We start from the raw sequence: 72089 nt of genomic DNA, 5'->3' as shown, positions 1-72089 counted from the left end.
ATGTGCTGTCGTTACCCATTAACTGTAGATTTCGAAGCTATTGGATGGGATTGGGTTATTGCCCCCAAAAAATATAAAGCCAACTACTGCTCAGGAGAATGTCAACTTCAGTTTCTGCAAAAGCTCCCCCACACCCACGTTGTTCAACAAGCTAACCCTAAAGGCACTTTTGGTCCATGTTGTTCCCCAACTAAAATGTCTTCTATTAACATGCTATATTTCAATGATGAATCAGAAGTTATACAAGGAAATATTCCTGGCATGGTGGTAGATCGCTGTGGGTGTGTATAACCCATTCTCTGTCATATCAATTTCTGTATTCAGTGCAACTGTTTAAAAGGTCAAACCCTTTTAGATGAGAAATTCATTTTATGTGTTATCTGTTCTTCAAGACTTTGTATGGGAATCTTGGAGAAGATTCCTTACAGGGTTAGACACGTCCTAGGAACTAATTTTTGTTAATATTAGTATAATAATATACTAATATCGATACTATATATAAGTATAATGTAAAATTTCCTGAAGTAAATCGACTTGTGCTATTTTTCTATGTTCTCTAGGGACATATCACTTCCTGGCTCCAAATGTATCCAACCAGAAGCCATAATACAACACTACAATCCATAAGCTAGTAGGATAATCAAACTGAATCCATGGCACGCATTAAAGGGGTCCCAATCAAACTTACCAACAAAGAATTCATATTAACATACGTTGTAGGTACTTAAAAATGCATTCTTGAAATAAGATACTTACCTTTTAGATAAGAGCTGCAGCACAACCAGAGGCATAAGCTGCCCCCTCATCCTCACTATGGAGTGCCAGGATATGATGTCATGCAGCATCTTATAATGCAGTCTATGGAGGAAAACACCTCTTCATCAAAAATCTCTTTGTAAACAACATTTGTGGTATTAACTATTTTACTTGAGGGTACCAAGCAACCCTGAGTGACAGTATGAAGAATTGTCACCTTGACTACCTTTTCAGCTGTAGCTCTAGACAAACTTACATATGATTATCCATGATTGAATACAGGTTGGGACAACTATATTCCAACTTTAATTAAAGTCTGACTCTTGTTTATGCTCATTGTAAAACATAAACGTATTGGAAACTGCCTTTGTTTTAAAATGAAAGGAAACTCACTATCGGAGGGTGCCAAATTGACATAGTGCCCTTGCTACTGTAAACAACAGTGTTGCCGGCCACAGCCTCTGTAACATTTAGATTACCTGACAACAATGCAAATGTTTTTCAGCTTAAAGGGCTAATTGCGGTATAATGGCAAAAATTGGCTCAAGGACTTAATGACAAAATGCTAGTAAAATTGCCTCTAGGGCATGACACTGGTTATCTATCAATTATATTTAACAGTGTATTTTACTTTGAATGTAAGTGGGCTTTTTGCTGTTAATTCAGCTTTAAATAGCCATGACATGTGTTACTGAGCTCTTCTGTTTGAAAACAATGCAACAACATGCTCTCAGGGCCTTCTTTGGCTCAAACTTGCGTTGCTGAGTTAGCCAAGTCATTATGGCAGTGTAAATGGGCCGGTTGGGGCGATCAGAGGTATCCCATGTAACAGGCCCATTGAGCAGCAGTACAACAGGGGCCTAATCACCCAAGAGTTTTTAAAATTTGTGTAAATAACCACAAGCTAATGAAATTGACTTTACATTTGCTGCTAAAATATCTTGTATATTGTATTGTATTATGCAATATGAAGTTAAAGTGGCCCTCTCCTCTACCAACCCATAAATTATAGGGTCCGTAAAGGTATAAACCTTTAACCATACACTGTGCAGGTGAAATTGCACGGGATGAAAATGTGAACAGAAAAAAAGTGTAAATTTTATTGCGTTAAGGGCAACGATACCTGTTAGTGCTTTGTGCAATCAGTGCGCATAATGGTGCTGTGTCAGTGATGATCATACAGATTTTTGTACAATTTAGAATACAGAATACTTTCAATGTTTGGTATGATTAATATTGATCAACTGTATGTAATACTTGATCATAGAGTTCTGTATGTTGAATACCTATGAGGCAGAAAGGCATCTTGCTAATGTAATAATTAACTTGCCTCTCCTATAGTTATAAGTATGAAATGTCAGGGGCACAGTTGGTATAGCTGTTGCACAGCAGGAGAGAATAGGTAGCACTTAATATCTAGTCTCATTGTTCAAAGTTGATAAAACCTTTATTACCACATCCAAAAACAACAGGTAGCTACAGAGGACAAGACAATATAGCTTGACACTATGCCATATCATAGATTGGTGCTGCTTACCATTCCCTGCTACCTTGCATGAGTTATTTTATACACATTCTTTGTCATTGCAAGCTGTTTACAGTTTTAAATGACTCAGATATATGTTATGTGTTCTATTTGGTAGCTGAGTTTCTTATTTATATACTTATTATATACAATATCATCCATCTATCTGTGAGAGTACAACATTTCAGTTCCATGATATCATAATGCATTATGAAACGTCAATCCCATCAAAGGGACAGCGAATTACAAAGCAATTTGTGATTACGTTAATATGCATTATTTGAAACCAATGGGAGCACTTTTTGCGCATGGATCTGGGGGAGCTTGTTAGACCCACTGAGCGCTCCAGCATGGACCTTAAAGAAACCAATCAGATCTCACATACTTTAGTGTGTATGTGATGTCCTGCGTTGTCCTTTTTAAGATTCTCCACCAAGAAGAGATGAGGTAGCCTTGTATAACGCATCACAGTGCATACAGTTAAATGACCTCCAAGTACATGAAGTCAAATTCATAGGATGTAAATTTGAATTAGATTCTCACCTGACGTCTGAACTCAGAGCATAAACACTGGTTATGTTGTAAAAGATATAAATATAACTTTTTAAATATAACTACTATGGAATTTGTGACTGAACCATAATTTAACATATTTCTTTCATATTTCTATAAGTAGGGCAATAAAATACAGAAAATGTATTACCAGTATGTACAGTATGATGAGACCACATACATGACCACAAAATGTTGATGATAATGCACAAACACAAAGTGAAATCCTAAAAGCAATGTATACTTGATTTTACACTGTATTATTATTACCGGTATTTCTTAGCAGGCTGGAAATATCAGTTTTTCTTTAAAATGTCCTTGAGTTGGCATGACACCTAAAACAAGCCTTAGAACCTTATTATATACACAGGTCAGTAGTGTTGCTTTTAAACACTGGGTTCCTCAAAAGGAAGAGTAAGTCTTCATGTTGTACATCATCAAACTGTGGGCAATTTTAAAAAAAATGTTCTTGCTGTACATACATTATGTTCAAATCTAAAACAATGCTGCATTTAGCAAACTGAGCCATTTATTAGCCTTCAAAGTTTGGATAAGAAAAAACACTGTATTTTTATTTAGTTTTTTATTTAGCTTTTTTTCAAGTAAGTGTATGTAAAATGAAGCCTCAAGGGTGTAAGAGAGCAAATGAAAACTTGAGCTAAAGCACTCCTTTCAGCAACAGCAGTGGGTGCCCATAGTGTCTTTCCACATGGGTGCAAGGACCTTGCAAAGACCCATCCATTCTCTTTGGATGGCTCCTTGACCAAGACCAGGATCTAGATAACGCCTGGCTTCCCTTCCTCTCACCCTCATTATGGCGAATCATGTTGTTTCTTTATTGCCATAAATGCCTGTTAGGTATAGCCGCTAACATATAATATTGCCATTCTGCATATTCTAGCATTTATTTATGATGTTTTGACTATTTGCACTATGTATTTCCAATGATCATGACTGCTTTTTGTAAGAAGTGTTTAATTGGTACAGTGCATGACTTTGTAAATAAATATCCCAAATTCACTATTGTAATGTAATGTTATTGTAATTCAACTGTGAATTATTTAGTTTTGGTTATTAAAAATGCTTTACTGTTGATTACAATATGTTGTTTATATTTCATTGTGCTAAATAACAGCAGCACTAATAATTTATATAAGATATTTATACCTTTATAGCTGGATAAGGTGTGCTCAATCCACATGGCTAGCTCACAGGGAGGGAAAGAACCAACCAGACCCTGGCAGGACAGGTTTGGTTTACTAATCTCCCTGGTCCCTTCCCCGTCTATCCTACCTTATCTATGCAGCATTGAAGGGGTTAACGGGAGAGGAAATCCGTAGGCTCGCCGTCAGGTGTTAAAGGGCTGTGCGAACAACACTATTGGTTGCCTGCAGAGGCCTCCTCTGGCATCAACCAATGCTAGAGGAGGCCCCTGCCGGCGACCAATAAAGTCGTTCTTATGGACATTTAACTCCTGACGGAGAACCTACGGATTTCCGCTCTATTGGTCGTTCGTACAGACCTTTAACTCTTGGAGCGGGGAGACCAGTGGATATAGCCATGTCCAACATTCATGTTTTCGGGATATTATAGGGTCTAAATGAGAACATATATTTTTGAAAACAAGGGTATTTATCTTGGTGCATATTGGCATGTCTTATGCAGCCATCTCACCTCCATAAGCTACAAAATGCAATTTCCTGTTTTTTTTTTTTTTCTTATTGATATATATATTTATATATATATATATATATATATATATATTGATTTGAAACAGAATTATTAAAATTATTTTAAAAAAGCACCACAGACAGAGCAGCTACTGTCGGCCAGCCCAGAGGCACCCTGGCCGAAGAGTTGGAACCTCTGGATAGGGAAGACTTCAGGCCAGTAGGAAACCCAGAAAGGTAAGGTACCGGATACGTTGTTGCAGAACAAGCCGTAGTTAACAAAAGGTTAACAGGAAACAGAGGCGTGGTCATAGAACAAGCCGGGGTCAACATTGGGTTAACAGGTCCAGGTAACAGAAACGTAGTTGTAGAACAAGTAGTGGTCAGCAACGGGTTAACAGGTCCATGTCTAATGCAGATTAATTTTGTCAGTATGGGTTGCAAAGGTTTTAGTCGGTCTGAGTGGGCATGATGATATTCTATGGCCAGTTTCTCCGCAATAAAAACACAAATTAGCCTCAAGTCTTTTCTGTTTTTCCTCTTTGGTGAGTGGCTTTCGCTTGAAACTCTTCCTGAATACATTTTTACTTTTGGTCTCAGTCTTAGCCTTTTTGTCATCAGCACTGGATTCTAACACAGTCCTTACAGACTTACATATCGGGAGAACAAATTAAGCCAGTAATTCCAAAACTGCTGTTATCCCCACAGACTCCTTGGAGTGGCCTTTGCATTCTGTCAGGGCTGGGGTAAGCAGGTCAGGTAGGAGCACAGTTGCAGGGAATATCAGAGGCTCAGTTTGTATACCACAATGCATCATTATCAGGAGGAAGGTACAGACAGGCAAAATGAAACACACAGCAGACTGGATCTTAATAAGAGATGGTCTGTATTGAAGAAGCCAGCAAGACAGACAAGTTCAGGCTGTAGACACGACTGGTGGCCCTCAGACAGGGCACATGGCTGGACACACGGCAGGAAGGCCTCAGACAGGGCACACGGCTGGAAGCCCTCAGACAGGGCACGCGGCTGGACACACGGCTGATTGCTCATTGATTGCTTTTAAGCTAAGGGTTCAGTCTACGATTTGCCAGGCACGTCATTGGTCCTTAACTGTATGTTTTTCTGTGACATGCCTTGCACATCATTGATTGTTAAGGGGTTAAAAATACTAAACAGCAAACCTTAAGGAAACGTACAGCAATATATTTTACTGGTTTACTGTTTTATTCATTTATTTCATTTTTTGAGATGGCTATACATTTTTTTATTACTCATAGACACAGGGCCGGCCTTAGGGGTGTGCGACCTGTGCGGCTGTTAAATAAAGTTTTAAAAAAAACCAAAAACAATGCTTTAATTTAAGTCCCGGGCAGGGGGCGCCGAGCAGTTGCTCATTTTTACTTCATGGCATCGTTATTTGCTAAATTCCTACCTTTACAGTATGTTTATGACTAGGTTGATTTGGGCCTTTTTTATTCAAGGAATGGAGTGATTCTATTATAAACACATGGTTAATTAATACATTTTGAAACAAAGGGAAAATATTAAGAATTGTTTTAAATGAAAAAGATTGATCCAGTTGGTTTTGAAAATGTCCATCACAAAACATGTCTTTGCCTATTCCTGGGTGAAACAGAGAGACATGTTGGAGGTTATACGGTCTAGAGGACAGAGCACAATGCTCTCAAGTACAACCACAGAGCTTACTCTAATAGCACAATGACATCTGCGCACTGGGAGATGGTCTTGGAACTAAGCATTTTGCTGAATGTTCTATGTAGGAAATCAACAAGCTTTATTTTCTTTCTACATATCACATTTATTTCATGTATATAGGATAGAGGTAGCCAACAGTTGGGTTTCTAAATTCCTCAGTCACATATGTGGGTACAGATCTCATTAGTAGAAATGTAAAAATCTGATATTCAATATATTGTGGGGTCACTTAGAAAATGTCCTTGTTTTTTTGAAAGAACAGCTAATTCCATTAAAATACCATCAAACTGATCAGGAATACAGCGCAGACATTGTTAATGTTGAAAATTACTATTGTAGCTGGAAATTGGGGATTTGTAGTGAAATAACTTCATAGGCATACAGAGGCACTTTATCAGCAACCATCAATGTGTTCCAATGTGTGTGTATGTGCAGTCGTGTGAAAAAAAGTACACCCTATTTTGAATTCTATGAATTCTATGACTATACATTTAATGACATCATAACAATCATCTGCCCCTTAGCAGGTCTAAAAAATAGATAAATACAACCTCAGGTGAACAACAACAGATGACATATCATGATTCATTCAACAAAAATAAAACTAAAATGGAGAAGCCGTATGTGAAAACGAAGTACAATAACAATAGTAAGGCTCATTGTGATGCCAAGGGTCTCCGTAAATTTCAGGGACCACCATGTTTCGGGAAACTCAAAAATCCTCCTTTGTGGGTTGGAATCTTAACATCACCTTGTGCAACACTTTCAACATCAGATATATAATTAATATCTGATGCTTTAAGTGGGCATCTGAATTTGATGATAGAATAGCAGTGTAGAGGTGCACCATTTTTTTTACAAAAATGTATATTACTTTTAACCACTCACCAAACTAACCTAACACCAATCACTAATATATAATTTGTTTGGATTATCTAAATGAGAAAGAGGACAATAATCGGTAAAGAAAGACATAGCAAAACACCGAAATTGCTCTGGTCCTGTAGGGTAAATTAGCACTGGCCTTTAAGGAGTCCAAAACAGCAATGTATACAATTCAAACATGCACAGATGTTTTATGAACTTATAACACTGGCTGTATGAGCAAATAAAATGGATGAAGGTGTTTTGAAAGTGTTTTTGAATGCGGCCTATTCTTTTACACAGATAGTTACACAGAAGTAAAAGATAAAGATAATTAATATTCCATATTGCATAATAACGAATGAATTAATAAGGAGCAAAAGGATGCAAATACGCAAACTTGGTGATTGACAGATCAATCGACAATACAGGTATTATATTTTGGGTATATCAAGAACAAAAGGGTCAGAGAAGCCCTCCCTCTTGACATATCTTGGGCGCAGTAAAACAAGGGAATATTTTGATGATGTTGATGTGGTTCCCAAGAAACTGTACACATTTTACCATTATTCTCCCAAAACAATGCAATAGCTGAAGGTAGTCTGCAGTTTAAAAATAGGAGGTTTTTTATAATGTAAGATGAGTGACTAGCAAAGTTAGTACTCTTTCTGTACTATTGTAAAAAATGGGAATATCTGTCAGTACACTTGGAAAGCATTGCCATAGAAAATATAGTGCTACAGGGCAGTGAAACTCTCTATTCTGGTTCAAAATGAACTTTTAATAATTTAAATTGTGCTTCATGTGGAAATACACAATAGCCTCCCTCCAATCATATAAAGATGTTTCAGTATAGCATAAGAGTGGATTTCTTCTTAGGCAACCCATTTAATGGAAGCCTATTAAATCTAGAGAATATTAGGTTTATGTGCTTTTGTTTTACCCTGTCTTGATTTATTTGGTTAGTTTTAACCGCCTGATTTATAACTTACTTTATTCAATCAGTAATACAAGTTAAGTTTTTTAGTACTAATCTTGATTTTGATCTACAAATCTACTGTAGATATAAAATGCTTTTTGAGATGTTGGAAAAGCAGGACATTATGCGTTTCAGCAATTCATCCACCTGTCACAAGAGATCAATTAAAATTAATTTCATGAACTCTCCAGTTTAACATTTAATACAATCTATCCAGGAAATTCAGTCTGAATGGAATGCTGAGACGTGAAACCTACCTCGCCTATGGCAGCTGTTCTTCACCAAGTTGCATAAAGAAATTAAACACTGATACATCCCTAAATGATTTTGGACTCCCCAAATCTCAAATCATATTTTATTGTATGTACTACATTTTCCAAATAAATATATCACATATACACTATGATATATATATATATATATATATATATATATATATATATATATATATGTGTGTGTATGTGTGTGTGTGTGTGTGTGTGTGTTTGTGTGTGTAATTACAGCTGTACGTTGCCTTAGAAATCTAAGAACATTTCCTAGGCTTTTACAGACATGGAAAACTATCTGTTTCACTTTACAGGAAATATAAGCAGCTTCTCGTCTTCCAAGAATATTGCTGATGTATTCAATTCATTGCCAGCATTTACTACATTAAACCTAAGGGTCATGGGTGTTTGGATAAGAAAGTAATCAAAATACATGCAAATGCTTACTTATAACCTGTGTGTCATTGTATATCAGCAAGCAGTATGTATCTGTATGTATATTGTTACATGTCTAAACATAGCTACAGTCATTTATCTTTGGAATATGCATACAAGATTTAAATCAAACTTGCGTTGTGTTTAGTATAGAAAATGTAGAAAGTATCATTCATTGGTTCACAGCTTCAGTAACAGTAGAATATTTTGGAATGTACTAATAGCCAGTTTGAACCTAACCACATTTTAACCATTTAATAGAAGATATCTGGCAGATTTAGAATGAAAAAATGTTGGGGTTTTTTGTCATGGAAATAGTTAAAAAATAGTTTATGCTCCTTGAACAGTGCTGTATACAGCATTGACAAAAACCTAGTTATTTGTCATTGTGTTCCAATAAACCTTATCTGCAGACCTTTAAGGTTGTTGTTTTTGTCAGTTGTGTGATATTTTGGGTGGCTTTTTCTACTCAGACACCACACTGAGCTTATTATTTGTGTCAATGATATTGAAGTTTATTCCTCTATAGACTTTCATTAGTCAGATTGTCCATCTGGGTGATTGAAGACTAAACCATTCTACTGTTTACTATGGCTTGTATAAGGAATAAGGGTGTTTAGTAGATTGGGCTAAGGTAATAGATCTAGAATACATACAACTAGCTAAAATGTAACTTACTAAAATATTATATGAAAACGGAACTATTTTTAAAAGAAGAATACAGCACAGTATTTTCAAAAATTTTTTTTTTAATCTGATACTTGTAGAAAAAATGGTAAGATTTCATCTTGAAAAGAGCAAGCATTTTTATCTCACTCCACAAAAAGGCACCAGTACAACTAAAATAATTTGAAATTATTGTTGACGTGGTTTGAAGACCTTTTCTGAGATGAACAATACTAGTTAAAGAGAAGTCACTTAAGGGTATAACTACCATCAAACAATAGCTTGACATACGTTAACTTTTATATAGCAAGCAGCATTTTACACGGCTTTCTATCTGATGCCTTTTATGCTTGTTGTGTCAAAGCAGAACCCCTGATATATACCAGAAGAGAGACACCATTGGAACTAAAGTGTAGCTAATACTCTGATCCTCCACAGGTGGGGTCTTTGAGGTTATGCAGTTATGACATGCATGGACAGAAAGACCACCAAAAAGTCTTAGAGAGCAGGGCCTAAGTACGTGCCTAGATGGCAAGCCACTTTGGTGTTTTGGCATGACTTCACACACAGGAAGAGGGCCCCTTTGTTCCTTTCTCCTCGCACAGGTTCAAAATAGTTTAGAAAGGGTCCTTCCGACCTGGACCACACTGGTGAAACCGAGGCTGTTCGCTCAGTATGTGCAAGCAGCCGGAGAGAAATCTGCAGGAGTGGTGAGAGGTAAGTGGGGGCGGGAGGGAGGTGCGATGCATGTATATGTGTTTGTAAGTATGTATGTGTGCATGAATGTGTACTTGGTGTGTGAGCATGGATGTGTACTTGGTGTGTGAGCATGGGTGTGTACTTGGTGATGTGTGTGTGAGCATGGATGTGTAATTTGTGTAGGTGTGTTTACATATATGTCCCAGAGTGTATGTTCAAAGGGGCAAAGAAGGCACAGACAAGTTGTTTGGGGGCAATGATGGCACAGGGCAGCTGTGAAGTTGGGGGGCCCTAGGGCAATCTTCGCACCAAGGCCCTGTGATTTCTAGTAAGCCCCTGACCAAGAAGTTAGCAGCAGATCCTTTAAGTGCTACAGTAGCTCATCTTTTGGATTTGACCACGTGGACCATCAATGAGCCTTGACCGCCCATGACCCTTTTGCCAGTTCACCGCTTATACTTCCTTGCAGCACTTTTGATAGATAGTGACCACTGCAGACCAGGAACACCCCACAAGAGCTGCAGTTTTGGAGATGCTCTGACCCAGTCATCTAGCCATCACAATTTGGCCCTTGTCAAAGTCGCTCAGACCCTTATGCTTGCCCGTTTTTCCTGCTTCTAACTCATCAACTTTGAGGATGAAATGTTCACTTGCTGCTTAATATATTCCCTTCACATGTCAGTGTTATGGCTGATTGGTGTATATGCGTGTGTCTGTACAAATATGTTTATATGTCTGTATATATGTGTGTGTATATATGTGTACGTACGTGTGCATGCATATGTGTATATGTGTGTGTATGTTTATATGTATGTATGGGGAGTATTTTTCAGAATAGAAAATGTAAAAGGCGGACAAGCAGGATAACAGGAAAAAGGGAAAGAAGGTAAGTAAAATATGTCAGCAGGTGATACTGCAAAGGAATTGCCAAAGGCAAGAAATCCAGAGAAGCATTCCTCTCTGTATAATTGCTCCAGGGCACAAATCTCCTTACACTGGCCTTAACGGTGTTACTTGTAGTAAAAGGAAATCTGTTCTTGATACTGTAAATGTATTAATTTAGCATATCCTTTTCACAGTAGCTCCTGTTGTTATTTGAATCTAGTTTAAAAAGAACATCTATAAACTTACCAGTATTTTATTTTAATGTGTCAACAGTCAATGCAAATAAAAACAGAAAGAAAAGAAATAGATCTTTCCATTTCAATATGTGACACAAGATTTTACATCTTAGTTTTTTCAAATTTCAAGCATGCTATACTAACTTCATTGTCTATAATTGTGTTCTCTAAATTGCAAATACTGCTGATGGGTCCACCATTTTTTCAATACTTTGAAGGGGCAAACATTTTTTAGTAGGGTGATAGTCTAGTGGACTTGCCTAATATTATTCTGTTTTGGTTATATATAACCCACTGCATGTGTTATTACATTGTTCTGCAGGCTAGGCTTTGCAAGACCAAGGATTCCAAGCTCAGTTTCAGTGGAAAATCGTCCTTACATTTTTAGATGCACCAGTTGTACTTTGACAATTCTGATGTTATTATAGTAAGTGGCATAGGTAATCAATCTTGCCTTGTATTTAATCCAAATACTAAATTTAAGGGTGTATGTACAAAATTTGTTGTGCCAATTTGACAGATAATTTACCCAGGCCAACTCATCTGAGTATCTTAAACTTTAGCAACTCTATTCAATTTGGTCGCCAATGTAAGGGTGGGTTGATTAAAAATGCATCACACATCAAGTAATCAGAAATATTTAACTTGAAGCAATTGTTAAAAAAGGTTCCAAGTTCAATCAGGAGAACTCTATTGGGCCCCCGGTTCAAAAACAATGTAAACCTTGAAGATGAATGATGAACTGACTCACTTGTCAACTTTCTGAACTATCTCAAATGACCTTGACATTAAACATCCAACTAACTGACAACTTGAAAGTTAATAAACTGTCATGGGGCATTTGCTTATATGCAGGTCTAAATGAACTGGTCTTCCAAGTTATTGTAGAGTTTAAAAGTCAACACAGGTTTTGCTATAAACCATTCAATTGGTATGTTGATTCATAAACATTCATTCTGGAACAGAGACATTTTAGGGGCCACATATCCCTGCCTCCTGGTTTCTCAATCCCTGATTATACAAACTTTGCTTTAAAACAACTAATATTAATCTTTGAAAAATATTGGTAATATCAGATGCCTTCATTTGACTTATTCCGTATTCTGATTTATGAACTCAATCTTTCCAGGCAATGTAGTGTAGGTGTTGCATGGCATGGCTTGCTTGCATTAACACCTGGAGGGTCAGCACATTCACAGCTGGCCGTACATTCTAAAGTTTTAAATTACTTTTGCTGTTCCCAAAAGGCACAGCATTTATAGCTGCAGATGGCTACAGCCCTTATGTATGGAATTATTTGTAGTAAGCAAAATTAACTTCCAGTGAGAACATTTATATCTGAAAATCCAAAGTAATGCTATTGAGTACAATAATGTGGTAACATGCCTTAACAGTGACATAAAGGCATGTCAATGGGTTTAAAAAACCCAACTATTAGATTTCTAATGTAGCACTGAAACATTACAAAGGTAACCTAGAACACGATGAGATGATGATGTGTTATTTCAATAGGCACTCCAGCTCTATTTTACTGTTAAATGCATATTCATTTTGTATGGATGCCACTGAATTTTGCCTCTTGCAAATCTGTGTCTGAATTGTTTAGTTAGAAAATGAGAATTCCTTTTAATGTAACTCCTCCCAAACTACGTCTACTGAAAGCAGAGAGCATACTTTAGTATGCTTCATGCACATAGAGATCCCATTCTAGTCAATAGAAGCTTTCATTGAGCTCAATAGGAGTAGGAGCAGCCTATCACATCTGTGTTACATGAAAACTGATGTTTTGCTGGCACCCGTGTGATTGCATACTAGTGCTGCCTGGTTTCAGTAGCAGCTGCCAGGGGAGGAGGAAATTGAGACACAAGACTCAAGTTTTGACTCCATTAAATACAGGCTCAAATTGCATGCAGTAGAAGGTATTGGAGCCGTGCAAAATGAACTAAGAAAAATAAAAAATACAATTTTAGGTACTAAACTTTTCATTAAGGGGTTTGTACAAAAGCACATTTAGCTTAGAATTTAGCCCTGCATTTGTACATACATGTGCTTTGTATAGCCTTTGTATACTTTCCATTATAGATTCCCTGTCCATGGTACTGGATAACCTAAAATACATTGCCAGGCCCTGGGTAGCTAATAGATTGGTAGCTTATTTAGAACATGAAATTCATAATTGCAAATTCCACTTTGTAACTTTACAATTGTAATCATATTTTGGTTACCGGAGGATAAATCATCCTCTGCTGCCACTGTGAAATCGTTCTGTTCATGTGTTTGTTACTGAGCTGCAATATTAAATACTGGCATCCACCTACAGGTCTGATTAGAACAAAGTAATAGGATTAAATCTGTGGACCATTGTTTTGGGAGTTTTGGAACTCTAGAAAATATGAGAATGTGGTACAAAAATTGTAAAGGCTAAAAAAAACCTCAAGGTACAACAGTGTGGCAGGATCCTTATATTTTATTAGAAGCACAAACATAAGATTGTAACGCCTATGGAAATGACATTAAGTGAACATAGTAATGACTTCTTTAAAATTATTTTATTAACATGCTGTTAAAGCATTCATCCTGCAGTGAATCAGTTCATGTTCACGGCTTAATTGATAAAATATTGAAAAAATAGAATGTTGAAACATTTAAACTATTTAACTTTTGATATACAGTAAAAGTAAGAGCATAATTTAAGTCCATAAATGGAAGGCAATGAAGGTGAAAAGAAGAGCAACTGAATGCTGTGAATTTTATCAAAGTATCAGAATTACAGAAGTGCTAGTGTTAAATGCTTCTCATGTGTGAAGATACATAGAAGCTTGGTGTCTGGTGGCACTTTAAAATTCTCATCTATGTTCTATAGGAATCTAAGAAGCATTAGAAATAATTAGCAAAAATTCAAGCCTTTGGTTAAAAGGCTGCTGTTTTCTATGCTTTAAGATGGTATAAAAAGTAGGCACATGCTACACAATCACGGTGCTGATAAATAGTCTGAGGTATACTTTAAAGTAACCCGGTTCACGTAGATGCTTAGGTTATATGTTGCGATCTTAGATAAGATAATGCAAATAAATATTTTGCTAATAAAAATCTTATTTGCATCTGAAAGTGGTCTTTTAACCTACTTTTTGTACATTAAGCGTAATAGCACATCTACCTTAGCTTCACAAAGGGAATAGCCAGGGCATTTGACATGATCATTCCTTCCTTAACCTATATATGTATGGATGTTGGGAGTGCAACAGTGCTGGGAGCTAAACAAATTGAGCATACTGTGCATTGCTAGTAATGCCACTCGTAGTACCTTCACATGTCATATACACCAGTAATATGATGCTACTTTTAAAATTCCCTGGTTAGGTGGACTAAACCATGTCATGTTTTCGTGCCCTCACCCCTACTAGTGCGTCTTAATTTTAAAGGATTATGTTGATGGTAGAGATCCAGCATGATTAAATTTCAGCCTGATGAGGATTGCAGCTGCATCGGGCATATGATCATATAAATTCAATGCTGTGGTAAGGTGGTCACTTTAATATAGCAGCACACACTGTATACTTGTATCACATTGTGATCATTGTTGTTAAACTTCTAAACATGTCTCCCCCTCCACGTAAAATATCCAGTGTAAAGCTTAACTTTTAATTGCATTCCTTGTAACAAAGGAGTTTACTAAAAGTGTAAACAAATGACACAGCTGCACTATTGTAAACATGTATTATTTATAAAAATAAGGATACTAGAAGTAATTATAAGGCACAGAAGATGTTGAAAAGCTTTTGCGTGACAATTGTGTACCCTATACTTGTAAGGATAGTTCAAACAGTAGGGTAGATCTTTTTGATAATTCTGCCTATGTTTGATATCATATATTAAAAGCTTTTATAGATGCCTTATAGATGTTTTTAAATGGTATTCACTAGGTATGCGTTGATGTCTTGCTCTGTTTTGTATGTATATTGGTCACTATTATTTTAGCAGTAACCTGATAACCTGAATGTGTATGCATATTATGCTCTTTGTGGTATGCTCTCCTTTCTGTGTATTGTTCTACACAGACCCTGCTGGCTCTCACCTTTCCTCCAGTGACCTTCCGATGGGTGTGAGCAGTGGCGCCTACAGAAAGGGAATGCCCGATCATAGGATCGGGCATTTCTTATGTAACGGGGTACTAGTGCTTGTGCCGAGCTCTGTTACACATGATCTGCAACAAAGTTGAGATATACCAGTAAGTCCTGAAAAGCTGGGCTAAGAAGCCCATCAGGAGGTACTAGTACTGTAAGGGGTAAAATCACCCAGCCAGACACTCATGAAAGTCTAGGGAGGAATATACTTCATTAGCATTAGGGCAAATAATCAGCTCATTGTGGTTTCTGAAATAGGAAAAGTCACCCAAAATATCACATAACTGTCAATAGCAGCATCTAGGTCTGCAGATAAAGACCAGGTTTTTGGCAATGCTAACCTACATTGCTGTGTACAGCACTATATTTTACACAATGTATTTCTATGGGATTTCCTCTTTCAGTAAAACATTAGCATGGTTCAATTTCTTATGAAATGGTTAAGCCACACAGGTGACAAAGCATCAGCCATAGTACCTGTGTGCTAGGATTCATATAATTCAAGGACTGCACATCTTCTCTGTATATAGAGCATATTGCAATGATGTTTCTTAATATATGATATGCTGTTGTTATATTGTGTTTGTATATTGTTTTCGTTTTGGTTTAGCTAATTGATCCGTGATCTGAGTGGTAAAAACTTCAGTGTCACACATTCACTTGAGGCAAATTTACATCTGGAAAGATTTGTAATTTTCTGCGTCACTTTTGCCTATGCTTAGACCTTGCAGTTTTTTTAAGAAGTATAAGACTATGTGCTGCTGCTAAATATACCCACTGAACTCTAAATGACTTGATATATTAATAGGGTTTAAGAAGCAACTTAAGAGACTGTTCAGTGCTAGTGATTCTAAAACTGAAAGTGACACATGTCATCTCATTAAGCTGGCCTGCTTGCTCCTGTAAAAGCCATGTGCTACATACTTACAGATAGGTCTGGATAGTCAAGAGATATTAAGCTTCGCTATAATTTTGATCGCTAAGATGGTTTAGCTGCCAGCTGTGGATCCACAAAGCCATTTTGAACGCTAAGGATGATTATTGCTTATTGCAGTCACATTGAGTGTGGCAATTTATTGAGATATATGTAAAAATGTTGGGAGTGCAAAAAAAATGTAAATTAAGCAAAAATACTACAGTGCTTAATGCCACATGCAACAAAAACTGTATCATTGTACATCTGTACAGGATATTTTAAAAATCAGCATTTATTTATAAAAATATGATACATGCACAGTTGGTATAGTTTTATTTGTCATTGCACATTCTATACATACCCCTAATGAATCATGGTAATCCAATTACAAGATTATGAAAAGAATGGAAATAGTGATGACATTTGACAATCTTTTTTTAATCCCCTGTGTTTTCTTATATTGAATTGTATTCATTCATTTAGTGAAATTATATTCTGGGACATAGAATATATCGGCTAGATAGGACTCGCCAAGCTTGGGCTACTTTGATGGCTAAGCAATAAATGGCTATATGGTGTGACAGAATCCCCTATATTTAAACCTTAAATAGGTGTTTTTGAATGGTGTTCCCTGGGTATGCTCTGAATTCTTGCTTTGTTTTCTGTACACTTTCCATTGAAAAGTCAGCATTTGTTAATAGATGCTCCACATTTTCTAAAAATTCGGTCTGCGTCTAAAAAGAAGTCATCATTATCTTTGGAATTGAATGTCTGCTTAATGTGTGTAACAAAGAACAAGTGTTTATATTACCAATTGTTTTATGTCAATAGGGTTTTAATTACCGTTCTAAACAAAATGTAATCAGAAAGCCTGCATTTCATTCAATTAAATTATAAAGTCAACTGCACATATTTAAATCAACAGTCTTTATTCAATTGAACCATATAGGTAGTAATATTTAAAAAAAAAGTCTCATAAAATTGATTTAGTGTCTTCAAACAACAGCTGCAATAAGGTTGAAGTGCAGCCTGCATTTATTGTATATTGTGAGAATGTGTTTAGTTATGGCAAAATGGATTAACAGATTGCTTTGTAACATTCTTGGACCCTGCTACATCTGTTTGTTGACAGTAAAAAAACAGCTGCATTGAGCATAAGACCAACAGGTGTAGAGCATTCATGGTGAATACTGAACTTAACATGGCTTTTTAAAGGATTTCTGCGCAACATTAATTCTTAATGTATCCTAATGCTTCACCTCCTGCCTCCATTCCTGCTTAAAAATACATTCGGATTCTCTTTCGCGATATGTGCTTTCAAAACCTGGAACACACTTTCACTGAAACATTAGCAAATGAATCAGATTTTCCACATCTTGAATAAATTGTTGCAGATGTGCTTGGTCACACGGTTCAGCAACTGTTTAATATCAAATTTACTTGTGAAAAGGCAAGATAATTGTTAAGTATATCACGTTCACAGTGCTAGCATGCAACATTTTAGGTTAAGTGCTAAACTACAATTGAGCTTGAAATTATGTATTTACTTTATCTAAATCGCTCAAATTGTTTGCAGCCATGTGCTTTATTTAAGACCATTAACAAGAGATAAATTGTTTCTGCATATTTTCCATCAATCATACAACACATTATACGGTGGTGACATGACAGCAAAGAAATTGAAGAAGCTGTAGCTTAATTTCCTTCAACAGCAGTGTTTTTCTGTAACATATCCCATACATTACATGACCTCAAATAACTGCAACATTCGCTTCAGCTGAATGTTAAATATAGTTTATTTAAACAAAAATGTCTATTGAAAATGTAAACATTTTGTTATAGATTTGCATCAATTTGTCAGTCTGCATGAATAGTACTTCTTCACTCCAATCTGTTTATATTGACTTGCTGTTTAGAATGACAACTATATGTCACACCTTTCTGGTTGAAATAGATATGGTAGGATTGCGTTAAAATTATTGCTGCCCTACTGGATTTTACAACTAACTAAAGAGCCACCGTGAGTAAAGGGCCCGTGTTGTTACCCCTATAGATTATGATCTAGGAATATCATCTAGAAAATCTAAGCAAAGTTATTTATGACTGGAAATGGAAGGGAGGGACTTGCAGCAGTACTTGGTTATAGTTACCACAGTAGCGTACCTAAGGGGGGTTCCGCCCTGGGTGCCACTCATCTGGGGGGTGGCTGGTGGGCCAGGGGAGGGCCGTGCAGATGCCTATGCGGCATGACGGCCACCTAACGTAAGCCTGCATCTTACCAGCATAAAGCTCACACTGTGCGAGGAAACTCTCTTTTGCTGCCCAGGTTCCTGCTTCCCCTGGGCAGTAGGAGTTTTATTTTGTTTTAATATAGGGAGGATTTTGGCATCAGGAAATCTGCCTACTTTATCAATCTCATTGAGTATATTGGTTAATTGTTCTACTATATTCTGTTTAAGAATTTTGTAGAATAATATGCCAAAACCATCTGGCCCAGGTGTTTTATATTTTTATCAATTATTTTTACCACTCTCCCCTAATTGATTTTGTTTCTACATATATTTAATTGACCAGTCTGTCTCCAGCTGGTTGATTTTATTCTGTATAGGCTTTAGCTGGCCGGCTTTTGCTTGAGTTTGGTCTAATTTATTTTCAGCTGACTTTTTATAGAAGGGGATATATAAATCCGACAGAGAAGGACCCATTTCTTTTTTCATCCTACCTTTTAATTTAATGAAATGTCCTCTGATCACCATTGTATAAGTTCACCATATAGTAGAGTATGTGACATTATCTGTTCTGTTCTCCTGGAAATATAAATCAATCATGTTAGCTTTGATATCTCTATTTTCCTTTTTTGTACAAAACTGAATTATTACATCGCTAGGTAGTCAGAGGAAACGTTCTCTCTTCATCACTGATTAGGAAACAAACTAGGCCATGGTCTGACCAAGTACTATCCCGCAAGGAGATTTAATTGATTATTTTAGTCAGTGAAAGATATCCTAGCACAAGGTCTATCCTTGAAAAAGGACAGGTGAAGCTTGAAAAATAAGTGTAGTCTTTTTCTGTTGGATGGTATATCCGCCTGATATCAAATAAATTCTATCCATTGATAATCATACTCATGGCTCATGCCTGTTTTATAGTTTTAGTTTTTTTCTATTTTTTTTCCGTTAGATTTATTTAATTTCTTACCTAGGTTGATACAACCTTAGTAGATGAGCCAAGAGCATAAACAAAATACACTTAAGAAATTAATCCCCTAAAACAAGGGGGGGAGCAAACGCCTGACTAAACATATATAGTATAAATGATTTATACTTGGGACGAAGTGCTGAGGCACAGACATTGGGCGGTGCGGTGCGTGCACGCCAGCCCCTTTAATTTCATGAATGCCGTCCTCCACCCGCTGCCCCCATCAGGGTGTCAGAAGCAGTAGTAAGTCGGGGGAGGTGTTATATGGGGGGCATAAGGCTTTTCTGGCAGAGTGCCCCATGATATGCCTTTTAACCCCCTTTATGCCACTCTGCCTCCAGAAATGCCTCTTAACCCCCTATATGCCACTCTGCCTCTAGAAATGCCAGAGTGGCATATAGGGGGTATAAGGCATTTCTGGAGGAAGAGTGGCATATAGGGGGTTAAGAGGCATTTCTGGAGGCAGAGTGGCATAAAGGGGGTTAAAATGCATATCTGGGGGTAGAGTGGCAGGCCTGGGGGCAGATGTGCATAACTGGGGGGGCAGGTTGGCAAATAAAAGGAAATAAAAACATTATTGAAATGTTGGGAGGTATGCAAAAGGGATGGGGGGGAAGGGGGGCAATATTGAAAAAGAGAATTGATAATGAGTATGGGGAGAGATGGGAGAAAGGGGGGGGTCAAAAAAGGGGTGCGACATAAAAAGGAAGAGGAGAGGTAGGGAGAAAAGAGAGATAATGAGAAAGTAGGTAAAATTAAGAGAACAAGGGGGGAGCTATAAAGAAAAAAGAGGAGGAGAAATAAACAGAAAGGATATGGGGTAAACAGACAGGTGAGAGATGGGGAAAGGGTGAGGTAAAAAGAAAAAGAAGATAAAGGGGAGAAAGACAAAGCAGCTCTCTGATGCCATTTTACAATACCTATCTTTGTCTCTCAAAAGAAAAAACTATATGATACTATTAAACATTGTTAAAATAGACAGCACAAGACAGACTGTTAATGCTGTAGGTTATTTGCCTAGACGTCTTTTACCTTCCAGTGGTTTGTGTGCTGACAAATAAAACTGCTGAGAAAAATTAATGCTTTCAATTAAAACTAGAGTGCATGGTAGGTTCTCTATGGTTTCTCTATGGATTTATGTAAACTTAAGGTATGTTAGTAAGAATAAATGATATCAAGTAAAAAATATTTAATGACAACAAATGGCTTTATTCAAAACTGGCAAATGTAAATGGCAAACTAAGCTCGAGAAAAAAAAGTAAGCTGTAGAAACCAGAGGAATGAACAGATGAATAAATCAACGTAATCCCCATGGCGTGCCACATTTTTATACTTCCTACTATCGCATTTCCTTAGCTCGTCTATTTTTCCTGTAATCTGGAACTGACTTTGTGCAATTTAAGTATTATTCTATTATAAACAAAATGCATTTTTTATATATATATTTCACTATATTGTAATTGTTTTGTCCTCTACCAAATGAATATTTTGTCTGCTTCATCCAACTCACCTTTATATGCTGTACCCAGTCCTATCTTTTTTCTGTAGCCTTGGTCTCTACTATTCCTAATAGTTTCCATTTATATTTTAACCCGGGAATAGAAATTAAGACTTTATGAAGCATATGTATACCTTTTCAAATGTGTATTTGAAAATGGATGCAAAGCATCAAAGAAATATTTGGAAGGTTTTTGGATATTCCACAATAATGCTTTTTCCTTTTGCCCTTAAATCTGCACACTTAAATTCAAACTTACATGACCCAACATCAAGGAAAATGTTTGCCACCTTTAACCATCTATCTCTTTGTTTTCTCATAAAGAGACGCACCATGTACAATAAGCACCTATGGTGCAGCAATGTGGAATATGGTGCCACTATATAAAAAAAATTATAATAATATTATAATAAAGATGGTACAGCATAAAGAAAGCAAAACAATGAAGTAAAAAGTGCCATCTTCCTTGCGTTTATGATAGCAGGAGATCTGGCACACCACACGAATGAGCCTTTTTGTACTAATGTGACAATAACATTTAGGACAAAATGCCAGAAGGGAATTGTTTAAGCCTTTGTTGTAGAACCCATGCATGAGCTGAATAGGTAACAGAAAGACATAAATGGCACATATCTACAATATATATTTCCTTTTTTTATTTACAAAATTGGCTGCCTTCCATGTTCAGCATGACAATAGGAATCATTATTGAAAAGCAGTTGTATTTTCTATACCAGTAATTTCAAACAACCATTTTGGGATCCCAGAGTTGTTTTGTGTGGTCACGATAGGTAGTCCATGATTTTTATCAGTATCCACTGTGCTCCAAACAAAGCAAGTTTTGTAGAGGTCTATGCTTGAAAATCACATTAGGCAATAAGCATTTGGAATTCTTTTCTTGTAGTTTCTTGGGCTCCATTTGAACGGCCTTTACACTGTATGACCTAATGAAACCTCCTCTATTTAAGAAGTATGAGTAATGCCATACAAAGCATTTCCGATGCTGAAACAAAGTTATGTAAGCCAATTAATCAGGCATAAAAAGTGTCCCAGATTAGATAATAATCATGTTGTCTCATGGTGAGAAAATGCTCTTGGATGCTTAATTCATTTGTTTTATGGGTGATGTGGGAAATACTATAAACTAATTTAAATACACAGTCTTTGAATATAAGGATTAATGCAGGTCACTTAAGATTTGAAGGAGTCAATGTCATGGGCATTTTTAGTTTTAGTGAAAAACTTCATGTTGAGAAAACTCTGCATAATACCATACAAAATATTTCCATTTCCGTGCAAAGACTCAACAGGGTTCACATGACATCAAGACCATTTCAAGTGCTTAAACACTGTTTATTGTTTATTAGTCTATGCATGTGTCAAAATGCAACATCCAGCTCATACCAAACATGCTTGTATTTTTGATGTTAACGTTAAATTTATTTTTAGCACTTTGTACACATTCATCGTCTTAAATAGTTATAAGGTTACTGTAATTTAAGCACTGAAAGCTAATCATGCACCAGTAAGCTCTCTCAAAATGTATTAAATATATGATTCACATTTGTTTAGATTTCCATATTCTCTGGTATATTAATTGTTTTTGTTAAACTTGTTATACGTGTTCTCTCTGAGAACCTGTTTACGTACAGTTGTTGTGTTATGCACTACTTGTTATGTTATCCATTGTACAGCTCTACGGCATATGATGGCGCTATGTAAATTGATAATACCTAATAATAATAATAGCAGATGTGCGGATTGCAGGGAAAGTGATACCCTTTAATTACAATACATTTAGGCACCTTTAGGCACCTTATGTGCCTAAAAAAGCATAAGGTTATCAACTTGTTGTGACCCTAATGAAAATCAGTAGATTACATAACATATTTGCAATTTAGTGCTTTGTATAATAGCCTATATTCCCATAACTTAATTTTGCAGGTTAGTAAACTCAGGAAGGAGCTGGAGGATAGAAACATGTACACCATTGCTTCAAGTGAATCTTTTATCGTTAAGACTGCACTTATCCAAGACCCGGAAGGTAAAATCTAGCATGCAGCCACACATATCCAGATGTCAGCAGCCCTTATGTCATCAGGTGGCCACTGGCCTTAAAGTGCCAGGGCTGCCTGTTCATCGCCAGTTCAGCCCCGACTGTAGTGTAATGAATATTCTGCTCTTGACTCCAGTGCTGCAGGAATAACCTCAGCCTTTCTTTCACAGAGATATGCTTGGCATGAACATCTTCTTCTAGAGGACCTTTCCTTCCTCCGGGAGCCAGCTGCAGCAATCTAGAACAGAAAATTGCAGATGCCAAGCCGATGTTCCTTTCACCTTATGATACAGGGTGTCCAAAAATATGAGGAATAAAGCAGATGAAGAAACATTTTTTCAGGTAGATTTGACCACAAGCCTCTACTCTTCTTTTTAATTCTCCTGGGCTTACCCCACCTCTTTCATAGAACTCTCCGTTGTTTCATTATACATTCACATCCTGACAAATCCTTGAAAAAATATAATTATTTTGTATATCAGCATTGTTAGCTGTAACATCTTTCAATCTAAACAAAAAAAAACATTTGAGGTATTTCATGTGACCAATTTAATTTACTAAAATGCCCAGGTAACTCTTCTAATATGTCTAAAAGGATAGATGCAGAATACTGAAAAGGCAAAATCACTTATTGAATGGGACTTAAAGATTGTGTTTTCTTATTACACTAATTCAAAATGCTACATTTTCATTTTCTTTTTAGTATTATGGTAAAAATCACTGTAAATCACTGTAAAATGTTATTACCACTTGAACATTAATCAATTAAAGGATACAAGATTTGTAATGCTTAGTAAATACATTCTGAAACCTGGTTACAATTTTACTACTAGGGCTTAACCAATGCAGCATTCAGTAAATTCTAAAAGAAACACAGGATAATCCTTAAGTGCCACTTATGTTATCCACTTGTGGTGTGTATACTTTTCCAAGCTACATTACAACTTTGTTTGGCAGAAGCACATGGTTTCTCAGTCCAGAATGTTTCTAAGTGGATGCCTGAAGCTCATTTTCTACTCCCTTTCTATAGCAGGTTGGAATAATATATTTTATCCACATTGCAATCAACTTGATAAAATTGTCTCTAAATCAATGGATAACACTTTTAACTGCACAGAGAAGATCTAGTTAAAGTGTAGTGATATCTTGAGAACTTTCTCTGTTGTTTCCCTGCACACCGTATGATGATGTTCCTCCGCACCCAATTAGGATCCTCGGGAAGGATGTCATGTGATTTTTATAAACAAATTTAAAAAAAAATCTAATAAAACGTAAATAAATACACTGTGTATTTATGTTTCTGACTAGATTTTCGGACCCAGTTTTCAGTTTAAGGACATTAATATTGATGGATCAACTTTATTATGAATATAAAGTATACAGAAAAACTTACATAGGGGACATAGCCGAAAACTATAATATAAAACTTATAGTATGGAATGAAGGTTGGTTGCAGTTCTTGATCACAACCTTTAAATTTGGCAACATTATTAAATAAAAATCGAATTTACATATAATTTTGTAAAGGTACAATTATACTCATCACGTTTATTTTTGATAGATAAAAGTGCAGAAAGTGTTAAGGCTTTATCTCATAGACATAACTGGGAACTTTCTAAATGAGCTGACCCTAAAACTTTAAATATATATGCCAGGGGCAGATCCTGTATGTGGCACACACACACACCAAAAAGTGAATGTTGGCAAGAATATTTATTTCACAAATTTGCAAACTGTATCTGAAAAAAAATAAATTAAATTAGTTTAAAAAAATAAAATTTACCTGAACAGATATGGTACAGCATAACTCCCATCACTAAATACTGAGTCAGACATTGATGTTGGTACAGCGTAACTCCCATCACTATAGCCAAACATTGATGTGGTAGGCCTCTGTTCCTAAAACAGCCTGCCTGTGCCACCACTCCCCCTAAAGCAGCATGCTTGTGCCACCACTGCCCCTGAAATAGCCTGCCTGTGCCACCATTGTGCCTGAAGCAGCCTGTGCCACAGCTGCCTCTGAGACAGCCTGCCCGTGTCACCTCTGCCACCTCTAAACAGTCTGCCTGTCCCATTTCTGCCCCTAAATACTCACTCACTCATCCCCTCTCCCGCACCGCCCTTACCGCTCTTGCAGATTTCACTGGTCTGGGGGCCGAGCATCACTGGGGCAGCGCAAACATCTATGTGGCCCGATGGCTGGCTAACGCGGACCCACAGGTTACTGCTGTAACACCCGTGTGCAAGCTCCACACGTTAGGCCGCCGCTGGGCTGCATAGACATCTGTTCGGCGTGCCCATCGGGCACCCCCTGAGTGGCATCCTGGAGCGACCCCCTCCCTCTTAGGTACACTACTGATATACACCATTTTTAATGGCTCACAGTGCAAATTCTACGCAGAGAAATTAATCTAATATCCATCCTTGTGGAAGCCTTGACTTGTCATTATTTAATATTACATTTATTTAATGCATTGTGTGTATACAATATATATGAATGTATGTATGTAATACATAAAAATGTGTCCTATGTGCATTTTGTGCCATACTTGTCCTGAAAGAAACTAAACAGGAACCTTTTTAAGAAGGACAAAGCATAGACATCTGTACATGATTATGATTTTATCTCAGACAGGAGGCTCCTATTATGCTTTATACTTTCTTTACTACTCACAGCAGCAAAATGGTTAACAAACAGGTTAGGTAGAGAAGAAAAAATGACAACCAAACATGACAGGAACAATATGCTGACAACCAATAATATGAATAGATAGGTATAAAACAGGTGTAATCAATTAGTCCCTCCTCTTTCTTTGCTGCTCCTTCGGAGAGTTAAGTATCTTGTCACTGTGCTCCTCAATATTACTCTTATTTTGCACATATTTGATATATATATATTTAATATATTTTATTTTAATTGTGTACTTAATTCATGGTTTATCTCCCTTATTCAATTTATACAGGAGGTAACTCATTATTCAAACCATACAGCTTACACAATTTGCAGCATGTTTTGCCAGGGCTGCTTACTCCCTCTCCGGTCTGATCCTGCATTGTTTTAACACAGCGGTTAGACCAACATCTATTCTACCTTGCCCTGCATTCATATCTCCTGGTCTTTCTCCTTGCAGTGGCCCTTTTCATGCCGTTTGCTTCTCCTTCCTAGGCTCCTCTGTGTCACGTGACGTATGAGCCCACCCCCCCCGCGAGATTACCTCAGTTGGTGCCCAGATGACTCGCATTCCCGCCCACTCCCTCAGAGCTATCAAGTTCTTTAGCAGAGTAACATACATTGTTGCAGTTTGCTCAATCCTGTGACACAATTTACACACAGTGTTTATTTACCTTAAATATTATCTACACTAATTCATTTACCATGGCTAACAAGGAGCTATCTAAGAAATCTGTTTCTGAGGCTGTTAAACATACCACAGGTACTGTTATTTCTGAAGGCCCTTTCTCTAATACTGCTGACCAGTCTCTGAATACTTCTGTGTCCAATGCCATTATTACGGCTATGACTTCAATGCAAGAAGTCTTTTCTAAATCCATGGAGTCAGCCCTCTCCATAGCCAGAGAGAGGCACAGAGAGTTTATAACCCCTGAGGTCTTTTGGTCACCTGAGGAATCTTCCCGTGAGTTGGCCCAAGGTTTTTCTAAGTCAAAAAAGGCATCCCATAAGAGGAAACATTGCCTGGAAAGCCCAGAAAATAAATCCAAACGTTCCAAAGGGCCATCTAAAGAAAATGAACGTGATTTTACCTCAGAAAAGCTGTCACACCACAGCTATAAAAAGTCACACTCTAAACCCTCTGCCCGTGAGGAAGATAAACGGGATAAAAAAGCGTACAGGCGTAAACCTGACTCTAACACTACCTCCTCCAATGATTCCTCCAATGATTCCTCAGACTCGGATGCAAAGTCCTATGAGACTATAGATGAGGTATATTCAGACTCATTATCTGATTTACAGGAGGAGGTTGCAACAACTGAAAATTCAGAAAATGTTGCATGTGATGCCAAAGGCAAGCCCTTCTTTGACCCAGGGCACATTAAACATCCCCGCTCATCGGAATGGACACCTTCCTCCCATTTGGCTCACTATATGGAGACATGGCTCAGGAAATCAATGGACAAATCAACCAGAAACAAGCTTCGCGCAGAGTGCCCCAGACCCACACTTTCCAACAAAGTGTCACTGACACCTGAAATAGACCCGACTATTTTACAATACCTCATTAAATCAGGGAAGAACCCCAAGAAAGGTCTAGATAGGTCTATGAGGTCCTGTCAGGATAAATTCTTAGATATCCTTGGTCCTCTTGCTAAGATCTGTGAATTGGCAGAGGAATCGGCAAACACAGGAATCCCGGTGGACACCGAAATCCTAAGAGGCTGGGCACAAAGAGCAATTTGTTTCTTTGGAAACGCCAATACTGCTATGGCCAGTGAACGGAGGCGCTCTATACTCCTAAAGATGGACCCACTGCTAATGAACATTGCCCATAAGGAACCAGGTCCATCAGCCAACGGCTGTTTATTCGGCGAGGCGTTCATTAAGGAAATCAGCAAATATGTGGGCATCTTTTCTACATTGGACAAAGCTAAACTGTCCTTGAACAAATCCTTCTCCCAAAAGGTTTTTGGGAAGGCTGGGAAAGGCAGGGGCCACTTTCCCAGCCACAGCTCTCACGCCAGACAACATTTCAAAGGCTCTATCTCGGACAAATACAGACCACAATCAGACCATCGAAATTCCTCCCCATTCTTCCCTTCTAGAGGAAGACAATGGAAACCTAGGGGACAACGCGGATTCCAGAGATCCCGTGGCTATTCAGGTGAGATTCAATCATTCCCCTTCTTCCCCAACAAACTTAGGGGGCAAATTAGCCCTTTTTTCCCACATTTGGAACACCATAACTTTAGATCCTTGGGTACTCAATATCATCACGGGGTACAAAATAGATTTTGTGTCCCTTCCTATTCAGTCATCCCTTCCTTTCCCAATACATTTTTCCCTAGCAGATCAGTCTCTCATCCAGACAAAAAACAAAAACGCCATCATCCCAGCTCCCCACAACTCAATGGGTTTCCTCAGCAATCTTTTTCTTGTGAAAAAGAAAGATGGAGGTTACCGACCAGTAATAAATTTACGACATCTAAACAACTATGTCCGCTATCAACATTTCAAAATGGAGGGAATACATTTCCTTCGGGACCTCTTACTAAAAGACGATTGGATGATAAAAATAGATTTAAAAGACGCATATTTAACAGTCCCCATTCATCCGGACCATCAGAAATACCTTCAATTCCTTTGGAAAGGCCAAAGGTGGCAATTCACATGCCTTCCATTTGGCCTTTCTTCAGCACCTTGGTGCTTCACAAAGATTCTAAAACCTGTAATCGCACTCCTCAGGAGTCGGGGAGTGAGGCTTATCATCTATTTAGACGACATTCTTGTAATGTCACAAAACCTCGATTCCGTACATGTCCACATGACCTGGACTTTATCCATTCTGACGGATCTAGGTTTTATTATCAACGAACAGAAATCTATCCTACTCCCTTCGCAAGAAATAGAATACTTAGGTTTTGTTATCAATTCCACGGAAGCTACTCTCAGCCTTCCTTCAAAGAAATTAAAAATCATCCGCAAAGAAATCAAATCTGTTCTCAACAGACAACTTATCTCTATCAGATCACTAGCCCGCATAGTAGGCCTCTTATCAGCTTCTGTACAAGCCATATTCCCAGCTCCTCTTCATTACCGAGCTCTTCAACGTCTCAAGGCGAAACACTTGAGAGAAGGGCTAGGGTATTCAGACGAAATCCCTCTCAACTCAGATGCCAGAGAAGAACTTCTTTGGTGGCTTCATCAAGTACAATCCTGGAACGGGAGAGCGATTTTCGGATCCTTTCCCGACATTGTTATAGAATCAGATGCCAGTCTCCTTGGCTGGGGTGCTCGTTGCGGAACTTCTTCAACTGGAGGGAAATGGTCTTCTATGGAGTCCAACATGCATATCAACTATCTGGAATTGTTGGCAGGCTCCTTCGCTCTGAAGAGTTTCGTCAAACACAAGACCAACTGCTGTGTCCTACTCAGGATGGACAATGTGACAGCAGTTCAATACATCAACAAATTGGGAGGCACGAGATCGAAACCTCCCAACCTGCCAACAATTTTGGCATTTCTGTCTAGACAACAATATTTCTCTGAAGGCAGAATACCTCCCTGGCTTATCCAATACTATCGCAGACTGGAATTCCCGATTCCTTGTCGATTACAGCGATTGGCAACTCCATCATTCAACATTCCAAAAGATTATCTCCCTATGGGGTCCCCTTCAGATGGACCTCTTTGCTTCACGCCTCAACCGCCAACTGCAACACTTCTTCAGTTGGCGTCCAGAACCGGAGGCTCTAGGAACAGATGCTTTCCTCCAGACATGGCCCCCAGGGACCAACTATGCGTTCCCTCCATTTGTGATGAGTTCTCCTCCAAGTCTCGGTTCAGAAACACCCCCTAGTTCTGATAACCCCTTGGTGGCCTGCCCAACCATGGTTTCCACAACTCCTGAGCATGATTGTAGACTTCCCGAGGATCCTCCCAAACTTCCGATCGATCCTTTCCGACCCGCTAGGGAACCCTCACCCTCTCATCCTATCCAACCAACTGACCCTTGTCGCCTGGTTGATTTCGGGGCATTCGGATCTAATCCAGAATTTTCGATCTCAACTCAAAAATTACTATCCGAGGCATGGGCTCCAGGTACCAGATCTAATTACAGATCAGCCTGGAAACTTTGGATTCATTGGTGCTTACAACGGGATTTGGATCCCGTTCAAGCATCTCTCTCCCACATACTAAATTTCCTCTCCTTCCAATTCGATGCAGGTAAAGCTTACCGTACCATCAACCTTTATCGTTCAGCTATCTCAGCAAACCACCCTCCCATTGACCACCTCCATGTAGGCAAACATCCTCTCATATGCAAATTACTCAGGGGTATCAGACTTACCAGACCCCCTCTACCTAAATACACTGACACATGGGACGTAAATTTGGTTTTTCAACTATTATCTAATTGGGATGATAACCCTGATTTATCCCTGAAAATACTGTCTTGTAAATTAACTATGTTACTGTGTCTTATATCTTTTAAAAGAGTATCTGATGTTAAATCTCTAGACTTATCATTTAGATCTTTTTCTCCAGATGGAGTTTCATTTAACATTGTTAAACGTACCAAGACTAACCTTAGAACTATTTTCTATCCAAATTTCCCAGTCCATCCCAAATTATGTGTAGTTCGTTGCTTACAAACTTACGAACAAAAGACGCTTCCATTTAGATCTCCTACATCCACTCAATTACTTATTTCATACTGTAAACCTCACCTTCCAGTATCCTCCGCCACCTTAGCCAGGTGGGTGAGGTATGTCATGTCCTCTGCAGGCATTGACATCTCCATATTTGGTGCACACTCTTCTAGGGGCGCTATGTCTACCAAGACTTTCCAGGCAGGAGGCTATTAGACATTCTTAAAGCTGCCGACTGGTCATCGGAATCTACATTTAAATCCTTTTATTTTAGACCCACTTCTCATGTTTCTAGGACTGTGTTATGATTAGTACTTATGCTTTAAAGTAGCATAATAGGAGCCTCCTGTCTGAGATAAAATTACAGATTTTCCTAGCCTAGGCGTCAGAAAATATAGATTTTATTAAAGACAGGAGGCGACTATTATCCCTCCCTTAACCCACCCTTTGCTCTCTCTTTCAGCCTAATCGTTTATTCCGTTACACCGTTATGATTTCATCGTTCCTCTTCAAGAAGTCATAGTTCCAGTTCTTCGTTCCAGAATTCCTATGGTTATTTCATCATTCCAAGTTCTAATACACCGTCGCAGCACGAAAGAGGAGGGACTAATTGATTACACCTGTTTTATACCTATCTATTCATATTATTGGTTCTCAGCATATTGTTCCTGTCATGTTTGGTTGTCATTTTTAATTCTCTACCTAACCTGTTTGTTAACCATTTTGCTGCTGTGAGTAGTAAAGAAAGTATAAAGCATAATAGTCGCCTCCTGTCTTTAATAAAATCTATATTTTCTGACGCCTAGGCTAGGAAAATCTGTAATTGTAACAAATCTTTCACTGTTTTTATTGTATATATTATTCAAGTATTGTACTTTACGTACTTCAAATTACATAACTGTATAGACACAAATAGTATAGTTAACAAATAGCATGGAACATGACAAAAATTACTTCATAATCAACACAAGCAGCTTCTTGTGAACACTGAGACTTCTCATCCAATAAATGGAAAAATAACTATGTCTCAATAAAAAGGGTGGTTAAAATGTCCTGTTATTACGGGATCACTTTTTTAAAATGGATTTTACACTGAGTTTATAACAGACTTTTTAATTCTTTCCACCCAAGTTCTTAGTATGAATATTTTAATACCTTGCATGAAGGAACATGGTAAATAGTACTGATAGACAATAAAGCCTCTGAAAAAAACAGCTATTTGGAAGGACAACAGTCGGTAAAGAGATAAACCATACATGAATACAGCTTTCTCTAGCATATTTACCTGTATTTGGTATTCAATTTTTTAAGTTTTAATATTTAGCTCCAATATCTACCAAAGGCGTGATTTCCATGTTTGGACTTTAACACACCTCCTGGATTCTACCTACATTGTTTCAGCAGTTTGTGCAAAAACATTTAACATAAATTGTTTACAATCACAAACCTTGAAGCATTTTGAAGAACTCTTCTGCGAAACATAGAGCATTCTTGATGGAGGTGGACCAGCCAAAGGTATTGAACAAATGGGTGAAGGTCTCCAAATGGGTACCTGAAAAACCTGGGTCAGAGAAACACCAACTGACTCTTCCTATGATGTAGAACCAGCTCATGGTCATCTCTACAATTGTCCTTGCTATGGTGATCACTACTAGAAAGAATGTTTTTAGTCATTAAAATCTTAATGATGGATAGATGATTGAGGCTTGAATAGAGCAAAGGAAGGTTGGATACATACAGAAGCAAGTAAGAAGCATTATAGCCAAGATGAGGGCTAACCTTACTCTATAATTATAAACATGTTTAGTTCTATTACTTGTATCTTCAGCATGGCAGTCTCTGTCCAAATCCAGTTGGATGAGCATCAAAATGTCTGGCAAGGTCTCCACATTGGACATCAACCCTTTACTCAGGCTGAGAAGGTCTCTAAAGATTCTAGATTACCAATTCAAGGTCATTGCTTCTATACCTCTTAGCATCATTTTGACACAAGATGATCTGCTCAACATCAGTAACCTTCTGTCAATCTGGTCACGTTGGAACTGGGAGATAATATATCTTTATGGGAGGGAAGTTGGATGGACAAATCTGGACACTAGATCCTCATTATCATGGGTGATGAGAATGGCTGTCACTCCAATCTTATGAAGGGTTTCGGCACTTTTTATTTTTGTATACACTAGCCCCAGCCTTTTGGCTTGGTGTGCGGTGTATACAGGGTACATTTTTATCACACTAGCCTAAGGGCTGGGGCTTCCATTCGTTTTTCACGCGATTGCACTGTTTTTTTGCACAGAGAACATTGTTCACTTTTTAGAATTTATGATATAAACTGCTTGATGAACACAGTACACGGTTTTTGTATAGACACTGAAACGCCAAGGAGGAGTAGGCTCCCCTAAAAAAAACATTTTTTTCTGGTGAGGAGGGGAGTTAGGTAGCTCTTAAAGGTTTTGGAAGAAAATATTATAATTTTTTGTGAATTCACTGTGAATACTATCCCTTCACAATAAAGTCCCAAACCATTTGAGAAAAGGTTTTCCTCTTGGTCTATAGAAGGCTGTGGCCAGTGTTTGTCACCAGTGGTGTGTTCATCATGTCTTCCAAATCTTTTCCAGATCCATGACCTGCTTTTTGAGTAATTGGTTGTTTTCAAGTTTGTCAGTTTTTAACCATTTTAGATCTAACCAATTTCTTCCACTCTTTCGGAAATATTTTTAGAGTAACTCGGATGAACTGGTCAGTTTAACACATTCTATTAGAATAAGTGTCGCCGTCATGGAAATAATGCTTACATATATAGACTGCTTGAAGATCACAGAATCACCCCTCCCCAAACAAACTTGCAAGCTCCTGCCTACCCAAGGGTTGTAGCACAACAGAACCTCCCTAGATCTTCTTCTACACCTTACTGGCCACCCAGGGAGACCCACTGGATCATGGGTACAATTCATATATCTTACCTGGTTCTTTTGCAGATGATGTAATATATATAGGTTATAGAATACATTTTAGAATTTGTGATGCATTGCCTGATATCCAATCAGCAAAACCCATGGAAGTATTAAGGTCAAAGAATTTAAACCCTACCGGTCCCTAAATAAAAACAATATATAATTTGTGTGACCACACTGGCCAAACAAAGCACAGAAAATTGCAAAAAATTATCTCTCTTACGGATTTGAAAGTAAGGAAATTACTATAATGGAAGACCAGATTGAAACACAGTATTAACCTGCAACTGATAGGATCTAAAAGCATACACAAAGTGTATTTACAGACTACTTAAATATAAATATTAGTCATTTACTTTATTCAAGTAACCAATGTCAATGTAGGGCATACATTGAAAACGATACAGCTTGTTATAGGAATTTTAGGAAACAAATGAATTTTACAACCAAAGTTGTCTCATCTAAAGTATTATTTATGCCTATTAGGCTTTCTTCACTTTAGGAACTGTAAATCCTCTGTGGACAGGTTTACTTGCGTCATTGTATGAATCACACTATGAAGCGGGATAAACGGTGACTTGCACAGCTTTTTTAACAAAAGAATAATAATTGTTCCTCAACATCATTATCTTTAAAAAAAAAATAAGAAAAAATGAAAGACATCTAAAACACAAATCAATGGTTTTTCATAGGGTCTGTCCTATTTTACTACAGTCACAAATGTCTTCTCAGACAGTTTCAGGTATGTCTGTTAAATGATGAAAAAACTGGCGACCATGTATACACCCTTTCTTCTCAGTTCCAAGCTGCTCTTTCATGCGGGACAAAGTGTCACACACATCCTCCTTTTTTAAGTGGAATGGAAGCTGACGAGATAGACGGACTGCTTCTCCCTTAAAAAACAAACAAAAAAATGACCTTATACATTCCAGAACATGTACAACAGTAATTTGGGGTTCTTCTATTTAATACAGGTTTTTTTTTTATCTCTATGGATTTTTTTTCCCCAGACCTGATAATACATGCTCTATAAATATACAACCCAGGTCTTGATTACAGTATTTATCAGAGAAGCACAATTTACAGCATATTTACAATGGTGAAAACATAATGCACCACTTATTGCTAGCAACCACAATTGAATTGCGAATGCTATAAAAAAAAGAGGTTTTTTATCCCTTATAAAATGACTAGCGCTAAATTTACATCCAATTACCTTCAGATAGTTCAAAACTTTGAGAGGCCTGTAGTCACACAGTTCTTTACCATTACCATTTATCACAGTGTTTAAAATCTCCTTCAAATCAGATATCCCATAAAAAGGCAAACTGGTGGCCATTCCTTCTATTGCAATATAGTTGTCTAGAGCCGACTTTCCTAATGGAAGAAAACAAATGGACTGGATTTTGTAAAAATAAAAATAAAACACACTACAAACATATATCATAAAACATAACAATACAATTTAAGTTCTGAAAATATAAGTACATTGATAACATGCTACGCTAGAAAATCTAAAAAGCTCTAAAGGCGGCTGATCAGTTACTAACTCACATGGTACTTAAATCCACCAAGAGGATTTTCCTCTGAAAGAGTATAGGATCTCACAAAACACATTAGACATGAACGAGGATGCTATTATACATTATAACGTAATACAAATAAGCAGAAAAGAGGTGTCTTCAAACAGCAACTTTACCCACCAGATGATAGGGATATCACCTTTGGTATTACTAACCCCAATTTTTGTCATGTTTTGCCTACCAACTACACTTTCACTACATTTCCATGAATAATATGCTTGTATAGATGCTTGACAAGCATATATCCACCTTACATCACATTTCACATTGATACAAGAACAATGCTTTCTTTACTGGAAAATGAGTTGATAAAATCCATGAGCGCTAAACTATAACCTATAACAAGATGAAGGAAAAACACAATTTGTAACATATGCAGTTGCTCAAAAGAACTTGTGTGCAAAACACACTTTTTAGATGCAGAGATCTGGAATGTCTGACATATTGTAAGTATTGAGAACTGTTCTGTCTGGCTGCAAAGCTAAACTGTTCTTCTCCAAAAAATAAGTGGAATATTAACTACACTTCCAAAGAATAAGAACTGGCAAATTTGGAGGAAAAAAATTGTTAGTTGTTTTACTAGTGATTTTCTTGGATTACAGGAATATGAGTTGATAAGTATTGTTTAAGAATATGCAGCATGAAATGACCTTTATATTCGATAAATGAATTGTCCTTGTTTTAATGAGAACAGCAGAGATTGAACGATTGGTGTCAAAAAGGTAAAAATGTTAATTTTCAAATTCCAAAGTCAATTTAAAATCAATACATAATAACCTGAAAACATATTCTGCATTAACATAACAATAATATGTGATCTCCAGAGGGCAAAAAGGGGCAATTGTGGCTTCTTATCGTTCTTAAACGACCTACTTAACTTTAAGGATTCCAGAGTACCCACTTATGATCTGGTTGGGTGAGGAGCTCAGGACAACTTGAGGTTCGCTGTGGCCCCCCTATCAGCAACCACATTGCGTTGCTGCTGTAAGAGAAAACCCTGGAAATCCGAGAACTCAGTGTTTTCTAATGATGACTTCCCAGCAAGGGTGTTGGATAGATAAAAGATCTGGTGTAACGCCAAACAATAATTGTGAGATGCACCAACATTTTCATCTGCCTTATCTGCAAGAAATATTCAATAGGTCTTTATATACTTTTACTTTTATCAACTTATGTGTTTTGCCTTCCTTCCCCATATCAAATCTGTGTCACTTTTATCATGGGCAGCCTCCAGGAGTACCCAGGTATCCCTGCCTTTGCAGTGTCCTTCGTCCTGCATCCCACCAGAAGGCAGTGAAATATGCCCCCTTCAAATCCACTTTAACACCCACATACCAACGCTTACGCACACATTCTTTCTCCTCCTCCTCACGTGAAGCCTTTATGTTCAGTGCAACTAGAACTGTCTGCAAAAGCTGCCATGCTTCTACCACAAGGTCGCGTAATGCATGTTACGTTGTCCCTTTGGGCTCCATGCATGGAAGTGCAAGACTCTATAAAAGGGGAGGCCCTGGTCTGGTGTGCTCATGGTTTCTACCTTACCCTTCACAATCATCTTTCACCGTTTCATATGCCACTATCTCATTGGTTGCTGCAACCCTCCGGGCATGAGCGCCCCAAGTTCCTAAGTCCCCTTTCCTTTCTCTGGATACTCTTTTTGCAAGTCATTTAATTACTTTGATTTCTATACCATCTCTCTACAGATAATATCCATATCTGTGGTCCCTCTTACTACCAAAATGTTGTAAAATACTCTCTTCTTGGATGGCTCTATCAGTGTACTTAATGTGCTCAGGGGTTCAAAAAGGCAACTCTCATGCTGGAGAGTTTCAACGAACTCACCTACGACCCTTACGCTACAGAGTACATGTACATCTTCTCTTGAATGTATGTTAGGCCAGTTGTCGTGCACAAGTGCTTGGGTTAGCTGGGTGCTTGAATCTAGTCAGGGATATAGTCAGGCCCAAAACTCATTTTACTAGCTGATTGTAAAAGGGGGGAAATAAATACAGTGTAACTGCTAAAAAGACCCACGAGAAACATCATCTCACAAATACATTATCAACTTCTTTAGAATATTCATGAGGTTAACTCAGACCAGAGAGATTTACCTGGTGTCATTTTTATCTGAAATCCATTAGCTGTAAGTCTGAGATCAGAAAAGTACATATCACCATTCATCTTGGGAGGATCCTTCTGCATGCCTAATAGGGCATCTAAATATGCAGGTCCTCCTAGTAGCCTGGAACAAAAAACATAACATATAGATGCAAATATTATAACATATACATTATTTGTATATTACACATGTACATGAACGTAATGTAGTAAAAAGGTCCTGTTGTAGGACTGGTGACAAACATGGAGAAATATTCCTGACTACTGTGAATAGGGCGAGGGATGCATGGGGCTGTGCCAGAAAAGTTATTGTTTTGGTAGTAGTGGAGGTTGTAGGCAAAGTTATATTTTTTAGAGGGCAGGGCTTATCCTAATGGCTGCCTTGTTTCCATTTCTGCTTGTCACTGTGAAGGAAAGTTGTCAAAATACACATGAACAGTGTATGCTTCTTCTAATGTCATCTAATTTTGCCTAAACTGGCAAAACTAGAGAGCTACCTTTTTTGAAAAGTGAAAAAAATAAATACCAAACAATGTGTTTTGAGCAAACCACTCAAAACTAATTAAAACCCATCTACGAATGTGTTTGCTAGCAAAGCGGCTAGCGTAATGTAAATGGGTATACATGCACCCTATAAAGTAACTCTGTAACCTTTTGACAAGTTCCCCTTAAAACTCAAGTACCAATTTAATTACAGCGTTTGCTTTACCTGTCTGTTAAAATAATTGCGGAATCCAGCATCTCTGCAGATATTTTATGATTTTCTACCAGCCGTTTAAACAGCAAAGCTTCCTCAATCCTATAAGGATTTAATAGTGCTATTTTTTGCTTAGAGGCTACAACCCAAGCACCAGGGAAGTTCAGCTTGCTTATCAAGCAAAAGTCCTCTGAATTGACAGTATGTTTTTCTGGAAGCTTACAACATTGCTGTTTTAGGGCACTGAGTGCAAAGGTGATCTGTACAGTTTTAACAGGCAGCGTGGGTTTTTGCTTTTCAACTTGAGAATGGAACAGTTTGTCAAGTAATTGCTGATTGGAAAGAGGTGTTTTCAGTTTCGTTTTTTGAGCAGGACTATGTCCAGAAGCCAATTTCTGTCTTTTCTCTGTTTCTCTTGGGCTTTGCAGGTTTCGCTCTGATGCTTTTGCACTCTGTGTGTTGTATCGTTTCAGGTCTTTAGCGGCTTTATCCTGGTACCTGTATGAATGTGCAAGAAAATGCCATGATACTAAATATATTAGAACTGATGTGAGCTAAATACAAAAGAATGCTACTAATATTTTCACATCTTAAATCAGAACCAGCATTCAACCAAAATTCAAGCTATAGATAAATGCACACATTTAAAACGGATCAATACTGTACATGTCTTATTGTAAATGTTTTACTATGTTTTTTTTAATGCTGGCTTAAAAAGCACCACAGAGAGATCACAAATATGAGATCTATTTTTGGTGTTGGTATGAATTTACTGCTCCCTCGCTTTGTTAGGATCATCCACTTTGGAGGTGGAAGGGTATGAAGCCATCTTCAAGTACCTCCGATTCAGAGTCTACCAAAAGCACGGATATCTTTATCAGGATACTTCTTTCCCACTCTTATGTTCATGATCGCCTAGAACACTGTTTGGTGTGTGATGAACGTGGATACTTAGATCGAGAATGACAAACACATGATGATCACAGAGTGATGGCATATAAGTATGTACACATTTTAAATAAAATATATTCTAACACCCACAACACTATCTCTTCTCCTAAAACACAGAATCATATAGGAAGATATCCTACTGGAAAGTAATGAATAGCTTACTAACTTGAGTTTTTCTCCTTCATCCAGTTCCTTCCATAGTTTATCAGCTTGAGAAGAAACTTCACCAATGCCAATGTTTGGGTTATCAGCTAGCAGCCTAGATCGAGTCTCTTGTGTGAAGAATTCAATTGCAGACATTGGCTTCTTTATGACTTTGTTACTGATGAAGTCGTAAGCTGTGATAAAACCAGATTTCTCTGCGATAACATTTGTTGATTTCTTTATGTTTTCTGGGCTTTTAGCTAAATTAGAGTCGCTCACCTCTTCAATAATATCACATTCAGCACGGGGGCACAATATCTTTACAGGTTCAAGATTCTCGCCTCTACTATCTTTGAGTGCATTCCCTTTACTCCAGTTATCAATAACATCTAGTTCTTCATTCAGTTCTGTCTTCTTACTTATTTTTCTTTCTGTAGCCTGTCCAATGTTTGGAGTGGCAAGCATAGGACTTGACTGTGTTTCCAGTAAAATTTTGTCATCGATAGTAAAGTTTCCATCTTTGGTTTCCACTAGTGATGAATTTGTGGCACAACCCCGAACTACAGCATTCGTCTGATAAACAGAGACCTCACTAACATCAAAATCAGGATGGTCATCTAGGTTTAAGACTTGTTTTTTTAAACAATCTTGATCACTGTTAGTAATGGAAAAGAACTGCTTTTCAGAATTTGGATTTACACAAAACATCTGTTTGTCAAGATCTGCATTTGGGTGTTCAATGTCATTAATATTTTCCTCAGACTGTGCATTTGCTTTATCAGTTTCTAAACATGGATATATTGATTTAAGCACATTCTCCACAGCAAGCAGTACAGAATCCTGTTAAAAATAAAGAAAATACATTACACTGCTATACTTACTGACATAGAATGAATAAGATAACACTGCATCTGACAGAATAGTTTGGTGGGCATAATTCCAAAACTCTGGCTAATCTTTGTAAAAATAGGAAGGGTCTACAGTGATGACTTCTCCTGCCAGGTGCTTCTAGGCATGAAGACTACAGGTTTCCCCTATTTGCTAAGGTAATAAAGTAAATAAATAAATGGCTTAGTGAGCACAATATAAGTACAACGGGCTCAGCATGTCAAGTTCACACCTAAACTGTATCCATTTGTTTTGGGCCAAGCAACATCCATAGATCTTTTGTTACCCAACTAAAAAAGCAGTGCTATGGAAACAGCTCCAGAGATGCCTAAAGCAGACATACTATATAATATGTATAAAAATAACACATATTTAAAAGTATATCTTATAGGGGTACACAAAAGTGATTACAAAATCAAATCTAACAAGTGTTCTAAGGCATCTATTTCTCAGATAAAAAGGACACTTATCCAGCATACATTCTTCAAGAAATTAAACAGAGAACTTAAAAACATGAGCAATTAAGTATCTGACTTGGAGGCATGGTTCATTTTTAACCGACATCAACAACCTATGTTTCTATATTTTAATGGTGTACATTATGCATATGGGGTAGAGGCATATGTGTTAAAGAGGGTATTAAAAAAAAACAGCTTGGATATGTTATGAGGTCTGTGCATGAGTTTGAAACTTACCTGAGCACTCATAAGGTTATATTAAACTGTTATTTAGAAATTTAGATTTGCTCTTTTAGTATAAAAACATCTGTTCTACAGACACACTTTTTAATTATTTAGGGGTTTAAACATAGAAGTACTGTCTCACTTAGAGGATGTTAATGTAGCCAAACTCAAAAAACACATTTAAAAAAAAAAAGGAAATCCAATCATAATAATACAAAATACCTTATTCTGCAGCATGACCTGGGTTTTATCAGGGGTTAAATTAACATCCAAAAACGAGGCAGGAAGGACAATATTCATGAAGAAAATTGGGTAGCAACGTGAAGAATCCTTGTTCTGGCTCTCATTATAATACAATCGAATCATCTGTAGTAATGAAAAAAATATTAGTGTTAAACTTACCTAAAAATGTTTACAAATCACTTTGTGATTAAGGTGGTAAATGCAAATTTATAAACACTGTTTTAGCAACATAACAACACAGATTTAAATGCAGCAGTGTTACCTTCATTATTTCTTTATGTTGAACAGGACGATAGTTTATAAAAAGGAAGCTCCTTTCAGAGCTAGAAAAACTGGTCAGTGTGCTGTCTGAGCCTGGTGTGGGAAGGTATCCACTAATCGATATCTACCAGCATGATAAAAAAGAAGTTAGGTTAGGAATCTACAAAATTATTTCAAATTATGTACAGCTGATACCTATAATCTGGGCTTCAAACATGAGTTCCACACCATTGGTAAATACCTAACAAGCAGCCATATCTATATCAGTAGTGACATTGGAGACACAAGCTTCTTAGAGGCACAGGCCACCTTCCATCTGTGTGCCACTTTCCACCCAAGTGCCAATTTTCCTAAGTGCCACTGTTTTGGAGTTTACCAAGGGAGTTCACCAAGGAAGACAACAAGGAAGGACAAAGAGAAATCTGGAGGCTCCCTGCAATCAATACGCCACTGAACCGTCATCAAGTGCTGCCTACTGCTTATTGTGTTTGTTCCACCACCGCTCAATTCCCATCACATCTGTCTCCAGTTACCATGCTCACAATGCTCTTGTTCCTCTTTTCACTGTCCTCTATTATTAGTAGAACAGTTATCTCTCTCCAGCCACCAGCATATATATTAATATTGTTATTGATTTTTTTGTCCAATTTTGGTGTGTTACTTTTAATAAAAGTGTGGTTATTTTTTTTAAGCTGTGGGGGGGTCATTTTCGGTTTCGGCCAAGTGAATCCTGAATTTTTCAGTTTCGGTCCAGAATTTTCATTTCGGTGCATCCCTAGTGTCGGTGTGGCAGAGCCTCTCCTGGTGTGTGTGTTTGTTTGGGTGTTGTGTGGCAGACCCTGTCCCTTGTGTGTGTGTGTGTGTGTGTGTTTGGGTGTCGGTGTGGAAGGGTGTGTTCCTTTGGGTGTGTCCTGGTGTGTATTTGGTCATCTGTTTCTTGGCACTTTACTTACTGTAGGAATAAATAGAACTATATCTCCAGCCACCAGCACCTCGACACTATGTCTGTATTGCTCCATCATTACTTTCTTCTCCCCTTCTCTCATCCCAAGCACTTTTCAATTTTACCTCCTCCCTTTCTCCCACCCCCACTCACTCCCAGCAATCTCTCACACAAGTCCTATTTCCACCTCTACTCGCTCTTTTGCTTCTTTTAGCAGCTGGGGATATTTACCCAAATCCTGGCCCTCCTGTGGTGCTCTCTTCCCCATCCTCTCCCATTCAACATTCTAGAAACTTCAATAATCTTGTCCACATACCCCGCTGCTCTTCCTACCCCCTTTTACCATTGCACTCTGGAACGCACCTTCTGTCTGTAACAAACTAACAGCTTTACACAACCACTTTACCTCTAGTTCCCTGCACCTTCTCACTCTAACTGAAACCTGGCTAACCTCTTGTAACACCGCTTCTCCTGCTGCTCTCTCCTATAATGGCCTCCACCTCACTCACACTCCTCGATCTGATGACAGGAAGGGTGGTGGGGTAGGCTTCCTACTCTTTCCAACCTTTTCCCTCTACTCCATCACTCTCTCTTTCTCCTCATTTGAAGCCCATGCTAGCCGACTATTTAATTCCATCTCCTTACGCATAGCTGTTATATACCGTCCCCCTGCCCCGGCTAACATCTTTCTTGACTTATCCTCATGGCTTCTTCTCTTTCTCTCTTCTGATATTCCTTCTGTTATCTTTGGGGATTTCAACATCCCAGTTGACACCCCATTAAGCCCCATGGCTTCAAAATTTCTTTCTATTACCCCCTCTTCTGATCTCACACAACATATTAACTCCCCTACTCATGATGATGGTCACACCCTGGACCTTATTTTTTCTAGCATGTGCTCTCTCACTAACTTCTCTAATTCCCCTTTCCCCCTCTCTGACCACCACTTCCTTTCCTGCTCTCCAACCTTGCCTCCTACTCATTCCCTTGCACAATATCCTCAACTAACCAGAGACCTCAGCTCAATTAACCCTGAGAAGTTCTCAACCAATTTACTCCCTCTCCTCTCTCATATCTCTAACATGTTGTGCCCTAGCAACGCTACCTTTCTCTATAACTCCACTCTCACATCTGCTCTTGAGGATGTAGCCCCAGTTACTACTCTCTCCTCACGATGCTCACGTTTCCAACCCTGGCACACGACTGTAAACCGACACCCACAACGTTGTTCCCTCCCTGCTGAGCGTAGTTGGCGAAAGTCTCATTCCATGGCTGACTTTCTGCACTACAAATTTATACTACGTTCCTACTACTCTGCTCTCAAAAACTGCCGTCTCAATCTTAAAAACATTGCCCCCATCCGTCCCTTCCTAATACACCATGCCACTAAGGCTCTCGTCCATGCCCTTAGGGCTCGACAAATCCCAGGCGCCAGGTCGCCATGGCGACAGAGAATTTTGTCCCGGCGCCTAGGTTTTGTCAGCCTCTTACATCCATAAAAAAATGTGGATGTAAGAGGCTGAGTAACCACACAGGGGAGCTGCTGCTGCTGTCTGCCCAGGAGTCTGGGCAGACAGCACAGCCACTCAGAGCCCGCCCCCGAGCCTGAGATCCCTCCCACGGAGTGATCCTGTAGGCTGAAACCGCGGTTGCTGCAAAACCAGCAATCGTGTTATCAGCTGCCACAGGCAGCTTCAGGGAAGGGGGTTGTGTGTTGATTGGTTCCCCACACAAGTGTGGGGACCTGACCCAACACCCCCCTGCTGCCTGATCGCTCCATGAGAGCGACAGTGCAGCGTTAACCCCTTCAATGCCGCGATCACCCCCACAAGCCCTTTGATGATTCCTGTAGGCATGGAAGCCTACAGCAGTCATCAAAGACTCCCCTCCCTGCAATGGCTGGTCTATAGACCAGCAATTGAGTCCCAGCTGCCAGAGGCAGCTTCAGGGACAGGGGAGAAGGTTCTTTGGTCTCCACATGAGTGTGGACACCAGCCCCAACACCACCCTGCTGCCTGATCGCTCCATGAGAGCGACAGTGCAGCGTTAACCCCTTCAATGCCACACTTGTGTATGACACATTCGTGGCATTGCAGGGGTTAACATTTTTCCCCACAAGCTTGTGGGGACTAAATATCAGTCAATGCTGTGCTCCAATGGAACATCAGCATCGAAAGAGTTAAAAATAAAAATAAAAAATTAATAATAAAAAAAAACAGCACTGACCTGAAAGTCCAGGGTGCTTCCAGGTCAAACGCTGTGAGTTTAGTAAGTGGGCTGATGATGATCCGATCCCTCCTAACCAACTGTTAGTTAAAAAAAATCCTGGCTCCTAACTTTTTTACCTGGCGCCTAGATTCACAACAAATTTGTCAAGCCCTGCCTTAGTATCTCCCGCCTTGATTATTGTATTTCTGTCTTAGCTGGTCTCCCTCTTAACCATCTCAACCCTCGACAATCCACTATGAATGCTGCTGCCAGACTTATCTTCCTCTCCCATCCCTTCACTAACGTCTCTCCCCTCTGTCAGTCTCTTCACTGGCTGCGCTTCAGGATTCATTTCAAAATCCTGACTCTTTTTTTCAAAGCTCTTCACAGCAGTTCCCCTCCCTACATCTCCTCACTCATCTCTAAATACACTCCTAACCGGGCTCTCCGCTCATCCAATGATCTCCTTCTATCCTCTCCTCTGATTTCTAGGTCTCATGCACACTTACAAGATTTCTCAAGGGCTGCCCCTATCCTCTGGAATGCTCTCCCTCGGTCTATCCATCTTTCTCTCTGCCTTTATTCCTTCAAAAAATCCCTCAAGACCCACTTCTTTAAGGACGCTTACAACATAGAACATTAATGCCCTCCCATATTCCTTTAGCTCACCTTTCCTAGTCCCTCTCCTGCAATACTTTTACTAGTGTGGCTGATCCATCCCTAACGACGGCACTTTTACCTATTGTGTAATACTACTTGTTTTGTCCTGTCCACCAATTCTACAGCACTACGGAATTTGATGGCGCTATATAAAACAATAAATAATAACCATAAGACTGACCTATATTTGGACACCCTACGAAGATAGAAACCCAGATTATTTCAGTTCCTTCTCATCACAATAGCTTGATTATATGAAGACTTTATCGGAGTCAGAAAGTGTTGCTTATGTTGTTAACTACAAGGGTAATGTGATATAAAGAATCTTTCTTTCCTCCATGGACTTGTATTTTTTTTTAATTAAACCTACAACTTAGTATATCTTAACATAGCATGTCTCCACATGCTAAATTATTTTTTTTGCTCTGTGAGATTTATTTTTAATGCCATTTAATGGAATTTAATAAGTACAGTAACAGTAGAGGCTGACATACACCAAAGTTATCACCAAACCCTGCAGGAATTGGAGAGTGTGACTTAAGAACAATATACCATTCAATAAAGCAACAGAGGCCATGCTTTCACTTACTTCTGGATCATCACATTGATGTTGAAAAGGGACCATACTGCTCATGATGGCAGTTCCCAGGACTGTCATGAGGGCCATTTTGTGATCCAACACCTTGGACTTTTGCCAAATTACTGCCTGCAAAAAATGGCACACATTAAATTTAGACTTGTTGAACTGAAGTCACCTGCTCTATCAACTGCTCCTAAACATATCTGGTTTACCTCTCACAGTTCAAACCAAAAGCAATACTAAACGGAAAACTCAGGCCAGATATTTGCAGCAGTGTATAGGACATGATAAAAAAACAGCCTGATAAGGTATAGATCACAGCAATCTAAAATCACTGTAAATGAGTGGAAAGGATTGTCCATTCTCCGGAGGAGGATTAAACACAGAAACCCTATCAAGACACTTTCTCATCAAATACATGGAGGGTCCTGGACATCTAAGTGGACTTGGTGCCCGAAACAACAACGTAAAAATGAATACAAATATTTACCCGCATCCTACATGTTTTGTTCCACAGGGGAACTTTCTCATCGGTGTTGCGGTTAAGATGTTAAAATATCAAGCACAATTTACATAAATCTATTAGTATGTTAGCCTCACTATCGCACTTAATCCCAAATATATATTATCAGTAAGATTAGATAGTAAAATGCTATATTACAAAAAGTTTTGCTATTGCACTTAACTCCCATTATATATTGCAAATTAAGTCAGGAAACAATAAACCTCATTATTGCACTTAAACCTAACGGTTGGAGGTTTTAGAATCTAAAACCCCTCTCCTTGACATTTTTTTTAAACTAAATAAACTCCCCCATAAAATCTTGTCGTCCTTCCTATATTTTGCTATCTGCAACCACATTGGAATAAAATGAGGTTAATTTGAAAAGTTTCTTCAGTACTGAAACTGGAGAAAGTTGAGGTTTTTCTTGGGATGATTGCGTAAATATCACAATAAAAGCATTTATCCTAAATGTTATCTTATTTTCCCCTCTTCCTAGACTGGGTGCTAAAATATTTTTTGTGTCTATTTTGGACTTACTTCCCCATGACCACATAGGCACACATAGGCCACACAGGCACACAAGTTAAATACAACTCGAAGGAATTTTTCCTACAAAGAATCTAACAGAAATGATTTTTGAATTTTTTTCTTCAGCATATATATAGGGCACTTTACCAGATATTGCCTGTTTAACTCCTTCACGACGATGGACGCAATAGTACGTCATAATTCCTGCTGCTTTGACCATCGGTTAGTCCATATTTATTTAATAAGAGTTATTATCCATTATTAGGCACCAACAAATACATTAAAACAAAAACACATGGCACAAGTTGAGGACCCTACCTGTGAGCTTGCCATCTAGCCTTCAGGTATTTTTACACAAAGTTCCTGGCAAGAATGGTCAGGTCATAAGGGCCCAATTGTGAGCATACAATATAAAGCAGTTTCCAAGCTGTGGTTGCACAGGATGGGCTGTTTAAAAATGGAGTGGTTATTTTTTTAATTTATTTTTTAGAGGTTTATCCCATAATTTAAATGTGAATCTGCTGTCTAGCTTTGGCTTTGTGTGTTATCCTTCCCTTGCATTTTCAATCTCAGGGTAGGTATAACTAATAAGATTTTTATGTTTAAATAAATCTCTTTATATTATTTTGGTCATCTCTTTTGCAGATGTCTTCCCGTACTCCAGAGGATCCTGCTCCTGAGGGGCGCAAGTCCACTGCCAAGCGCAGGCATTTTACCTGCCGTGGGTGTGATACACCTTTAGAGGATACTTATCCTTATAGTCGCTGCCCAAGTTGCAGAGATTCCCCTGAGGCAGAACCCAATATACTGGATATGATGATTTGGGTTAAAGATTTTGTTGGATCCTCTATCAAGAGATTTGAGGATACACTCCAGATAAAGAGACCTAGGGCCCAGTCCCCTGCAAGGGTGGTCCCTATGTCTGAAGACGGTTATCTCACTGTAGATGAGCTTGACTCTTCTTCTGAAGAAGAACCTGCTTCATCGTTCTGGTTTCCCATTGAGAAAACCCAACGGTTACTAAAGTCCATCCGGTCGGGGGACCAGGATGTTGACTCTAAGGAAGCTCCAGAGACCACCTCTAGAGGGCCAAGGGCCTTCAAAGTGGATGAGTCTCTCATTAAGTTAATGGAGACTGAATGGAAACTCCCGGAAAAGGGTCCGGTTATCACCAAGCGGTTCAAATCTATGTTTCCGCTTAATGTAGACCAGCAGCGCCCTTGGGGTCCTCCCCCTAAAGTCGATATGGCCATCGCCAAGATGTCCAAGAGGACCGTGGTACCCACGGATGATGGATCTTCTTTACAGGATCCTATGGATAGGCGCATAGAGTGTTCCTTGCGCCGCAATTATGCGGCTGCTTCTGCCTCTGCTACTGTGGCTATTGCCTCTACTGAGGTTACTAATTTTCTGCGCACCAGAATGTCTCAAATCCAGTCGGATATTGATGCCGGTGTTCCAAGAGACGATATCTTGAAGCAGTTCAAGACAGCTCAACTGGCTGTGGAATTCCTTTCTGATGCTGCGCCTCAACATCTGAAGCTAGCCTCCAAATCTATGGCGCTATCTGCTGCTGCAAGGAGACCCCTATGGTTAAAACCCTGGAAAGCGGACAACACCTCCAAATTTTCGCTTTGTGGGTTGCCTTATGAACCAGGCAAGCTGTTTGGCAGTGAGCTGGACAGGATCATGGAGGGCCTTTCGGACAAGAAAGGCAAATCCCTCCCCCAGCAGGTTTCCAGAGGGAGAGGCAGACTGTCCAGAGGATCCAGGTCCCAGGGACCTTTTAGATCCCAATGGCGTCAGGGGACTCAGCAGAGAGGAGCAGGTCGCACCCACGGGTCCTATGAGAAGAGAAAGGACCTTTGACGCCAAGAGTCTGGCGCCAGAGAGTCCGGAGGTAACCCCTCCTCCAGTACTAGACCCCCGGTGGGAGGTCGTCTATCTTTTTTTCTGGAGGCTTGGGAGAGGTCCATACCAGACCTCTGGGTGTTAGATATAGTCCGATCAGGCTACAAAATAAATTTTGTTTCCCTACCTCCTCCAAATTTTGTGCTGACAAGGATTCTCTCGCGCGAGAGGCAAAGAGTCCTAGAGGAATCTATCCACGCCTATATTCAGAAGAAGGCTTTGGGGAAGTTCCTCCAGAAGAGCGTGTATTCGGCGTCTATTCGCCAGTCTTCCTTGTGCCCAAGATCACAGGAGACTGGCGGATGATCTTAGATCTACGCTATTTGAACAAGTTCATAGCGAGAAAGAAATTCCGCATGGAGTCCATACGCTCTGTAATAAATATCTTACAGCCGGGAGACTTGATGGTCTCAATAGACTTGAAGGACGCTTACCTACATGTTCCTGTTTGCCAAGCCCACAGGAAATATCTGCGGGTGGCTGTATCCCTTTGTGGCGTAGTGAAACACCTTCAGTTTGCTGCCCTTCCCTTCGGGATCTCCTCTGCTCCACATACCTTTACCAAGGTTGTTGTTGCCGTGGTAGCAATCTTGAGACTAGAAGGCCTAGAAATCGTCCCATATTTAGACGATTGGCTTCTAACAGCCGCTTCTGCAGAAATTCTGCATTCTCATCTTCAGCAGGCTCTGGTTTTTCTCCACCAGTTAGGGTGGATAGTAAACTACCAAAAGTCCGAGTTGGTTCCATCCACTTCCAGGAAGTTTCTGGGGTTCATAATCGACTCGTCACGGATGACTCTCTCTCTGTCTCTCGCCAGATACAATCGAGTTGTCAGAGCCGCCAGTTCTCTAAGGACCCCTCAGTCGGTGTCCATCAGAACGCTTATGAAGATGTTAGGGCACATGTCAGCGACTGCGGATGCAGTTCCTTGGGCCCTTTGGCACCTACGCCCTCTCCAATCGGAAGTTTTGGGCATTTGGAATCGCAAGGGTTGAACAAAATGTGCACCTTGTCTCCTCAAGTCCGTCGCTCCCTCAGTTGGTGGGAGCATCTGAAAGATGGGAGGTCCTTGATTCAGCCAGCCTGGATTCTGTTGACCACGGACGCATCCCTTCTAGGTTGGGGAGCCCATCTAGAGGACATTCCAGTACGAGGTACTTGGTCCCGTCCAGAGAGCCTTATGTCTTCGAACTTCAGAGAGCTCAGAGCAATCAGATTGGCGCTCCTTCATTTTGCTCCGCAAATCCGCGGCAAAGCGGTGAGAGTTCGTTCAGACAACATGACGGCGGTTTATTACATCAACAAACAGGGTGGCACAAGATCTCAACCTCTTCTCAAGGAAGTGGGAATGATCCTATCATGGGCAGAGCAGAACCTCTCCCACCTCTCTGCAGTCCACATTCGGGGATCTCTCAATGTGGTAGCGGACCGTCTGAGTCGGGGTCTCAGTGTTCCAGGCGAGTGGTCACTAAACCAGGAAGTATTTCATCAAATTACACTTCGGTGGGGAATGCCAGAAATCGACTTAATGGCTACGAGGTTCAACGCCAAGGTGAAGATCTTCTGCTCCCTATACAGGGAGGACAATCCTTGGGCGATAGATGCTCTGTCCATTCCTTGGAGGTTCGGGTTGGCTTACATCTTCCCTCCAATTTCCATGATACCAAGGGTATTGATGAAGATCAGAACGGACCAGACCTCGATTATTGCGATAATTCCATTCTGGCCGAAGAGGTCATGGTTCACCCAGCTCATGGGGATGAGTCAGGGTCTGTACTGGCAGCTTCCAATATCAGAGAACCCTGTGTTTCTGGGCACAGGGTCTCGCCTAGATCTGAGAATTCTCAATCTGACAGCCTGGAGATTGACAGCTCCCTATTGAAGGATAGTGGACTTTCTTCTGGGGTCTTGAGGACTTTGTCTCATTCGAGAGCTGAGTCTACTAATAGAGCTTACAACCGGATTAGACGTATTTTTTCACTATGGTGTGCGAAGAACAAAGTGGGTTTCTCAGATTCCCCCATTTCTTCCATATTACAGTTCCTCCAGGATGGTCTGGATAAAGGCCTAGCTCCCTCTACACTAAGGAGTGCACACCTCAGCCGTATCGGCTTTTCTAGGAAAACCCCTGTCCCAAGAACCCCTTATCAGGAGGTTTCCTGGAAGGCTGCCTTCCTAGTGGCGATCACCTCTGCCAAGAGAATTGGTGAGTTGCAAGCTCTGTGTGCCTTTGAGCCTTACACCCTATTCCTGCCTGATAGGGTTCTCCTAAGGTTCCTGCCAGCTTTCTTACCGAAGGTTCCTTCGTTTCAGAACATTAATCAGGTCATTTCTCTACCTGTTTTTCACCCAGATCCTTCAACAGAAGAAGAATCTCTTCTACATACTCTTGATGTCTCTAGATGTCTGCAGATCTATCTACAAAGATCTGGTGTCTTCAGGAAAGATGACAATCTCTTTCTACAGTTTTTTGGCAGGAACAAAGGATCTAAAGCTTCTAAACCATCCCTGAGCATGTGGATAAAGGAAGCCATCAGAGAATGCTTCTCAGCTCAAGGCTTGCCTCCTCCCGCCTTTGTCCGCGCTCACTCTACCAGAGCGGTAGCTACCTCGGCTGCTGAGAGGGGCCTCATCCCTCTTCAACATATTTGTGCTGCAGCCTCCTGGAGTTCTAACTCCACTTTTATAAGCCATTATAGGCTTAATTTCAGACGTCCGGAAGACCCTCCCTCATAGGTAATCTTCTAGCTACTTGCCCTCTTGTGCTGCCAGTTAGGACGTAAGGGAATCGTTAATTTCTAACGATAATTTGTTTTCCCTTAGTCCTAACGGCAGCACACTAATTTCCCTCCCTCTTATATTTTTTTATTAATTATTGTTATAGCACACTGTGGTTAGGGGTGGAGTTCCCTTTATAGGGGGGGTAAGGGGGTTAATTGTTTATTTAATTGTGTAAATCATTAATTTTCCACCTGTCCTAATTGTTCACAGGGGCAGTAATACCCCTGTTGTGCTGCCGTTAGGACTAAGGGAAAACAAATTATCGTTAGAAATTAACAATTATTGTTTTAGCAAATTGAATTTTTGGCAGTCCAGCCAAAATGCCTTAAACGTCATATTTTCGTCACTGGTTAGGATTATTCTCCTTTGCAGTTTAAAAATGAACTAATGTGTTTCACACAGCATAGTCACCTGCGCAAGACAGGAATACTTTCATTTTTTAGGTAATCGGAAGCTCCCTGTGTCCTATGCTGCATTACATAAAATTGAACATATAATAACAGTTAAGACAAGTTGGAATATGCAGAGCTGCAAGAGTTAGAAAGTATATATTCACACACAACCAGCTGACTAGGTTCCTGATAGGGCCAACTGGATGTATTGCCTGTAAAGTATTCACCAGAAAGAACATCTGAATATACATGCTCATAAACACTAGCATCTGTTGGGTTTTAGCAGTTCTCATGCTAGAGTCTTGATTTCAGTCATGGATGCCCAGTAGAAAGCTATTCCCTGACAACTCTAATTGAGTTTGATTCTCGGCGCAAAGCAGCATTTACTTCAACTGTACTATCAATAAATACTCACAACCAGCTTCTATATACTAAAGGAGACTGAAGGTATAAACTGGCTTTTCAAGTGCATTTTTAGCCCTTGCACTGTATAAAGTATCAACTAAAAGATGAAGAAACTCACGGAAAACTGTAGCAGTAATTATGTTATTGCTAATGCTGTATTCTCTCTTTAATAGAGCTGTTGAATCTGCAAGCACTCCAAAAAAACCATTAAAAAAATGATAAGAAGTACTGTAATCCATGCTGGTTATCAGTGCCAAATTTGGATTTACAAATTCATTTTTTAACTCAATGGTATATAATTAAATGGTAGATAAGTTCTTAAATTCATCAGAAAAAGCAGAAGGGCTGTCTTGTAATGCATTAAATGAATGCTCAGCAGACATACCTTATAGAAACATAGAGGCATGTAACAGTTATCACAGTAGATTTGAGCCGGCCATGCCCTATGCAGTGTATACTGTTCTGTGCAAATTGTTGGTGTTACATATATCATGACAGTTTAGATAGAAGATCCAGCTCCACAAATAAGGGTTAAAAATTCAAAATTTAATTAGACCAGTTAAAACATAATAGACAAAAAAAGAGAAAAAAAGAGAGATAGATGTGCTCAAGTGATTGAGAAAAAATACGCCAACGCGTTTCAAACCTTACGGTTCTTAATCATGGCTTAAAAGTATGTTGCTGCTACTGCACCTTATATATAAATGACTCTGTCTAGAGATTGATCTATGCTCACGCCCCCTCGTTAACCCATAATTAGTCAACATAGGGAGTGGGTGCAATTAATACAAACCAAATCAAGGGAGCGGGTGCAATTGATACAAATCAAATCAAAAGCAAATCAAGGGAGCGGGTGCAATTGATACAAATCATGGTACACATGGAAATTCTACACCAAATGATAATTCCAGTACGTATAACAAATGAAAATATATCATCCCAAAACTGATTTCAATAAGAAACTGTAGAGGGTTGCTTGCTAGACATGAGTTAGGAAAATTGCATTGTTTCAAACTTGAGTCGATGCCTCTACATGGTTGCATATAGGCTACACTATATGGACAAAATTATTGGGACACCCGACTATTACACCAACATGGACTTTGATGACATCACATTCTAAATACATAGACATTTATATGTTGGTCTCCACTTTCCAGCTACAACAGCTTCCACTCTTCTGGGAAGGCTTTCCACAATATTTTGGAGCGTTTCTGTGGGATTTTGTGTTCATCCGGTAGAGCATTTGTGAGGTCAGGCAATGATGTTGGATGAAGAAGGCCTGGCTCCATTGCAGTTCACCCCAAAGGTGTTCAATGAGGTTGAGGTGAGGGCTCTGTGCAGGTCAGTCAAGTTCTTCTACACCAACCTCATCCAACCATGTCTTTATCGACCTTGCTTTGTGCAGCAGTCATGCTGGAATAGAAAAGGGCCTTCCCCAAACTGTTTCCACAAAAATGTCTTGGTACGTTTTGGTATAGACTTAAGATTTCCCTTCACTGGGAGAAAGGGACCTAGCTCAACCCCTGAAAAAACAGCCCCATACCATTATCCCTCCACCTCCAAACGTGCTGTTCTGCTTCGTGGCTGAGTTGCAGCTCTTCCTAAACACTCCCACTTCCCATAATACAGTTGACTTATTGCAAAGGTGGCTGGCTGTCACAGTACCAAACCTGAATTCACTGAGCTCTTCAGAACACCACATTTTTCACACAAACGTGCATGGCTAGGTGCTTGGTTTTATACACATGTAACAGGTGTATCCTAATACCTTTATCCATATAGTGTATGTTTAAATTGTCCCATTCTGGAAACCCATTTGAGAATTAGCACTTTAATTGCAAGAGTTGTGCCACAATTACACTTTCCAGAATGGAATAGGGTATGACGAAATCGCTGTACTGTTATGTGGGTCAGCATACTGAATACACATGATGCTGTTTATTAAAGATTATGTGAGAGTGGACACATAGGTACAGTAATAAATCTGAGCTGCTGATTAATGCAAGGATGTTATTACACTGCCTGGCCTCCTGAGTAGCTGATATACTTAACTGTAAAAAGATCACTTTAGTAAACAGCTTTTCAGAAAGGTAGGAAACATGAGGACATATTAAATTAAATGCAAACTTTGTGATAGTGGATACCGTTAATATTTTTTAAGCATGTTCCATTCTGAACTCTTTTTCCCCTAAGTATAATAAGTTTCTGATGGGCATTGAAGATGTAATGTTGCTCGAGTGCAGAACAAGCTTAGAACTTTTAATGACAAAATGGAAATTTTTTCACGTTTCAATAAAAGATGTCAACATGCCACAATTACACTTACCAGAATGGGGTTGGTTATCAGATTTCTGCACCTTTTATATGGGTTAGCATGATATTACAATAGGCCATGTACTCTGGACTGACACATTAAAAAGGGAGCAATGTCTATTATTCCTATTTTGTAAGTTTAAAACACGCACATAAAATAGCAACTATTTATGTAAACCCATGTCCACGTTTACTATTACAGGTATTCTTGAAATAAACTGTATTTGCTGTGGTGGTAACTGTTTCAGTGAAATGAGCGGCACTTGCTTCCTGACATCAGTTAGGCTGCACTCTTGCATGATCACCTTTGCTTTCACTTTTCACGTCTCAATGAAAACAAAATGAAGGAAAACTGCACATATATCCTAAATTTGAATAAATTGGTGCAGGTCAATATAAATAATTCTCTAGCTACCTGTTAATTAACAGAAATGTACAAAGAACAAGAGGTCATCTTCTGAGACTGGAAGAGCAAAGATTTCATACACAACAAAGGAAGACATTCTTTACAGTAAGGGAAATAAAGGTATTGAATTCACTTCCAATAGAGGTGATTCTATGAAATACAATTGCTGCCTTTAAAAAGGGTCTGGAGTTTTTTGTTTTTGTTTTCTTTTTTCAAGAAAAGCAGACCATATGGGGCTATGAATAATGGAATTACCATTAATATTTGAGAGCTTCTTGATCCAAGAAGAAATCTTATTATCTTCAAGAAGATGGAGTCAAGAAGGAATCATCCCCCCATAAAAAAGCCAGAAGGATATGTAGAAGGGTTGAACTTGATGGACCTCTGTCTTTTTTCAACCAAAACTACTGCATTCCTGTGCTATCGTCTTGCAAGACAATTAGATCAATAAAATACCTGGCAAAGCACTGTTTTTGGCATCAGCACAGATACTTGTTACAAACAAGGGAGCCCGTGTGAGAAAATCCCTTCAGCATGTTTATTATTTCACAAAGAAGTACAAATTGATGGTTACTTAAATATAACAAACTATAAACATATATATGCAGATAATTAAATGGAAAAAAACATAAACTTGTAGTACTAACAATACATATACTTCCTAAAGTGCATAAGCCCAGTTCATAGCAACCAATGTTTACAATACACACGATCTTAATGGGCATCCCGATATTGTACACTTACACGTGTATATATTTTCCAGGTTATAGAAACCAAGTGTCTATAAAATGCCAAGCCTGAACATGAAACTCTTCAGTATGATGACACAGCACATAGTACTTAATTGATAGTGTATCATTAAAGACACTCCATCAGGAGCCGGCCAAGTATATCCTCTTGCAGACCTCAATTCATTCAGTTCACTACAGTGCAGAAAGCAGGACAGCAAAGCATGTGTTTCCACCCACTGTTCACAGCATAAAGGAGAACTCACATGGAAAAAATATTACCAGTATTAATAAATACGTTTAATCAGAGCAGGGTAGGATGGTATTCCAAAAGCCTTAAAATTCCGGGCCAGGATTTGCATTGAAGATGAAGCTTCTACAGGTGACGTTGGCTGTACCTCACCTGGCCAAATCAGGAGTGTTTAAAAAAGACCAGGTTGGTCGTGTTTATTCCTCTCCTATCTTAGTCAGGAGAGTTGAGCTTCTAAAAAACTGCTATTATAATCTTCTATTGTGTTACACAGAGTTAAGGTTGTATTCCCTAAAGGGAGAGTTCTCTGGAGAGTTGTGATGTCAATTCTCTATTTGTATGAAGAGACACCACCAACAGATTTCTCCAGCAAGATGAGCTGAGAAGGCCCTCCATCATGCTTCCTTCAGTGGGTGTTGAGACCGTGAAGAAATCTGTATATTAGTGTTAGTCATGCTCTCACCCAGGTTGACCTTAATTAATGTATAGTGATATAAAAGAAGCGAAACTACAACTCCCTGGCAAACTTTCCTTTTGACACACTTCTTTTTTGAAATTTTAAAGGGAGCAAGATAAATGTATAAAATATAGAAAGGGATAGATGCCTATACATAATGAGAGAAAGATGTACAATTCATATAACTGTCGTGCACGATAGGTCATATAGGGTTATTGTTGACATTAAGGACTTCAATATGGAATTCATCGTGAATTAAAATAGGCGGAAAAAACAACACCTATTTTCTTACTTACAAAATGGAAACTTTTAAGGCAGCTGTGCTACAGCTGCACGTTTCCACATACAACCAAATGGCAAACACTGTTTTTTTGTAAACGAGCACAGCAGATTTTAGGTGACAACATCTCCATTTCCAAGAAGTAGATCCTTATCCACAGGAAGCAGGGATCTGCATAACACATCTAATCTCTCTGGCTTGTGGCACACAGCAAAATAGCTACAGGAGGAGATATTCTTACAGGAATGCACACATTTAGGAGATTATGCTAACGATTTATTAGAGTGATGCAATGGACATATACACACACAATCATAATATAAAGAACATTGTCAGACAGTTCTTTTTATTAGTTCATAAAGATAACAGATGCATTTTTCCAAATAGCAGAAAGCTGATCTGCACTGTATTCTAAGAAAGTCAGAGAATCAGTAAAAATATAATCTTACATTTGTGATATGAAAAACTCACAGAAAACGTTCCTTAAATCAACAAACCCTGGTTTGTGGAAACTGACCTGTAAAGAAGGATGGGCAATACTTACAAATTATATTTTATGAACTAACAAACTAGAGAAGGTTCAATTCAGTTTAATGCTTAATATCTAAGTGGTTTTAGAAGACCACTGCTGTCAAAGTATTATTTTCAGCCACTGCTTTATTTCACAATCTCTTGCTGTTAAAACACAAAAAGCTGCATTAACTAGCTATCATTTTCTATTAAACCCATTCATCTTTAGAGTGGTGAAGGTCTTTAGGTAGAGAAACAGAGCGGCACATACCGGCAACATACTGGAACAAGCATGGAAAACATTAAGACAATGTGTATCGAACACTAAATCTCAGTCATTTTACATGGGGAGAGTAACTTTGGGCAAGGTACTCTTATTTTATTTCTAATTCAGCAACAGGATTTAATGCAGTCGATCTCACAATTATATATGCACCAACAGTTCAATGACTTTTTATTTTTTGTACCCTATATGACAATGGCGGTTTTAACATTTCTGGGGTGTTTTGGGGTTTGGGTTTAGCTGCCATCTTCAAATTATTTATTGTTTTTTTTCAGGACTAGAAACCATTTACTGATCCTATCTAATTTACTATTAAAAAATAACAACATTTGGAGAAAAGTTATAAGGCAATAATTACAAGTAGTGTATTGCTATTTCAAAACCATTTTTTCCAAATCTGATCACCCTGCCCCATGTCCATTTTGAGAAATCTTTAAAGCCGACCAATTTAATTTAACCCCATCAAATGTTTTTGAAGACTAGACAATCCAGCGTATTTCAAATGGTAGTATTAACATTTTCCATGTACTAATTCTACCACCAGCCTTTGACAAAGTTTGTGGTAGTAATTTCTTTTTCTTCACGCACATTGTTCTTCAGGTATGAATTTATAGCTTCCCAGTACTCCCAACCATCATAATCAAGCCATCTGAACAATCAACAGCTCCAACACATCATTGGAACCAGATCAACTCATCCCCATCCAAGCAGTCCTCTATTGTCTCGCTTCCCCCTCAACCACTGACTAGATTGTATGCTAGCAAGAGCAGGGCCCTCCTCTCCTTTGCACCAGTTTATTATTGTATGTGTTTTTGTATGTAAAAGTGTTTACTGACTGTAACAGCGCTGCAGAATCTGCCAGTGCTTTATAAATAAATGTAATGTAATAGCTCCTGGTATATGTCATTTTTCAATTAGGAATTTTGACATTTTCATACTGAGCCCATATCCTATTTGGGACACCTTTGAAGCCAGCCAATTCAATTTAACCCATCAAACCATATATTTTTGAAAAGTAGACACCCCATCTTGTATGAGCCAGCATGCCTCTCACTCAGGAGTGATCACACAGGGTCCCTAATTGTTTTTTTGTATTTCTGAATGCTTTGATATCGAACAACACTGGCTGAGCCTAGGAGGTATAATTTCCTAAGCATGTTTCTGCAGGTGGACACCACCAAATATATGACAAAGGTGACTGCTCTTGAGAGCAATCACATGGCTTTCAACTTTGTTTTGTGTAGCTGAATGCCTCGATGTCAAGGCATTGCAGCAACACCGACTAGGCTTCTTTAACCCCATGACGAGGCAGGCAAGTCAACAGTCGTTTAGGGGGTGCATTTCCGTGACATGCCTGGCACATTAATTGTTGTCAATGGGTTCATTTATAAGCATGTTTTCTGCTGTTTACCTGAACACTGTTCCACACTAACAGCCACCACATTTTCCAAGCTCTTTGTGGAAACACTTCCTACATAAGCCTCAAATTGATATTTTGGAATAGATATGGGTGGTATTTTTACTCCTCTTTCCAATTAAACTGATGATTCAACACAACATTTTTTGTGAGCATACTGGTGATGTATATACACACCACTTCTGTGTTGTCATTTTAATTGCTATCTCCCCCAGATTTGACATTTCCCCAGTTTGGTTTCAAGAAGTTTACAGATTGACTTGCAAAAAAAAAAAAGCCATAAAGCAGTCAACACCTATAATACATTGTGCAAAATTATTTGGTCACTTAAAATGAATATGAGTGGTATTTCCTATCCCAGAAAAACACAGGTGTCTCTGCACACGAGGGTGACCCACGACCTTGCCATGAACTTCAGATTTTAACCAAGACTGCACTGTGAAATCCGCGACAAATTTCCATAGCTAATTTCCGTGGCAAGTTATTGCTATTGGGCATGACTGTATAAACTGGTCTTGCCAAAATTACAGCATCAGTCTTTGCTGCATGTATGATCTGTACACTACAAGCAGCATCATAACTTAGTTAAGAGGACACACATACAGTGGATATAAAGTCTACACATCCCTGTTAAAATGCCAGGTTAATGTTAAAGAATGAGACAAAGATAAATCATGTCAGAACTTTTTTCACCTTCAATGTGACCTATAACATGAACAATTCAATTGCAAAACAAACTGAAATCTTTGAGGGTGGGGGGACTCACAATAACCTGATTGCATACATTTTGAAAGCACAAAGGGTCCTAATATATTTTAAAATGTTGAATAAACATATCTGTCAAAGTCTGTTTATATTATTCTACACGGTTCAGGTCTCAGTAAAGAAGAATTCACTTCCACGAATCCCAACATTTCATATGTATTACCTAGGGATGGCTATTCAGGTAATCAAAGTTTAGCAACACAAATTATCTATTGGGTTTTTTCAGAATAAGTAGGGTTATTTTTTTTTAAACCATATAAGACATTATTGTGTATAAATACAATTAAAACTGCCACATGTTTTCAGTTTAAATTGTGCACAACTAGAATGGGAAGTAATTATCAAAATATATTCATTAGCTTGCCTGGATTTGGAAACCTTCCTTTTATATGGTTATGGGGATATAGCAATTATATTATATAGCAATTATTACAAGTTGCACATTGTAATAAATGCATAAAAAAATCTGGTAAATTTATAAAAGGATTGAAGATTTTTACCAAGACTCTAACAACGTCTATCTTATTATCTGTTTCTATATCTGTCCTTTTCACTTTGTAGTTCCCTGAATAAGAATATTAACAGCAAACCTTGATGTAAAATATTCAGTTTAAGAACCATTGTGATAATATACATTATGTAAAATGCACCAGAGCAAACAATCAGCACATTGATAATGCATTTTCTATACTAATCTAGCACATTCATCTATGTTAATACTTCAATACATAAACCTAAATGAATGTCTTCAGGACAGCATGCCTTTCTATACATCTACCTCATTCTAACATTTCAGAGACCGTGGGAAGAGCAGTAGTTTTCTGCAAATTTGCTATTTTCTTGTAAAAAACATGGTTGTTTGCAAAGGCAACTTCCGATTGGAAAGCCACCTGTCAAAGTATCCCATCTGCTGTGTCCTCCCCCAAAGCAACCATGGTCCTTCCTTTAACCCTGAGTGCACTTTGCTCATATGGCACCCACATTGATTCATATTCCATTTATTTATATAGCTTTAGCAGTTTCCATAGTGCTGTTACAGTAGAGGACAGTGGCAAATTAAAATTACTAACATGTTAAAATATGCTGTGTACTAAACATTGCCCGTGTGGCTCAAGATAGCCTCTCCGCATTGCAAGCTTTATCATCTGGAGTTATGGTCCTTTAGCCCACATAATAGACAGCAAAAGTGTCAGTATGTTCTAAGTACTTACAGGCTGTCTAGGCAAGCAAAACATACCGAGCAGCCCGCAAGCAACTGAAAAGAAGCAATGCAGGAATAAGCAAATGGGGAAGCAGTTGTCATTCTAAAGCCTCAATGGCCTGAGAGAGGCCATTTGTGGAACAGTCCCATGTGCACTAATCACGTGGATCAGTATTGCAGAATGTTCACTAAAGCAGAATGGTAAATTATACTTAGTACCATGTCTGATTGCGGAATTCTCTCTGTGTGTCATTCATTGCTAGGGTCACTAATTACAACCACAGTGGCAAACTGGGTATATAAGTGTAAGGGGACTAGTAGAAGCCAATTTAATTATATAGGGGCTTCAGCTCTCCCTAACCCTACAGTCCAGGAGGTCTCAAACAGGCAGTTCTTACAGGCATTATATTTCTCACTAAGAGATTACGTTTATTGTTTATCACATGTTAACAGAGCAGATGCGGGAACTGGTGGATTAGAGCATTGGAGACAACAAATAACTGACCTGTTCGCTGCTGTTATTACACGGCATGTAATAGCCTTTTGAAGTATGGAAGGAATATGCAGGATATGAAACAATAAGAAATGAGGATTATAGAGCACTGCATGATACTTCTCCAAATAGGCTGAATAGAGAATAGTATTTTCACAGTGGGTGGATAGCTCTTCACGTAATGTAGTTTGAAAGTTTTTGTGATTTGTCTCATAAACAGGTTGATTTTATTAATAATATTTCTTATTTAATAATTAATAAGCATTGCGATACTGCAGCCATGATGCTGCCCAACTCAGCACAGGTTATAGCTGAAGATATGTCCTGATGACACTAGATACAATCTTGTAAAAAATGTTAACCCATGATAATGCTGCCAGCTTCCCCATCAAGATTACAACGCCACAGATGGAATTGGAACCTGCTGCTGAAGTTTGTGCTAATTCAGTTTCTTGGCACATCTTACCTGGCACAGGAACTCCATTTGTACAAATGCCTGCACTTATCATATGATTTATGTTACTAATACCCTAACCATCTCTGGCCACTTCTGCCAATATACACATTATGTTTTTTTGGTTTTTTTTCTCTTATCCTTTTTTTGCCTGCACCTTATGCTTTAACTCTGTCACACTGAGTGCTAAAAGCTTGATTAAAAAACCCCCCCAAAAAACAGATATTAAATTTAAATTTAGCTTAAAAGTGACCTCTAGTGTTTAAAATAATGAAATGCAGACAAAGAGATGATGAAGAATCTAAAATTATATTAATACTTCAAAAATAAATTATCAAATATGAACTAAAAAAACCATACAAGTATATTATCGAATGTATATTTAAGCAAAATGATCCTCTCAAAATAATCCTGTACTTCATGAACCTACACGGTCTATTCTATATGGATTTTCATTTTAACGGTCAATACTTTAGCAGAAGTACCTTATTCACATGAATATTGATCTTCAATCTGCTCAGTTTCACTAAAGATTACTGTGGGATGTGATGACATAAGAGCACCCTCGTGCTGTGAAATAAAACAAACTTTCTAAAATGTTTACATATCCCCATTGTAACATCACTGTGTTTCATTTAGTGTTGTTACATTAAACATTTTGCTTCATTTTGCTTGCTGCACTTAAAGTATAATGTTTGGATGAAAAATACACAATTATTATTTATTGTTTTATATAGCACCATCATATTCCGTAGCCCTGTATAAAGGGTAGACAGGACATAAACATGTAGTATATATAACAAAACATTTTACTTACAGAAACAACAGGTGAGATGGGCCCTGTTGTAGCTGTATGCATTAAAAGTGTATTAATCAGAGGATGTATTCATGGCGGTAATCCACACACAATACCATTTACCAGGCAGGACACTAATTATCCTGTGCCTTTGGTGGAAGGTGGCAGATATTTGGCAGGAATGGCTTCATTCTGACTAGAAATGCGATGCAGTCATTGTGAGGGAACCAGCCAGCATTATTTTCCCTTTATCACATTGTTTACACGCTATAGATAGATGAACACTACTGCAACTACTACAGCTGGGGAGCACCTACCCATCTAACCAGTTCGCACCAAGCCCTTTTCGACCTCATCTATTCTGGGATCAAGAATGGGGGAGCTGGCAGCAGGTCCTCAAGCAATCATCATATTTTAATACTTTAGCCTTTATTATTATTTTGTTTCTGTCTCCGTAGTGTGCAGTAGTGGAAGTAATTGTTGCACGGTGCTGTTACAGCACATTTTCATGTAACTTTATTGTGCTTTGTGAGACATGTGCCTAATCTGTTACTGTCTCGTACTATAATTTGTTGGACAACAGATTTTGGTTGGAGGCCTTCATTCACAAAACCTGTGTCTAGTGGTTACATATGTCCTACTGCTTTTTTTAATAAAAAAAATAAAGTATTTTGCCATCTTTGAGGTGTTACCTATTAAGACAAATAGAAAACCATACATTGGAGGTCTTAGACTGCCACACTTAAACATAACTAACCAGTTCGACAAATAATCTAGATATACTGTGTACAAAGAGGCACATGTTATGGTATAGTTGTACCCATCTTAAAATCAAACTTTGTGTTTTATATTTTGTACAAGGACGTCTAGGAATCATTATGTATCATATGCAAAATATAATAGTGATATGGAATAGAAGCCGAGTCTATGGTTGTCACTCCATTGATGTCATGTCCGATTAAACAGACCATCCCTGGCAAGGCAGTATATACAGCAGAGCGATCCAGCTGGCAGGAATATAGAACAAGTCTGTCAAACTACCAGGGTCCCCATGGTTCCTTTATTTTCATTAAAATAACTAAACAGATCTAAGCAATATTTGCTTGTTTTCAACAGACACTCTATGTTTGGAATTATTTTGGAAACTTATGGAAATATACTCTTAGTTCTAACTACTCTGACCGATGTTGATGAAGCATAAACTTTTACATTAAAAGAGGGGGATTAATATGACCACAATTTTCATTCTACAGGTAAGGTTGCATGAAATAAACAGCAATAACTGTTAATGATCATTGATATTTGATATGATATGTGTGGAATACATAACTGGCACATTACATATTACAGCAATGGATAGCCAAGGTCACAATCAAGACCTTATTAAGGGGATTAGGCAGAGGCATAAACAGAGTGCAGTCCAGAGTCAACGATCGGATAATCACAGATTCAATCACGGTACTGAAATAGTGAGAACAAATCAAAAATAGAGTCTGGAGCCAGAAGTCAAAAACCAGAAAACAAAATCAGCATGGGTAAATGCTCCTGTAAAGGAAGCTTCGAGCAACCTTGCTTTATAAAAGCCTAGGACGTGGGGAGGCAGCAATCCCTGTGACCACAGAGCCTCCCGGTGGTGACATGGGCATGTAAAACAAACCTCCTATTCTCAGGGTTTTAACTGCATTTCTCACTTTCTTAGTGAACAATATATATCATACTGAGATGTATTCACTCTAATTTTTGAGTTATGCAGTGAGAAACAATCAAAATTCACTTTTAGGAAATCAATCAATAGATTGTAAACTCGCTAAAGCAGATAATTTCTTACGTTCTGTATCACTGCGTTTTAACATGTGTTTAAGTTACTGTAATTTTTAAATTGCTTTTGTTATATATTATCAGTGTCCCTTGCTGTAACAGCGCTACACAATTTGCTGGCACTATATAAATAAATGTAAAGTAAAAGAATAGGGAAAGCATAATCTGCAATGTGCAAATCTAGAAACATTAGGCAAACAGTTTTAAGAAGCACTAATGCTCACATCAATAGAGATCCATGTAAAATAGCATACATGCCCGCACACGCACACACACATTACATATACCAGTCTGGGTTTTTTTGTGTACCCTTTGTGACCAAGGCCTTTTAAACAGTGCTCGTGTGCTTTCTTCAGATACTATTTTTTGATCTAATTTCCTATGAAAAATTATAAAATATGATGAAAATTAAAAAAAATTCTCACTTTTATTTTAAAAATATTTTACTCATTTAAGAAAGCCAATAACAAAACTGCTAAATAGATTCTATTTGTCTTAAGTTTAGAAATACCCAAAGTACTTATGGTTATCTTTTCTGCAAGTTATTGGGGAATAAGTACAAGTAGCGTTCTGTTATTTCAAAACCATATTTTTTCCAAATCTGGTCATTCTGCCCCCATGTGTTATTTCGGGTATCTTTACCCGGCCAATGCAATTTACCCCATCAAACATATATTTTTGAAAACTACACCCCAAGGCATTTCAAATTGCTGGTATATTAACCCTTTCCATGCACTAATTCTAACAACAGCCTTTGTGGTAGTAATTTATTTTGTGTTTTTTATCACACAAAGTGTATGCTTTTTTTCCCCTTTTTAACATGTCTTGTTGCCATGGGGTATGACTTTTGACATTAATGTATGACAGTTTTATTCCTCCTACACAGCTGTTTCAGTTAATGATTGTGTTTTAACCTAAATATTAAATTGATGATTGTTGGCACCTGTTAGGTATAATTGTTTAATCAAATACCTAACTTTATGCCTACAAAATTCCTGACTTTGTGCAAGTATACCTAGAAAAATTCCTAGAAACATTCTTACTTTACAGCATTGTTTTACACCTGCTTAAACAGACTTCTAAGCATAGCTTGATCCTGTGTTTTTATAGGACACGTGTAGCACCACAAGACTCTTTTGTGTGATTATGACAGCCAAACCTGATAAAAACAGAGTAAGTAATATTAGCGAATTACACATAATATAGCCCATTCCTCTAGCTAGGGTAACCATTTTCTTCGTATAAACCGTGTTGCTGTAATGCCTCTATGTTGAGGCATTTAGCAACACTGAGCTTGTCATTAGGGGCCATGTTTGGCCCCTCCCAGGGTATCAAGTCCACCATTAGTGTCCTCTCGTCTATAACACAGTAATGCACTTAACTTGGTCCTCCTAGGAAGAAAACTCTGTCACCTGCAAGCCATACGAAATGCAGCAGCCAGACTTTTGACCAATCAAACTCGATAGTGTCACATAGCACTCTGAATTGGATTCCAATGAAATGGTGAACATGCTTTAAAATTGGCTGCTGACCTCCAAAGCCTTCATTAATCAAGCCCACAGTACCTGAAAAGGCTCCTCACACCCTATATTCCTTCTAAAAGCATAGCCGGAGCCATAAAGTTCCCAGCTATTAATGGCTCATACTAAACAAGTTATGGCAAATGCTTTAAAGCAAGTTAAAGATTAGTCCAGATGGCTTTTTGTAGACTGCACAAATGGGCCTTTTTATAGGTAAGACCTCTTCAATGGGGCAATGAATCTACAAAGTGGCTTCAGGGACATAAAGCTCAGCAAGACCTTGAGGCTTACACAAGAACGGTCCTACCCATTATTTCTGTTGTAGACTCATACCTTAACTATTCCTAGGTCTAGTCTTCTATTCAGTAAGGCATATACCTGTCCCATGCATTTTTAGTTCCTTCACTATTAATTTCGATCACTTGAGACGCTGCTCCATTTATATACCACCCTTTCATTAAAATAAAACTTCTTTACATTACATTATAGCAGGACTTTGTCTTCCACAAAAGATGAAAACGTAGAAAAAGGCAAAAATAAATGATATCCAAAGAGGGCAAATAACCTAACTAAATGACAACATGCAAGAAAAGTATCATTTTTATCTTATGTACATAAATATGGAAATAATAGTACCTAATTTTTTAAATGAAAATGCATTTCTTTCTAGAAACATTCTAAAAAAGATTTGAAATCTTACCTTATTATGTACAAATACAATCCTTAATTCTGGTCTTATAATTGCATAGGCCATCAACAGATCCTGGATCTTTCGAATCTCCTCCTTACATTTCTTTGTTGTAGAATAATACTGCTTTCTTACTGGTAGGTTCTTAAATAATTTCAGAACAGAGACAGTTGTACCTAAATGTGTAGAAACAATTTTATTAGTAAGGTTTTGCATCAGGCCTAGGCAATACACTTTTATAAATTTTTTGTACTTTTTAGGAATTATATAGTCAATAAAGTACATTTCACATCACTATGTATCCCCCCCACGTCACAATGACTAACACTGATTCAAAATAATGTACTGAAACTCTGCATTAATACAATGTGTTCATCTTAAATTCAGGTCACAGCAGCAAGAAAAAACCCGCCATGTTTAATGTTTACTTTATATGGTAACAGCATGAAGAAGCTTACAAATGGTAGCTCCCCTATCTCCCCATTTCTTACCTTTATCATCTTCCATATTTCATCATCCAACATCCCGTGTTGGGCGCGCAAGGTCTGTCATTTCACGCCATATCCCGGCGCTCGGCATCAATTGCCGCCGCATAGTGATTAGGAAGCACCAAAGCCGAGGTCTGAAGTGACAGACCTTGCCCTCCCTAATGTTGGGCTGATTGTGATCTCCCCAACCAGCCCTGCTTATTGGGTGCCCGCTGAGCAGGGCTGCTTGGGGAGATCATAATCTCTCTCTCTAACCGGCCCAACATTGTCAGCAATGTGATTTGCCACGGGGCCCCCAGAACACAGGGCACTTGGGCAACTGCCCAGTGTGCCTACATATTTAAATGGTACTGTGCCATTTGGTCCTACAGCTGGGGGAGGGTTTCCAAATTCGGTGGGGCAAAAGGGTGGTAATCTAGGGGGACAATTACCCCCCTGTAGCGACGCCTATGGTCTTTTCCCCAGTGCCCCAGGGGAATCACCCAAGGGTAGAGTCATTGTCAATGGGGCCACAAACTTTGTCAGAGTGGAGATCAGGATGCCAGGGGTAGCCTGATCTCCTGTTCAATGGCAGGGCTTTAGCAATGCAGCAGCAAACAGGTCATGACATAGGGAATACATACTCTGTCCTATAGGATCCGTTTTTTGTGAAGTATCTCCTACATACATGAAATGGTTAATCTTTAATATACAGAAATGATCATTGCTTACCCTGTCCAAGATGGGAAGGTCGCTGAGAAACAACATGTCCACTGCTATCTAGTATATATAGTGTGCTTAAGTCGTCGGCAGCTGTCTTTGTTGTAATATGCACCTATGTTATGGAAAGATATCAGATTGTGGTTGTAATACTCAATCTAGCGTTATTATTGTATCTATCTATACACATATATGTATATACAGTTGTGTGAAAGAAAGTACATCATCTTTAAAATGATTTTACATATCAGGAAGTAATAACGCCATCGGTTCCTTAGCAGGTCTACAAATTAGGTAAATACAACCTCAGATCAACAGCACATGACATGAGTTATTCAACAAAAATAAAGCCAAACTGGAGAAGCCATGTGTAAAAAAACTAAGTACACTCGTACTGCTTCCATATGATTTAAGATACTATATAGCAGACAGGTGCTGCTAATCAAATGCCCTTGATTAATTGGTCATCAGTTAGTGTGGCCACCTCTATAACAGCCAAAGTTTCATTTTCACACACCAGGTACTGTGACACTGACTGGTCCTACTGTTTGCTTTACTCAATGACCAAAATAAACCATTGTAAGCAGCAGAGTAAGCCATAGTAAGTTAACATTATTGTTTCCAACAGTTTTGTACATTATGCTTACTCCTCTCCTTGCAACTTAAAGCCAACACTCAAACTGTACAACGATGTGGAATTAAATTGATACGTTATAGGCAAATAATATCTTACCTCTGCTACTGAGCAGATTGAACCCAAAGCTTCCCCTCGAAAGCCATATGTCTCTAATCTCTCTAGATCCTCATGGCTGTTGATTTTGGAAGTATAATGTTTTATTCCCATAACAGGGGCATCAGCTGCTTTGATTCCTTCACCATTATCTCGCACTTCAATCTTATCAAATCCAAAGTTTTCCTAGAGGAATGCAATAGCAAGATAATTTACTGACACCCATAATGCCACACATTTAATGGAACAGTGGATGGTGTAGGAAAGAATAAAATGCTTCTTTAAAGGTATTTTGTCTTCCCAGAAAAAAGTCATGGCAAATTAACAATAATGCATAACATGACATTTTCACTTTTGTGATTAAACCTTTAAAAGGAAAATAATAAAATGACAGATCTGCTAAGGTTCATTTGCTTAACATAGCATATTTAACGTTTTCATTGAGTTTCATGACTAAATAAAAAGTAAAATAGTATATATAGTAAGTAACCAGGCCCAGACTGGCCATCACTTGCACAGGGCAAGGTGGGATGGTGCCTGACAATCAATGTTAATACTTTTGATGCAGTACTGTAGTGTGCGGTTGGCTGCTGGATACAAGTGGCTGCACACTACACTTCTATATTCACTAAAGGTGGCTGAAATGAAAGTGTAGCCATGGCCGCGTGTCATCAGTAGGTGGCCACTTAGCTGCAATTTACAGACCACTGGTCAAGCTGCAATTTACAGACCACTGGTCAAGTTCCTAGTTCATATCTACATACCTTGTTTTACATTAAAAAAGGTAACCTGAAATAGTGTAGGTGTCGAGCATTAGAAATGCCTTTCAGTATTTTAAAGTGTCACAAGAAACAAGTTGGTTTGGCTCCTTGTTCAAATGTGAGTTAGAGCAATTTAAGTTCTATTTCTTATAAGGGTTTATTGTGCCTTAAATAATGACTACTTAGATTTAACCTTTTCAAAGAAAAAACATTAAGGTAAAATCCACTTGCACAAGATGATAAAAAGGCTCATGGCTGGCTTGCTGGGTTTTCCGGCAGCCAAGTGATATTGCCACACTGAACAACCTTTATCCAAATTCCTGCAGTATTGTCATATAAACATTTATAACTGCCTTTGGCATGTGTCACATCTGTCCTAACTGAGCTCCCACATAACTCTGGCAAGCACTCTTGCTTTCCTTGGCAAAGGGGCACTGCATAATACCAACGATGGGTGTAACCTAAATCTGTTCCCATCGTTTTGCGCTGCTATGCAACATTTCAGTCATTTTATTGTTTTACATATAACAGAAAATCATCATTAGCAAAAGCACCGCAGGGCGCTTGGCATATTTTACATTCTTCTTCTAGAGACAGCAAAACGCATAATGCTCTGTGTTGGTGTTTGGACAAAATTTCTTATAAAATGAATAAAATCTAAAACAAATTGCTTTGAGATTGGACAAAAGGCAGTCCCCAGACTTACACTTAAGTAAGGGCCCAGGAAAAGGTGGCATAAGCTAAAATAATGTCAGCCATGTCTAATTTCTACTGAGTAATCAAGGTGTAAATTAAGTTCTATATCAGGTCTGACACTTATTATAATATCCACCTTATTGATAGCATAAAGGGCATGGAGGACAACTAACAGTGAAGTTCTTGGTTATTAAACACTGTACTACATGAAAGAGAGTCAAACGTGGCAGTCATATACTACAGAATAATACTTTACCATTTACCCTTTCGTAAATAAGTCCCACTTCAGAAATTAACCACTAACCAGATGTAACTAACCAAAATGTTATATCCCATTCAAAATAAAACCAGTTATATTCGCCAGATCATATGATGACTTACTAGTTTAATGTCAAGATTAGTAGCATTGGCATCCAAAGCATTCTCCACTAGTTCCTTTACCACACTAACCACAGAAGTGATTACTTGGGAGCTGGACAGCAGACGTATAGTAGCTGGAGGCAAGTGCTGCATTTTGTATTTTCTTAATAATCCTCACAAGACAAAACTGCAAATAAAATAAAAAAAAAGATAAAAAAGGAAGACATAACCAAAGTATTAAATATTAGTTTCCAGAATAATACACATAGAACACTTTTCATAGAAACGGAATTTGACAGCAGGTAAGAACCAGCCCATCTAGTCTGCTCATTTTTTAGCTGATGTAGACTGAGAGCTGAATCAGTCCTTGGTTTTGGCTTAGCTTCAAGATAGCTTTTTGCCTATCCCATGTATGTTTAAAGTCCATCAACTGTATTAGCCTGTACCTCTTCTGATGGAAGGCTGTTTCATTTATCTACCACCCTCTCTGTAACCTAAAATACATTACAACATTGCTCATGTTTTATCAGCAGTGTCTTTACAAATTACTTATTGTTTTATGAATTTGTGGAATACAGCCTTTAATCCATTACAGTTCAGCCCATAGAAGACTATGACACACATTAGCGTTCATGTTCATGGTGGATCATCCATCACTATATCCAAAGAAAGGACTTTTGAGGACTTAAATGATTAATGAGACTCTACATCTACTCTATGAATACTGGTTCAGTAAAAAGTTCTTTCTAATGTTTACTCTTTACTATTATGTTTTGAAAACCAAAAGTATTATCAGGATTCAACTTATTTTTGTATTTGGTACCAACATTCATTCACACCCACATCCACAATTACTAATTATCATAGGAAAACTTGGAGAGCTCAAAGTGTTAACTGATAGTTCCTGGAGCCAGGGCCAATGTATGGATTGGTCTGGACCGTTTATGGAGGTTACACTCGGAACCTAAGAAGTTACAAAAGTACTTTAAGTAAATGGTCAGCCATTTCAGGTTAGCCTGCTAGAGTACATAGAAGTACTAGCCCATGGGGTACTCTTTCAATACACATGGTCTACCAGTTATTCAGTTTGTATATTGATTGTTATTTTAACGTGGTTGTTTTAATTCCTGTCTATGGAAAAAAAAACTTATGTTTTTTGAATAAATAATTCCTTAAAGCCCTAAAGGGATCGTGGCACAACTACTTGGGCTCGATCTGAAACACCTTTCACGGTTGGCAGGTCCTCTTCCTGTATTAATCTGTATATCTGATATGCCTTGCTTACAAAAAGCAGTAGAATAGTGTCATCAACCACTTGTGTATTTGTGTGTATATTTATGTGTATTGCCTAGTATATGTATATTATTTTAAATCTAGAAGAAATCCAGCTCAATGCTGATGCTATGTAATGCTCTACTTAGGCAACTTGTGGAAGCAAGTTCTGTGGAGGCTTTTAACAATAAACTGGACTGCTTTTTGGTTATAAAGCGTATTCAGGGTTGAACACACTTGGGAAGAATATCCCAGTAAACTGTGTGTGACCATTGCTTAATTCCAGTCACCAAAAGAAAATGTTGAAATGTTTCTTACATGTGTTTAAATCATTTAAAAAGTCATTTTTTGCAGGATAACCAACGTTTTTGCTTGAACCAGCACTGAGGTTCAAGCATTGCTGCTGATTACTCCTTTCTGATCCCATCAATGATAAGGCATGAGTAAATGTCCCAGACACCCCGGAGAGTCTGGTCTAACTTAATCCATATCCATCACCATAGCGGGGAAAGGCAAGCTGAGCAAATAAGTACTTTAAGACATTACAATGGCTGATCCTAGCTCTTCTGAGCTTATGCAGATCCCAGCTGTCTGTAAAACTTTAGAACGTACTCTAATACTATCATACTCTGCACTTCATTGCCTTGGGGCACATTTTGCATTGCTGCTCAGCACACAAAAAAAGAGACCAAAGACAAATCATGCACGTGTTCCATCCAGGCTCCCATTCACTGTATTCCGAATGTTCTTACCATATTACTTCCAAAAGTTTGTACCACTGTCTATCCATGAATTGTTTGCCTATCAATTCTGAAGGAATCACTCATGAAATTATTAAGTTAACTGCCACCATTCAAGGACAACATTTGTTAATAACATGTTTTTGATGTTGTTCAATT

General features: G+C 38.5%; 2 protein-coding genes across 2 annotated transcripts in view; one reads left to right on the top strand and one right to left on the bottom strand.

The window, feature by feature from the left end:
• The window catches only part of LOC149290628 (growth/differentiation factor 8-like), a 7231-nt gene extending 6940 nt beyond the window's left edge, over positions 1-291 (top strand). The window contains exon 3 of the mRNA XM_089488430.1: positions 1-291. This exon is cut by the window's left edge and continues 90 nt beyond it. Coding sequence (XP_089344556.1) covers positions 1-291 — 291 coding nt within the window.
• Positions 292-34049: 33758 nt separating this feature from the next.
• LOC149290627 (PMS1 protein homolog 1-like) lies at positions 34050-70071 on the bottom strand. The gene is made up of 12 exons (XM_089488429.1): positions 69940-70071; positions 68105-68287; positions 67384-67486; positions 66197-66360; positions 45290-45406; positions 40891-41013; positions 40608-40751; positions 38837-39654; positions 37732-38217; positions 37016-37146; positions 34538-34698; positions 34050-34214 (listed from the first exon to the last, which is right to left on the bottom strand). Exons 1-12 carry the CDS (start codon positions 70069-70071, stop codon positions 34050-34052), a joined length of 2727 nt encoding a protein of 908 aa, XP_089344555.1.
• Positions 70072-72089: the final 2018 nt, after the last annotated feature.

The sequence above is a fragment of the Sceloporus occidentalis genome, unplaced genomic scaffold, assembly GCF_023333645.1.
Source record: "Sceloporus occidentalis isolate IW3139 unplaced genomic scaffold, rSceOcc1.0.p SCAF_38, whole genome shotgun sequence".
Lineage (NCBI taxonomy): Eukaryota > Metazoa > Chordata > Lepidosauria > Squamata > Phrynosomatidae > Sceloporus > Sceloporus occidentalis.
The sequence above is the reverse complement of the archived record's forward strand: the minus strand, read 5'-3'. Positions and strand labels throughout refer to the sequence as shown.

Bases quoted from the DNA above. Each gene is read 5' to 3' on its own strand.
- LOC149290627 (XM_089488429.1), bottom strand. From the start codon at position 70,071: ATGCAGCACTTGCCTCCAGCTACTATACGTCTGCTGTCCAGCTCCCAA. The intron at 68,288-69,939 runs GTAAGTCATCAT...GCATTCCTCTAG, and splicing joins CTAATCTTGACATTAAACTA to GAAAACTTTGGATTTGATAA. The intron at 40,752-40,890 runs GTAACACTGCTG...TCATTACTACAG, and splicing joins AACATAAAGAAATAATGAAG to ATGATTCGATTGTATTATAA.